This window comes from Phalangium opilio, unplaced genomic scaffold, assembly GCF_054372755.1.
Source record: "Phalangium opilio isolate 3A_F unplaced genomic scaffold, DU_Popi_V2 ptg001170l_1, whole genome shotgun sequence".
Classification (NCBI taxonomy): domain Eukaryota; kingdom Metazoa; phylum Arthropoda; class Arachnida; order Opiliones; family Phalangiidae; genus Phalangium; species Phalangium opilio.
This window is the reverse complement of record NW_028324255.1, coordinates 6,513,315-6,583,706: the sequence shown is the minus strand read 5'-3', so window position 1 is coordinate 6,583,706 and position 70,392 is coordinate 6,513,315. Positions and strand designations below refer to the sequence as shown.

The 70,392-nt window shown below is 44.4% G+C and overlaps 16 non-coding genes across 16 annotated transcripts; all 16 read left to right on the top strand.

Annotated features, from left to right (window-relative positions):
* The first annotated feature begins 20,761 nt into the window (after positions 1-20,761).
* Positions 20,762-20,834, top strand: TRNAH-GUG (transfer RNA histidin (anticodon GUG)). Its single transcript has one exon. It is a non-coding gene; the product is annotated as a tRNA-His (tRNA).
* Positions 20,835-32,195: 11,361 nt separating this feature from the next.
* TRNAT-GGU (transfer RNA threonine (anticodon GGU)) lies at positions 32,196-32,268 on the top strand. Its single transcript has one exon. It is a non-coding gene; the product is annotated as a tRNA-Thr (tRNA).
* Positions 32,269-32,633: 365 nt separating this feature from the next.
* Positions 32,634-32,706, top strand: TRNAN-AUU (transfer RNA asparagine (anticodon AUU)). Its single transcript has one exon. It is a non-coding gene; the product is annotated as a tRNA-Asn (tRNA).
* Positions 32,707-33,071: 365 nt separating this feature from the next.
* On the top strand, positions 33,072-33,144 carry TRNAN-AUU (transfer RNA asparagine (anticodon AUU)). The gene has a single exon. It is a non-coding gene; the product is annotated as a tRNA-Asn (tRNA).
* Positions 33,145-33,509: 365 nt separating this feature from the next.
* TRNAN-AUU (transfer RNA asparagine (anticodon AUU)) lies at positions 33,510-33,582 on the top strand. The gene has a single exon. It is a non-coding gene; the product is annotated as a tRNA-Asn (tRNA).
* Positions 33,583-34,238: 656 nt separating this feature from the next.
* Positions 34,239-34,311, top strand: TRNAN-AUU (transfer RNA asparagine (anticodon AUU)). Its single transcript has one exon. It is a non-coding gene; the product is annotated as a tRNA-Asn (tRNA).
* A 365-nt stretch (positions 34,312-34,676) lies between these two features.
* TRNAN-AUU (transfer RNA asparagine (anticodon AUU)) lies at positions 34,677-34,749 on the top strand. Its single transcript has one exon. It is a non-coding gene; the product is annotated as a tRNA-Asn (tRNA).
* Positions 34,750-35,114: 365 nt separating this feature from the next.
* Positions 35,115-35,187, top strand: TRNAN-AUU (transfer RNA asparagine (anticodon AUU)). Its single transcript has one exon. It is a non-coding gene; the product is annotated as a tRNA-Asn (tRNA).
* Positions 35,188-35,405: 218 nt separating this feature from the next.
* Positions 35,406-35,478, top strand: TRNAN-AUU (transfer RNA asparagine (anticodon AUU)). The gene has a single exon. It is a non-coding gene; the product is annotated as a tRNA-Asn (tRNA).
* A 365-nt stretch (positions 35,479-35,843) lies between these two features.
* TRNAN-AUU (transfer RNA asparagine (anticodon AUU)) lies at positions 35,844-35,916 on the top strand. Its single transcript has one exon. It is a non-coding gene; the product is annotated as a tRNA-Asn (tRNA).
* A 218-nt stretch (positions 35,917-36,134) lies between these two features.
* TRNAN-AUU (transfer RNA asparagine (anticodon AUU)) lies at positions 36,135-36,207 on the top strand. Its single transcript has one exon. It is a non-coding gene; the product is annotated as a tRNA-Asn (tRNA).
* Positions 36,208-40,518: 4,311 nt separating this feature from the next.
* Positions 40,519-40,591, top strand: TRNAN-AUU (transfer RNA asparagine (anticodon AUU)). The gene has a single exon. It is a non-coding gene; the product is annotated as a tRNA-Asn (tRNA).
* A 1,374-nt stretch (positions 40,592-41,965) lies between these two features.
* TRNAN-AUU (transfer RNA asparagine (anticodon AUU)) lies at positions 41,966-42,038 on the top strand. The gene has a single exon. It is a non-coding gene; the product is annotated as a tRNA-Asn (tRNA).
* A 1,469-nt stretch (positions 42,039-43,507) lies between these two features.
* On the top strand, positions 43,508-43,580 carry TRNAN-AUU (transfer RNA asparagine (anticodon AUU)). The gene has a single exon. It is a non-coding gene; the product is annotated as a tRNA-Asn (tRNA).
* Positions 43,581-45,613: 2,033 nt separating this feature from the next.
* TRNAN-AUU (transfer RNA asparagine (anticodon AUU)) lies at positions 45,614-45,686 on the top strand. The gene has a single exon. It is a non-coding gene; the product is annotated as a tRNA-Asn (tRNA).
* A 1,078-nt stretch (positions 45,687-46,764) lies between these two features.
* On the top strand, positions 46,765-46,837 carry TRNAN-AUU (transfer RNA asparagine (anticodon AUU)). Its single transcript has one exon. It is a non-coding gene; the product is annotated as a tRNA-Asn (tRNA).
* Positions 46,838-70,392: the final 23,555 nt, after the last annotated feature.

Here is a 70,392-nt window from a genome sequence, read left to right as displayed (position 1 = left end):
ATTGGTGGTTCGAGCCCATCCGGGAGCGGTGTTGTGAGGTCTCAGATGTGACGTAAAAAGTCAAGGTTTTCCACAATACCTGACAACCATTTAATTTCTGAGCTTCCGTGGCTCAATGGTTAGCGCGTTCGGCTGTTAACCAATAGGTTGGTGGTTCGACCCCATCCGGGAGCGGTGTTGTGAGGTCTCAGATGTGACGTAAAAAGTCAAGGTTTTTACATAATACCTGACGAGCATTTAACTTTTGGGCTTCCGTGGCGCAATGGTTAGCGCGTTCGGCTGTTAACCAATAGGTTGGTGGTTCGAGCCCATCCGGGAGCGGTGTTGTGAGGTCTCAGATGTGACGTAAAAAGTCAAGGTTTTTACACAATACCTGACGAGCATTTAATTTTTGGGATTCCGTGGCGCAATGGTTAGCGCGTTCAGCTGTTAATCGAAAGGTTGGTGGTTCGAGCCCATCCGGGAGCGGTGTTGTGAGGTCTCAGATGTGACGTAAAAAGTCAAGGTTTTTACACAATACCTGACGAGCATTTAATTTTTGGGATTCCGTGGCGCAATGGTTAGCGCGTTCAGCTGTTAATGGAAAGGTTGGTGGTTCGAGCCCACCCGGGAGAGGTGTTGTGGGGTCTCAAATGTAACGTAGAAAGCCAAAGTTTTTCCACAACACCTGACAACCATTTAATTTCTGAGCTTCCGTGGCTCAATGGTTAGCGCGTTCGGCTGTTAACCAATAGGTTGGTGGTTCGACCCCATCCGGGAGCGGTGTTGTGAGGTCTCAGATGTGACGTAAAAAGTCAAGGTTTTTACATAATACCTGACGAGCATTTAACTTTTGGGCTTCCGTGGCGCAATGGTTAGCGCGTTCGGCTGTTAACCAATAGGTTGGTGGTTCGAGCCCATCCGGGAGCGGTGTTGTGAGGTCTCAGATGTGACGTAAAAAGTCAAGGTTTTTACATAATACCTGACGAGCATTTAACTTTTGGGCTTCCGTGGCGCAATGGTTTGCGCGTTCGGCTGTTAACCAATAGGTTGGTGGTTCGAGCCCATCCGGGAGCGGTGTTGTGAGGTCTCAGATGTGACGTAAAAAGTCAAGATTTTTACACAATACCTAACGAGCATTTAAAATTTTGGGCTTCCGTGGCGCAATGGTTAGCGCGTTCGGCTGTTAACCAATAGGTTGGTGGTTCGAGCCCATCCGGGAGCGGTGTTGTGAGGTCTCAGATGTGACGTAAAAAGTCAAGGTTTTTACACAATACCTGACGAGCATTTAATTTTTGGGATTCCGTGGCGCAATGGTTAGCGCGTTCAGCTGTTAATCGAAAGGTTGGTGGTTCGAGCCCACCCGGGAGAGGTGTTGTGGGGTCTCAAATGTAACGTAGAAAGCCAAAGTTTTTCCACAACACCTGACAACCATTAAATTTCTGAGCTTCCGTGGCTCAATGGTTAGCGCGTTCGGCTGTTAACCAATAGGTTGGTGGTTCGAGCCCATCCGGGAGCGGTGTTGTGAGGTCTCAGATGTGACGTAAAAAGTCAAGGTTTTTACACAATACCTGACGAGCACTTAACTTTTGGGCATCCGTGGCGCAATGGTTAGCGCGTTCGGCTGTTAACCAATAGGTTGGTGGTTCGAGCCCATCCGGGAGCGGTGTTGTGAGGTCTCAGATGTGACGTAAGAAGTCAAGGTTTTTACACAATACCTGACGAGTATTTAACTTTTGGGCTTCCGTGGCGCAATGGTTAGCGCGTTCGGCTGTTAACCAATAGGTTGGTGGTTCGACCCCATCCGGGAGCGGTGTAATGAGGTCTCAGATGTGACGTAAAAAGTCAAGTTTTTTGCACAATACCTGACGAGCATTTAGGTTTTGGGCTTCCGTGGCGCAATGGTTAGCGCGTTCGGCTGTTAAGCAATAGGTTGGTGGTTCGAGCCCATCCGGGAGCGGTGTTGTGAGGTCTCAGATGTGACGTAAAAAGTCAAGGTTTTTACACAATACCTGACGAGCATTTAAATTTTGGGCTTCCTTGGCGCAATGGTTAGCGCGTTCGGCTGTTAACCAATAGGTTGGTGGTTCGACCCCATCCGGGAGCGGTGTTGTGAGGTCTCAGATGTGACGTAAAAAGTCAAGTTTTTTGCACAATACCTGACGAGCATTTAGGTTTTGGGCTTCCGTGGCGCAATGGTTAGCGCGTTCGGCTGTTAAGCAATAGGTTGGTGGTTCGAGCCCATCCGGGAGCGGTGTTGTGAGGTCTCAGATGTGACGTAAAAAGTCAAGGTTTTTACACAATACCTGACGAGCATTTAAATTTTGGGCTTCCTTGGCGCAATGGTTAGCGCGTTCGGCTGTTAACCAATAGGTTGGTGGTTCGAGCCCATCCGGGAGCGGTGTTGTGAGGTCTCAGATGTGACGTAAAAAGTCAAGGTTTTCCACAATACCTGACAACCATTTAATTTCTGAGCTTCCGTGGCTCAATGGTTAGCGCGTTCGGCTGTTAACCAATAGGTTGGTGGTTCGACCCCATCCGGGAGCGTTGTTGTGAGGTCTCAGATGTGACGTAAAAAGTCAAGGTTTTTACATAATACCTGACTAGCATTTAACTTTTGGGCTTCCGTGGCGCAATGGTTAGCGCGTTCGGCTGTTAACCAATAGGTTGGTGGTTCGAGCCCATCCGGGAGCGGTGTTGTGAGGTCTCAGATGTGACGTAAAAAGTCAAGGTTTTTACACAATACCTAACGAGTATTTAACTTTTGGGCTTCCGTGGCGCAATGGTTAGCGCGTTCGGGTGTTAACCAATAGGTTGGTGGTTCGAGCCCATCCGGGAGCGGTGTTGTGAGGTCTCAGATGTGACGTAAAAAGTCAAGGTTTTTACACAATACCTGACGAGCATTTAATTTTTGGGATTCCGTGGCGCAATGGTTAGCGCGTTCAGCTGTTAATCGAAAGGTTGGTGGTTCGAGCCCACCCGGGAGAGGTGTTGTGGGGTCTCAAATGTAACGTAGAAAGCCAAAGTTTTTCCACAACACCTGACAACCATTAAATTTCTGAGCTTCCGTGGCGCAATGGTTAGCGCGTTCGGCTGTTAACCAATAGGTTGGTGGTTCGAGCCCATCCGGGAGCGGTGTTGTGAGGTCTCAGATGTGACGTAAGAAGTCAAGGTTTTTATACAATACCTGACGAGTATTTAATTTTTGGGCTTCCGTGGCGCAATGGTTAGCGCGTTCGGCTGTTAACCAATAGGTTGGTGGTTCGACCCCATCCGGGAGCGGTGTTGTGAGGTCTCAGATGTGACGTAAAAAGTCAAGTTTTTTGCACAATACCTGACGAGCATTTAGGTTTTGGGCTTCCGTGGCGCAATGGTTAGCGCGTTCGGCTGTTAACCAATAGGTTGGTGGTTCGACCCCATCCGGGAGCGGTGTTGTGAGGTCTCAGATGTGACGTAAAAAGTCAAGTTTTTTGCACAATACCTGACGAGCATTTAGGTTTTGGGCTTCCGTGGCGCAATGGTTAGCGCGTTCGGCTGTTAAGCAATAGGTTGGTGGTTCGAGCCCATCCGGGAGCGGTGTTGTGAGGTCTCAGATGTGACGTAAAAAGTCAAGGTTTTTACACAATACCTGACGAGCATTTAAATTTTGGGCTTCCTTGGCGCAATGGTAAGCGCGTTCGGCTGTTAACCAATAGGTTGGTGGTTCGACCCCATCCGGGAGCGGTGTTGTGAGGTCTCAGATGTGACGTAAAAAGTCAGTTTTTTGCACAATACCTGACAACCATTTAATTTCTGAGCTTCCGTGGCTCAATGGTTAGCGCGTTCGGCTGTTAACCAATAGGTTGGTGGTTCGAGCCCATCCGGGAGCGGTGTTGTGAGGTCTCAGATGTGACGTAAAAAGTCAAGGTTTTTACACAATACCTGACGAGCATTTAAATTTTGGGCTTCCTTGGCGCAATGGTTAGCGCGTTCGGCTGTTAACCAATAGGTTGGTGGTTCGACCCCATCCGGGAGCGGTGTTGTGAGGTCTCAGATGTGACGTAAAAAGTCAAGTTTTTTGCACAATACCTGACGAGCATTTAGGTTTTGGGCTTCCGTGGCGCAATGGTTAGCGCGTTCGGCTGTTAAGCAATAGGTTGGTGGTTCGAGCCCATCCGGGAGCGATGTTGTGAGGTCTCAGATGTGACGTAAAAAGTCAAGGTTTTTACACAATACCTGACGAGCATTTAAATTTTGGGCTTCCTTGGCGCAATGGTTAGCGCGTTCGGCTGTTAACCAATAGGTTGGTGGTTCGACCCCATCCGGGAGCGGTGTTGTGAGGTCTCAGATGTGACGTAAAAAGTCAGTTTTTTGCACAATACCTGACAACCATTTAATTTCTGAGCTTCCGTGGCTCAATGGTTAGCGCGTTCGGCTGTTAACCAATAGGTTGGTGGTTCGAGCCCATCCGGGAGCGGTGTTGTGAGGTCTCAGATGTGACGTAAAAAGTCAAGGTTTTCCACAATACCTGACAACCATTTAATTTCTGAGCTTCCGTGGCTCAATGGTTAGCGCGTTCGGCTGTTAACCAATAGGTTGGTGGTTCGACCCCATCCGGGAGCGGTGTTGTGAGGTCTCAGATGTGACGTAAAAAGTCAAGGTTTTTACATAATACCTGACGAGCATTTAACTTTTGGGCTTCCGTGGCGCAATGGTTAGCGCGTTCGGCTGTTAACCAATAGGTTGGTGGTTCGAGCCCATCCGGGAGCGGTGTTGTGAGGTCTCAGATGTGACGTAAAAAGTCAAGGTTTTTACACAATACCTAACGAGCATTTAACTTTTGGGCTTCCGTGGCGCAATGGTTAGCGCGTTCGGCTGTTAAGCAATAGGTTGGTGGTTCGAGCCCATCCGGGAGCGGTGTTGTGAGGTCTCAGATGTGACGTAAAAAGTCAAGGTTTTTACACAATACCTGACGAGCATTTAAATTTTGGGCTTCCTTGGCGCAATGGTTAGCGCGTTCGGCTGTTAACCAATAGGTTGGTGGTTCGACCCCATCCGGGAGCGGTGTTGTGAGGTCTCAGATGTGACGTAAAATCCAAGTTTTTTGCACAATACCTGACGAGCATTTAGGTTTTTAGCTTCCGTGGCGCAATGGTAAGCGCGTTCGGCTGTTAACCAATAGGTTGGTGGTTCGACCCCATCCGGGAGCGGTGTTGTGAGGTCTCAGATGTGACGTAAAAAGTCAAGTTTTTTGCACAATACCTGACGAGCATTTAGGTTTTGGGCTTCCTTGGCGCAATGGTTAGCGCGTTCGGCTGTTAACCAATAGGTTGGTGGTTCGACCCCATCCGGGAGCGGTGTTGTGAGGTCTCAAATGTGACGTAAAAAGTCAAGTTTTTTACACAATACCTGACGAGCACTAAACTTTTGGGCTTCCGTGGCGCAATGGTTAGCGCGTTCGGCTGTTAACCAATAGGTTGGTGGTTCGAGCCCATCCGGGAGCGGTGTTGTGTGATCTCAAATGTAACGTAGAAAGCCAAAGTTTTTCCACAATACCTGACGACCATTTAATTTTTGGGCTTCCGTGGCGCAATGGTTAGCACGTTCGGCTTTTAACCAATAGATTGGTGGTTCGAGCCCATCCGGCAGCGGTGTTGTGAGGTCTCAGATGTGACGTAAAAAGTCAAGGTTTTTACATAATACCTGACGAGCATTTAACTTTTGGGCTTCCGTGGCGCAATGGTTAGCGCGTTCGGCTGTTAACCAATAGGTTGGTGGTTCGAGCCCATCCGGGAGCGGTGTTGTGAGGTCTCAGATGTGACGTAAAAAGTCAAGGTTTTTACACAATACCTAACGAGCATTTAACTTTTGGGCTTCCGTGGCGCAATGGTTAGCAAGTTCGGCGTTTAATCGAAAGGTTGGTGGTTCGAGCCCACCCGGGAGAGGTGTTGTGGGGTCTCAAATGTAACGTAGAAAGCCAAAGTTTTTCCACAACACCTGACAACCATTAAATTTCTGAGCTTCCGTGGCTCAATGGTTAGCGCGTTCGGCTGTTAACCAATAGGTTGGTGGTTCGAGCCCATCCGGGAGCGGTGTTGTGAGGTCTCAGATGTGACGTAAGAAGTCAAGGTTTTTACACAATGTCTGACGAGTATTTAACTTTTGGGCTTCCGTGGCGCAATGGTTAGCGCGTTCGGCTGTTAACCAATAGGTTGGTGGTTCGACCCCATCCGGGAGCGGTGTTGTGAGGTCACAGATGTGACGTAAAAAGTCAAGTTTTTTGCACAATACCTGACGAGCATTTAGGTTTTGGGCTTCCGTGGCGCAATGGTTAGCGCGTTCGGCTGTTAAGCAATAGGTTGGTGGTTCGAGCCCATCCGGGAGCGGTGTTGTGAGGTCTCAGATGTGACGTAAAAAGTCAAGGTTTTTACACAATACCTGACGAGCATTTAAATTTTGGGCTTCCTTGGCGCAATGGTTAGCGCGTTCGGCTGTTAACCAATAGCTTGGTGGTTCGAGCCCACCCGGGAGCGGTGTTGTGTGATCTCAAATGTAACGTAGAAAGCCAATGTTTTCCACAATACCTGACGACCATTTAATTTTTGGGCTTCCGTGGCGCAATGGTTAGCACGTTCGGCTGTTAACCAATAGGTTGGTGGTTCGAGCTCATCCGGGAGCGGTGTTGTGAGGTCTCAGATGTGACGTAAAAAGTCAAGGTTTTCCACAATACCTGACAACCATTTAATTTCTGAGCTTCCGTGGCTCAATGGTTAGCGCGTTCGGCTGTTAACCAAAACGTTGGTGGTTCGAGCCCACCCGGGAGCGGTGTTGTGGGATCTGAAATGTAACGTAGAAAGCCAAAGTTTTTGCACAATAAATGACGACCATTTAATTTTTGGGCTTCCGTGGCGCAATGGTTAGCGCGTTCGGCTGTTAACCCATGGGTGGTGGTTCGACCCCATCCGGGAGCGGTGTTGTGAGGTCTCAGATGTGACGTAAAAAACAAGGTTTTTACATAATACCTGACGAGCGTTTAACATTTGGGCTTCCGTGGCGCAATGGTTAGCGCGTTCGGCTGTTAACCAATAGGTTGGTGGTTCGAGCCCATCCGGGAGCGGTGTTGTGAGGTCTCAGATGTGACGTAAAAAGTCAAGGTTTTTACACAATACCTGACGAGCATTTAACTTTTGGGCTTCCGTGGCGCAATGGTTAGCGCGTTCGGCTGTTAACCAATAGGTTGGTGGTTCGACCCCATCCGGGAGCGGTGTTGTGAGGTCACAGATGTGACGTAAAAAGTCAAGTTTTTTGCACAATACCTGACGAGCATTTAGGTTTTGGGCTTCCGTGGCGCAATGGTTAGCGCGTTCGGCTGTTAAGCAATAGGTTGGTGGTTCGAGCCCATCCGGGAGCGGTGTTGTGAGGTCTCAGATGTGACGTAAAAAGTCAAGGTTTTTACACAATACCTGACGAGCATTTAAATTTTGGGCTTCCTTGGCGCAATGGTTAGCGCGTTCGGCTGTTAACCAATAGGTTGGTGGTTCGAGCCCACCCGGGAGCGGTGTTGTGTGATCTCAAATGTAACGTAGAAAGCCAATGTTTTCCACAATACCTGACGACCATTTAATTTTTGGGCTTCCGTGGCGCAATGGTTAGCACGTTCGGCTGTTAACCAATAGGTTGGTGGTTCGAGCTCATCCGGGAGCGGTGTTGTGAGGTCTCAGATGTGACGTAAAAAGTCAAGGTTTTCCACAATACCTGACAACCATTTAATTTCTGAGCTTCCGTGGCTCAATGGTTAGCGCGTTCGGCTGTTAAGCAAAACGTTGGTGGTTCGAGCCCACCCGGGAGCGGTGTTGTGGGATCTGAAATGTAACGTAGAAAGCCAAAGTTTTTGCACAATAAATGACGACCATTTAATTTTTGGGCTTCCGTGGCGCAATGGTTAGCGCGTTCGGCTGTTAACCCATGGGTGGTGGTTCGACCCCATCCGGGAGCGGTGTTGTGAGGTCTCAGATGTGACGTAAAAAACAAGGTTTTTACATAATACCTGACGAGCGTTTAACATTTGGGCTTCCGTGGCGCAATGGTTAGCGCGTTCGGCTGTTAACCAATAGGTTGGTGGTTCGAGCCCATCCGGGAGCGGTGTTGTGAGGTCTCAGATGTGACGTAAAAAGTCAAGGTTTTTACACAATACCTGACGAGCATTTAACTTTTGGGCTTCCGTGGCGCAATGGTTAGCGCGTTCGGCTGTTAACCAATATGTTGGTGGTTCGAGCCCATCCGGGAGCGGTGTTGTGAGGTCTCAGATGTGACGTAAAAAGTCAAGTTTTTTGCACAATACCTGACGAGCATTTAGCTTTTGGGCTTCCGTGGCGCAATGGTTAGCGCGTTCGGCTGTTAACCAATAGGTTGGTGGTTCGAGCCCATCCGGGAGCGGTGTTGTGAGGTCTCAGATGTGACGTAAAAAGTCAAGGTTTTTACACAATACCTGACGAGCATTTAACTTTTGGGCTTCCGTGGCGCAATGGTTAGCGCGTTCGGCTGTTAACCAATAGGTTGGTGGTTCGAGCCCATCCGGGAGCGGTGTTGTGGGAACTCAAATGTAACGTAGAAAGCCAAAGTTTTTGCACAATAAATGACGACCATTTAATTTTTGGGCTTCCGTGGCGCAATGGTTAGCGCGTTCGGCTGTTAACCAGTAGGTTGGTGGTTCGACCCCATCCGGGAGCGGTGTTGTGAGGTCTCAGATGTGACGTAAAAAGTCAGATTTTTACACAATACCTGACGAGCATTTAACTTTTGGGCTTCCGTGGCGCAATGGTTAGCGCGTTCGGCTGTTAACCAATAGGTTGGTGGTTCGAGCCCATCCGGGAGCGGTGTTGTGAGGTCTCAGATGTGACGTAACAAGTTGGGAAAACCAAAATATTACCTCTCCGAGTCAAGAGAAGGACTACCTACAAACTTATTTACCCAGTTATGGAAATGTTTCTTTTTTTTATGAACAAATACTGAAGTTAAAATTTATGAAATATTAAAGCAGTATACAAAGCATAGAAAATATACTGTAAATCAGAAGACATTTTACATCCAATAAGGATATACTTGTACACATTAGAATCATCCGATGGGGGAAAAACGGGAAATGAAGAGATAAAACTTTGGAGGGATATTACCTTTACGTGTTTGTAAAGGCCCAATTTGCTACTCCTCAACTGTATACCCTCTATGTTCAAAGCCATATTCACAACAGGGTTGCCATGTAAACACTATCCTCTCCTTTCACCTCAACAATTTTCTTAGTTTGTCAACATGACGATTAAAGTTACATAACACCAAAGCTAATTTGTGGCTACACACACTGAAAGTAAACGTGCACCATTAAAATCATGATAACATGAAGCTATAATCCGATTACGATCAGACCTTTCACTGATCTGGGCTGCGTTCAGCAGAGCTCACCAAAAAAGACAGCGGATTTTGGAAAACGTTTACCGGTGAGATCTGTCGTCATAGCTTTTCTCCGGTCATCGGTGTTTTAAAAATGAAGCTAGCGCAATAAAGCGTGCAAGGTACAAAGGCTTAACAAAAATTGTATGATAACATATTAATGGAGATAGATAAGAACAACTTTTATAATTAAACATAGAAACTAACATATCTCTTAAAATTCTCGCGTGATCAACTGGTTTCACGTCAAATAAATAGCTATAGTCCCATCAGAACATAGAGACTAGAAACCCCAAGGAGTGGCAGGTCCCCCGCTCTACAAGCGCAAATAATATGTTGCTCATAAATTGGTACATGAGAGCTTCCGGCCCGTTTAATTTTGCTTAGCGGAAGTCGCCGTGTACCCGTTGCGTGTACCATGAAAAAGGGCAACAAGTTGAGGCATTCCTGCCACTCCTTGGGGTTTCTAGTCTCTATGATCAGAATCAGCAAGAGCTATTTGTATTAATTCCTCCATGTTTTTTTCGCCAAGCTGAGAACTACGCGTTTTACGTCACGTTATCCAAAAACCTGACTATTTTCTTTGGTGACCGCGCTGGCTCAACGCTGAGCACCGTGCCGTCAAAATTCATAACCAAAATCCCGTTCTGTAGGACACTGCTAACAGCGCTGAGCTCTGCTCAACGCGGCCCAGACTTCCACCATGATTATAAAATCTTAGCCTGATTATTTAAAAGTGTAATTAACTTCGGCTCACTCTGAACCGTTAATGTCTCTGCATTACAGAAACGAAAACCTAGCGTTTACTTTATGGTTCACTAGGCCTATTGACAGATGAAAGTTCATTTGACCAATATAGTGGCGTTCTTCTTGAAATCACTTTAGAAAGGATTATGCTATAAACAGATGTAGTATAGCTTAAGTAATATATAAACATCGATTTCAAATAATAATATTAAAAAAAGTTCTTGGGATATCAAAATGAAACAGAGCTTTATAGCTACAAAACCACTTACAGCCGTAGTAACCAAATAAGTTCAACTCTTTGGTCAAACCATGGTTGCCTAAACTACAGTTGTGGGTTAGGGTTGACCTTGTCTTGCCTCGGTAGTAACCAGTAAAATAAGCTCAAAGTTTAGGCAACCCAGGTTTAAAAACTTCAAACCAAGTTTAAGATCGGGCCTGTCTCTAACTCTTCATTTCATTGGTCGTAATACTTTAGTCGTCATATCTGTTCGTTTCGCGGGAGCGTCGTGGGTTTTAAAAATGGCGGATTCATCTGCTGCAAGTCGAAAGGCTTTTACAACTTTTGAAAAGGAATTAGTTATACAACTACCTAGTCGAGGAATTTAAAAATGTAATAGAAAATCGCAAAACAAATGCCGTTTGTTCGCAACAAAAAATTGAAGCCTGGGTGAAAATCACAGAAAAATTTAACGCGGTGCCAGGAATAGAAACCAATAGAACACAAAAGCAAATAACGGATTTGTATAGAAATATGAAAAAAAGAGCATTTTTAATATATTTACCGATTTTTTTCGTGGCCGAGTTTTAAATGAAAATTCAAGTAAGTTCTAATCTATATTTTGAGACCTATTTCATAATTTTCCGTCCGTTATTTGACGATGAATGTAATGTAAACTTCCTTCAAGACCGAGGCTTAACTCTAAACGGCGCATTTCTCCGCCTTAAAAAGAACTTCAACTTTGAATGTTGATTATTCGTCAAATAAAGGAGGGAAAATTATGAAATAGGTCTCAAAATATAAATTAAAACTTACTTGACTTCTCATTTAAAACTCGGCCACGAAAAGAATCGGTAAATGTATTAAAAATGCTCTAAAACCGAGTCCACTTCCGATTTTTTCCCCCATAGAAAAAGCATTAGAAGGAAAACTGGGTTGGTAGCGCACCTAACGGCGAAAGTCGGAACTAGGGGCGATTTTGCTAGTCGTTTTTTAACATGGGGCTTGGGTGAAGCTGGCAGGCCTTCTACCACCGGTAATCTAATTTGGCCATGGCAGAATGTATCCGATTCATGTGTAGGCTACCATCCGCGTAATCTTCAAAAACACCACCCGCCATTTTGTTTAAGCACGTAAAAATGAAAATTTAACCCTAACCCAAACCCTAACCCACCGATTTCGGTGGGTTAGGGTTAGGGTTACAGGTAACCCTAACCTTTAGAAACTAGGACGTGGTTACTACCAAAATTCAACCCAAACCATTTCCTTTGACCCAAAACCGTGGTTTGACCTAATTCAATGGGTTAAACCACGTTGGTTACTACAGCTGTAAAGGCATCGAAATTACGAAAAATATTTCCATATATTAATTATACATTATGAGAAAACCAAATATTAAGGTTTTGTAGGATTTCTTTCCACAAAACAAAGCGAACTGCTAACGCGATGCACTAACGGACGGACATACACAGACTAAAACATAGACTGCTTTTTAACTCTTTCCGTTTTAATTTTGAGTTGAGAAACAAGATTATCTTAAATATTAAAATAAATATAATTAATATTAAATATTTTCTTCGTTAGTTGTTCGCCTTATTGAGCGTTACATCGCGTTGATAAAGAACAATTAGACATTCTTGAGAGACTTGACTAATATTGGCGTTTGAAATGAAGCATACGCCGGTTGCATTACCTTACTCAAATAGGTAGTATATAAGGGTGTCGAACTACAGCTAAAAGCAAGAACAACCGCAATTGCGAAAACCTTTGGTGGACAACCCACCCTAGGGAGGCTAGAAGTTTCTCGTAACCCTAGCTGATCGCCGCGAATGTCTTAAACCCAACGATGACGATGGAGTAGAAGCCAGGTGTACAGACTGGTGTCCAAGTGGAATGGACGAAGACCAGAAGATGGTGGTGATTAGAAGCCAGTATGTACAGACTGGTGTCCATGTGGGATGGACGAAGACCAGAAGATGGTGGTGATTAGAAGCCAGTATGTACAGACTGGTGTCCATGTGGGATGGACGAAGACCAAAAGATGGTGGTGATTAGAAGCCAGTATGTACAGACTGGTGTCCATGTGGGATGGACGAAGACCAAATGTAACGTAGAAAGCCAATGTTTTTCCACAATACCTGACGACCATTTAATTTTTGGGCTTCCGTGGCGCAATGGTTAGCACGTTCGGCTGTTAACCAATAGGTTGGTGGTTCGAGCTCATCCGGGAGCGGTGTTGTGAGGTCTCAGATGTGACGTAAAAAGTCAAGGTTTTCCACAATACCTGACAACCATTTAATTTCTGAGCTTCCGTGGCTCAATGGTTAGCGCGTTCGGCTGTTAACCAATAGGTTGGTGATTCGAGCCCACCCGGGAGCGGTGTTGTGGGATCTGAAATGTAACGTAGAAAGCCAAATTTTTTGCACAATAAATGACGACCATTTAATTTTTGGGCTTCCGTGGCGCAATGGTTAGCGCGTTCAGCTGTTAACCGAAAGGTTGGTGGTTCGAGCCCACCCGGGAGCGGTGTTGTGAGGTCTCAGATGTAACGTAAAAAGCCAAAGTTTTTACACAGTACCTGACGACCATTAAATTATCGGGCTTCTGTGGCGCATTTTTAGCGCGTTCGGCTGTTATTCGAAAGGTTGGTGGTTTCAGCCCACCCGGGAGAGGTGTTGTGGGGTCTCAGATGTAGTGTAAATGTCATAAGTTTTCCACAATACCTGACATCCATTTAATTTCTGAGCTTCCGTGGCTTAATGGTTAGCGTGTTCGGCTGTTAATCGAAAGGTTGGTGGTTTCAGCCCATCCGGGAGCGGTGTTGTGAGGTCTCAGATGTAACGTAAAAAGTCATAAGTTTTCCATAATACCTGACAACCATTTCATTTCTGAGCTTCCTTGGCGCAATGGTTAGCGCGTTCATCTGTTAACCGAAAGGTTGGTGGTTCAAGTCCACCCGGGAGCGGTGTTGTGAGGTGTCAGATGTAACCCAAAATATAAAAGTTTTTGCACAATAAATGACGACCATTTAATTTTTGGGCTTCCGTGGCGCAATGGTTAGCGCGTTCGGCTGTTAACCCATAGGGTGGTGGTTCGACCACATCCGGGAGCGGTGTTGTGAGGTCTCAGATGTGACGTAAAAAATCAAGGTTTTTGCACAATACCTGACAACCATTTAATTTCTGAGCTTCCGTGGCTCAATGGTTAGCGCGTTCGGCTGTTAACCAATAGGTTGGTGGTTCGAGCCCATCCGGGAGCGGTGTTGTGAGGTCTCAGATGTGACGTAAAAAGTCAAGGTTTTTACACAATACCTGACGAGCATTTAACTTTTGGGCTTCCGTGGCGCAATGGTTAGCGCGTTCGGCTGTTAACCAATAGGTTGGTGGTTCGAGCCCATCCGGGAGCGGTGTTGTGAGGTCTCAGATGTGACGTAAAAAGTCAAGGTTTTTGCACAATACCTGACGAGCATTTAACTTTTGGGCTTCCGTGGCGCAATGGTTAGCGCGTTCGGGTGTTAACCAATAGGTTGGTGGTTCGAGCCCATCCGGGAGCGGTGTTGTGAGGTCTCAGATGTGACGTAAAAAGTCATGGTTTTTGCACAATACCTGACGGGCATTTAGCTTTTGTGCTTCCGTGGCGCAATGGTTAGCGCGTTCGGCTGTTAACCAATAGGTTGGTGGTTCGAGCCCATCCGGGAGCGGTGTTGTGGGATCTCAAATGTAACGTAGAAAGGCAAAGTTTTTCCACAATACGTTACGACCATTTAATTTCTGAGCTTCCGTGGCTCAATGGTTAGCGCGTTCGGCTGTTAACCAATAGGTTGGTGGTTCGAGCCCATCCGGGAGCGGTGTTGTGAGGTCTCAGATGTGACGTAAAAAGTCAAGGTTTTTGCACAATACCTGACGAGCATTTAACTTTTGGGCTTCCGTGGCGCAATGGTTAGCGCGTTCGGGTGTTAACCAATAGGTTGGTGGTTCGAGCCCATCCGGGAGCGGTGTTGTGGGATCTCAAATGTAACGTAGAAAGGCAAAGTTTTTCCACAATACGTTACGACCATTTAATTTCTGAGCTTCCGTGGCTCAATGGTTAGCGCGTTCGGCTGTTAACCAATAGGTTGGTGGTTCGAGCCCACCCGGGAGCGGTTGGTGTGGTATCTCAAATGTAACGTAGAAAGCCAAAATTTTGCCACAATACCTGACGACCATTAAATTTTTGGGCTTCCTTGGCGCAATGGTTAGCGCGTTCGGCTGTTAACCGAAAGGTTGGTGGTTCGAGCCCAACCGGGAGCGGTGTTGTGAGGTCTCAGATGTGACGTAAAAAGTCAAGGTTTTTGCACAATACCTGACGAGCATTTAACTTTTGGGCTTCCGTGGCGCAATGGTTAGCGCGTTCGGGTGTTAACCAATAGGTTGGTGGTTCGAGCCCATCCGGGAGCGGTGTTGTGAGGTCTCAGATGTGACGTAAAAAGTCATGGTTTTTGCACAATACCTGACGGGCATTTAGCTTTTGTGCTTCCGTGGCGCAATGGTTAGCGCGTTCGGCTGTTAACCAATAGGTTGGTGGTTCGAGCCCATCCGGGAGCGGTGTTGTGGGATCTCAAATGTAACGTAGAAAGGCAAAGTTTTTCCACAATGCGTTACGACCATTTAATTTCTGAGCTTCCGTGGCTCAATGGTTAGCGCGTTCGGCTGTTAACCAATAGGTTGGTGGTTCGAGCCCATCCGGGAGCGGTGTTGTGAGGTCTCAGATGTGACGTAAAAAGTCAAGGTTTTTGCACAATACCTGACGAGCATTTAACTTTTGGGCTTCCGTGGCGCAATGGTTAGCGCGTTCGGGTGTTAACCAATAGGTTGGTGGTTCGAGCCCATCCGGGAGCGGTGTTGTGGGATCTCAAATGTAACGTAGAAAGGCAAAGTTTTTCCACAATACGTTACGACCATTTAATTTCTGAGCTTCCGTGGCTCAATGGTTAGCGCGTTCGGCTGTTAACCAATAGGTTGGTGGTTCGAGCCCGTCCGGGAGCGGTTGGTGTGGTATCTCAAATGTAACGTAGAAAGCCAAAATTTTGCCACAATACCTGACGACCATTAAATTTTTGGGCTTCCTTGGCGCAATGGTTAGCGCGTTCGGCTGTTAACCGAAAGGTTGGTGGTTCGAGCCCAACCGGAAGAGGTGTTGTAGGGTCTCAGATGTAACGTAAAAAGTCATAACTTATCCACAATACCTGACAACCATTTAATTTCTGAGCTTCCGTGGCTCAAAGGTTAGCGCGTTCGGCTGTTAACCAATAGGTGTGTGGCTCGAGCCCATCCGGGAGCGGTGTTGTAACGTCTCAGATGTGACGTAAAAAGTCAAGGTTTTTTCCACAACACCTGACGACCATTTAATTTTCGGGCTTCCGTGGCGCAATGGTTAGCGCGTTCGGCTGTTAACCAATAGGTTGGTGGTTCGAGCTCATCCGGGAGCGGTGTTGTGAGGTCTCAGATGTAACGTAAAATGTCAGAGTTTTTCCACAATACCTGACGAACATTTAATTTTTGGGCTTCCGTGGCGCAATGATTAGCGCGTTCAGCTTTTAATCGAAAGGTTGAAGGTTCGAGCCCACCCGGGAGAGGTGTTGTGGGGTCTCAGATGTAGCGTAAAAAGTCAAAACTTTTCCACAATACGTGACAACCATTTAATTTCTGAGCTTCCGTGGCTCAATGGTTAGCGCGTTCGGCTGTTAACCAATAGGTTGGTGGTTCGAGCCCATCCGGGAGCGGTGTTGTGAGGTCTCAGATGTGACGTAAAAAGTCAAGGTTTTTACACAATACCTGACGAGCATTTAACTTTGGGCTTCCGTGGCTCAATGGTTATCGCGTTCGGCTGTTAACCAATAGATTTGTGGTTCGAGCCCATCCTGGATGCGGTGTTGTGAGGTCTCAGATGTAACGTAAAATGTCAGAGTTTTTCCACAATACCTGACGAACATTTAATTTTTGGGTTTCCGTGACGCAATGATTAGCGCGTTCAGCTGTTAATCGAAAGGTTGAAGGTTCGAGCCCACCCGGGAGAGGTGTTGTGGGGTCTCAGATGTAGCGTAAAAAGTCAAAACTTTTCCACAATACGTGACAACCATTTAATTTCTGAGCTTCCGTGGCTCAATGATTAGCGCGTTCGGCTGTTAACCAATAGGTTGGTGGTTCGAGCCCACCCGGGAGCGGTGTTGTGGGATCTCAAATGTAACGTAAAAATTCAAGGTTTTTCCACAATACCTGACGAACATTTAATTTTTGGGGTTCCTTGGGGCAATGGTTAGCGCGTTCGGCTGTTAACCGAAAGGTTGGTGGTTCGATGCCAACCGAGAGAGGTGTTGTAGGGTATCAGATATAACGTAATAAGTCATAACTTATCCACAATACCTGACAACCATTTAATTTCTGAGCTTCCGTGGCTCAATGGTTATCGCGTTCGGCTGTTAACCAATAGATTTGTGGTTCGAGCCCATCCTGGATGCGGTGTTGTGAGGTCTCAGATGTAACGTAAAATGTCAGAGTTTTTCACAATACCTGACGAACATTTAATTTTTGGGTTTCCGTGACGCAATGATTAGCGCGTTCAGCTGTTAATCGAAAGGTTGAAGGTTCGAGCCCACCCGGGAGAGGTGTTGTGGGGTCTCAGATGTAGCGTAAAAAGTCAAAACTTTTCCACAATACGTGACAACCATTTAATTTCTGAGCTTCCGTGGCTCAATGGTTAGCGCGTTCGGCTGTTAACCAATAGGTTGGTGGTTCGAGGCCATCCGGGAGCGGTGTTGTGAGGTCTCAGATGTGACGTAAAAAGTCAAGGTTTTTGCACAATACCTGACGAGCATTTAACTTTTGGGCTTCCGTGGCGCAATGGTTAGCGCGTTCGGGTGTTAACCAATAGGTTGGTGGTTCGAGCCCATCCGGGAGCGGTGTTGTGGGATCTCAGATGTGACGTAAAAAGTCAAGGTTTTTGCACAATACCTGACGAGCATTTAACTTTTGGGCTTCCGTGGCGCAATGGTTAGCGCGTTCGGGTGTTAACCAATAGGTTGGTGGTTCGAGCCCATCCGGGAGCGGTGTTGTGGGATCTCAAATGTAACGTAGAAAGGCAAAGTTTTTCCACAATACGTTACGACCATTTAATTTCTGAGCTTCCGTGGCTCAATGGTTAGCGCGTTCGGCTGTTAACCAATAGGTTGGTGGTTCGAGCCCACCCGGGAGCGGTTGGTGTGGTATCTCAAATGTAACGTAGAAAGCCAAAATTTTGCCACAATACCTGACGACCATTAAATTTTTGGGCTTCCTTGGCGCAATGGTTAGCGCGTTCGGCTGTTAACCGAAAGGTTGGTGGTTCGAGCCCAACCGGAAGAGGTGTTGTAGGGTCTCAGATGTAACGTAAAAAGTCATAACTTATCCACAATACCTGACAACCATTTAATTTCTGAGCTTCCGTGGCTCAAAGGTTAGCGCGTTCGGCTGTTAACCAATAGGTGTGTGGCTCGAGCCCATCCGGGAGCGGTGTTGTGACGTCTCAGATGTGACGTAAAAAGTCAAGGTTTTTTCCACAACACCTGACGACCATTTAATTTTCGGGCTTCCGTGGCGCAATGGTTAGCGCGTTCGGCTGTTAACCAATAGGTTGGTGGTTCGAGCCCATCCGGGAGCGGTGTTGTGAGGTCTCAGATGTAACGTAAAATGTCAAAGTTTTTCCACAATACCTGACGAACATTTAATTTTTGGGCTTCCGTGGCGCAATGATTAGCGCGTTCAGCTGTTAATCGAAAGGTTGAAGGTTCGAGCCCACCCGGGAGAGGTGTTGTGGGGTCTCAGATGTAGCGTAAAAAGTCAAAACTTTTCCACAATACGTGACAACCATTTAATTTCTGAGCTTCCGTGGCTCAATGGTTAGCGCGTTCGGCTGTTAACCAATAGGTTGGTGGTTCGAGCCCATCCGGGAGCGGTGTTGTGAGGTCTCAGATGTGACGTAAAAAGTCAAGGTTTTTACACAATACCTGACGAGCATTTAACTTTGGGCTTCCGTGGCTCAATGGTTATCGCGTTCGGCTGTTAACCAATAGATTTGTGGTTCGAGCCCATCCTGGATGCGGTGTTGTGAGGTCTCAGATGTAACGTAAAATGTCAGAGTTTTTCCACAATACCTGACGAACATTTAATTTTTGGGTTTCCGTGACGCAATGATTAGCGCGTTCAGCTGTTAATCGAAAGGTTGAAGGTTCGAGCCCACCCGGGAGAGGTGTTGTGGGGTCTCAGATGTAGCGTAAAAAGTCAAAACTTTTCCACAATACGTGACAACCATTTAATTTCTGAGCTTCCGTGGCTCAATGATTAGCGCGTTCGGCTGTTAACCAATAGGTTGGTGGTTCGAGCCCACCCGGGAGCGGTGTTGTGGGATCTCAAATGTAACGTAAAAATTTAAGGTTTTTCCACAATACCTGACGAACATTTAATTTTTGGGGTTCCTTGGGGCAATGGTTAGCGCGTTCGGCTGTTAACCGAAAGGTTGGTGGTTCGATGCCAACCGAGAGAGGTGTTGTAGGGTATCAGATATAACGTAATAAGTCATAACTTATCCACAATACCTGACAACCATTTAATTTCTGAGCTTCCGTGGCTCAATGGTTATCGCGTTCGGCTGTTAACCAATAGATTTGTGGTTCGAGCCCATCCTGGATGCGGTGTTGTGAGGTCTCAGATGTAACGTAAAATGTCAGAGTTTTTCACAATACCTGACGAACATTTAATTTTTGGGTTTCCGTGACGCAATGATTAGCGCGTTCAGCTGTTAATCGAAAGGTTGAAGGTTCGAGCCCACCCGGGAGAGGTGTTGTGGGGTCTCAGATGTAGCGTAAAAAGTCAAATCTTTTCCACAATACGTGACAACCATTTAATTTCTGAGCTTCCGTGGCTCAATGGTTAGCGCGTTCGGCTGTTAACCAATAGGTTGGTGGTTCGAGGCCATCCGGGAGCGGTGTTGTGAGGTCTCAGATGTGACGTAAAAAGTCAAGGTTTTTACACAATACCTGACGAGCATTTAACTTTGGGCTTCCGTGGCTCAATGGTTAGCGCGTTCGGCTGTTAACCAATAGGTTGGTGGTTCGAGCCCATCCGGGAGCGGTGTTGTGAGGTCTCAGATGTAACGTAAAATGTCAGAGTTTTTCCACAATACCTGACGAACATTTAATTTTTGGGTTTCCGTGACGCAATGATTAGCGCGTTCAGCTGTTAATCGAAAGGTTGAAGGTTCGAGCCCACCCGGGAGAGGTGTTGTGGGGTCTCAGATGTAGCGTAAAAAGTCAAATCTTTTCCACAATACGTGACAACCATTTAATTTCTGAGCTTCCGTGGCTCAATGGTTAGCGCGTTCGGCTGTTAACCAATAGGTTGGTGGTTCGAGCCCACCCGGGAGCGGTGTTGTGGGATCTCAAATGTAACGTAAAAATTCAAGGTTTTTCCACAATACCTGACGAACATTTAATTTTTGGGGTTCCTTGGGGCAATGGTTAGCGCGTTCGGCTGTTAACCGAAAGGTTGGTGGTTCGATGCCAACCGAGAGAGGTGTTGTAGGGTATCAGATATAACGTAATAAGTCATAACTTATCCACAATACCTGACAACCATTTAATTTCTGAGCTTCCGTGGCTCAATGGTTATCGCGTTCGGCTGTTAACCAATAGATTTGTGGTTCGAGCCCATCCTGGATGCGGTGTTGTGAGGTCTCAGATGTAACGTAAAATGTCAGAGTTTTTCACAATACCTGACGAACATTTAATTTTTGGGTTTCCGTGACGCAATGATTAGCGCGTTCAGCTGTTAATCGAAAGGTTGAAGGTTCGAGCCCACCCGGGAGAGGTGTTGTGGGGTCTCAGATGTAGCGTAAAAAGTCAAAACTTTTCCACAATACGTGACAACCATTTAATTTCTGAGCTTCCGTGGCTCAATGGTTAGCGCGTTCGGCTGTTAACCAATAGGTTGGTGGTTCGAGGCCATCCGGGAGCGGTGTTGTGAGGTCTCAGATGTGACGTAAAAAGTCAAGGTTTTTACACAATACCTGACGAGCATTTAACTTTGGGCTTCCGTGGCTCAATGGTTAGCGCGTTCGGCTGTTAACCAATAGGTTGGTGGTTCGAGCCCATCCGGGAGCGGTGTTGTGAGGTCTCAGATGTAACGTAAAATGTCAGAGTTTTTCCACAATACCTGACGAACATTTAATTTTTGGGTTTCCGTGACGCAATGATTAGCGCGTTCAGCTGTTAATCGAAAGGTTGAAGGTTCGAGCCCACCCGGGAGAGGTGTTGTGGGGTCTCAGATGTAGCGTAAAAAGTCAAATCTTTTCCACAATACGTGACAACCATTTAATTTCTGAGCTTCCGTGGCTCAATGGTTAGCGCGTTCGGCTGTGAACCAATAGGTTGGTGGTTCGAGCCCATCCGGGAGCGGTATTGTTACGTCTCAGATGTGACGTTAAAAGTCAAGGTTTTTCCAAAATACCTGACGACCATTTAATTTTTGGGCTTCCGTGGCGCAATGGTTAGCGCGTTCAGCTGCTATTCAAAAGACTGGTGGTTTGAGCCCTCCCGGGAGCGGTGTTGTGACGTCTCAAATGTAACATAAAATGTCAGTTTTTTTCCACAATACCTGTCGAACATTGAATTTTTGGGCTTCCGTGGCGCAATGGTTAGCGCGATCAGCTGTTAATCGAAAGGTTGGTGGTACGAGCCCACCCGGGAGAGGTGTTGTAGGGTCTCAGATGTAGCGTAAAAGGTCATAACTTTTCCACAATACGTGACAACCATTTAATTTCTGAACTTCCGTGGCTCAATGGTTAGCGCGTTCGGCTGTTAACCAATAGGTTAGTGGTTCGAGCCCATCCGGGAACGGTGTTGTGAGGTCTCAGATGTGACGTAAAAAGTCAAGGTTTTTACACAATACCTGACGAGCATTTAATTTTTGGGCTTCCGTGGCGCAATGGTTAGCGCGTTCGGCTGTTAACCAATAGGTTGGTGGTTCGGCCCATGTTTGTCGTAGAGCCGAGATATTAAGCAAAATGTTCGTCAACTTTGGTATCGTCTCACTTATTTTTATTATGTTACTTATGATTTTTGCACTAAACTTTGGAGGCTCATAACTCTTGTTCTACAAGAGATACTGGGATCTCCTTTGGATATGTTATAGTACTCTTTGCTCCCCATACAAGGATACTTTAAACTTGAGGCTACCTCAATATCGTCGTCAACATACTTTTTGTCTCACTTATTGTTAGAAGGTTACTTTTGATTTTTGAAAATATACTTTGCAGGCTCGTAACTCTGTTTCTACTGGAGATACGGGGATGTCCTTTGAGTATGTTATAGACCAATTTGTCCCCCATCTAGCCATACTAAGAATTAGGGCTACGACAAACAGTAGTCGAGTAATTAAGCTAATCGTATACAAACAAACCCCTCCATAGGAAATACATTAGACTAAATTCTGGAGGCTCGTAACTCTGGTTCTACCAGAGATACGGGGATGTAAATAATGTGACCTTGACACAAATGTTCGGATAATTATAAAGGTCTTTGCATGTTCCAAACAAAAAAAAAACTTCGTGGTTTCGAACCTGTGGCCTTCCGAGAGTGAAGCGGATGCGATAACCGCTACACTAAAGATATATTATTATTTTTAATCGAAAGAACAGGGTCAAGTAATTAAGCAATACGTGAAAAAACAAACCCCTCCATAGAAAATGCATTAGACTATACTTTGCAGGCCCATAGCTCTGTGTCTACTAGAGATACGGGGATGTCCTTAGGATATGTTATAGTCCAAATTGTCCTCCATCTAACCATACTAAAAACTTTGGGCTACGACAAACAGGGGCCGAGTACTTAAGCAAAACGTAACGAAACAAACCCCCTCCATAGGAAATGCATTAGACTATAGTTTGCAGGCTCGTAACTCTGTTTCTATTGGAGATACGGGGATGTCCTTTGAGTATGTTATAGTCCAATTTGTCCCCCATCTAACCATACTAAAAACATTGAGCTACGACAAACAGGGGCCGAGTAATTAAGCTAAACGTAAACAAACAACCCGTCCATAGCAAATGCATTAGACTATACTTTGCAGGCCCATAGCTCTGTGTCTACTAGAGATACGGGGATGTCCTTAGGATATGTTATAGCCCAAATTGTCCCCCATCTAACCATACTAAAAACATTGAGCTAGGACAAACAGGGTCCGAGATATTAAGCAAAATATTCGTCAACTTTTGTATCGTCTCAGCTATTTTTATTATGTTACTTATGATTTTTGCACTAAACTTTGGAGGCTCATAACTCTTGTTCTACAAGAGATACTGGGATCTCCTTTGGATATGTTATAGTACTCTTTGCTCCCCATACAAGGATACTTTAAACTTGAGGCTACCGCAATATCGACGTCAACTAATTTTTTGTTCCACTTATTGTTAGAAGGTTACTTTTGATTTTAGAAAATAAATTTTGCAGGCTCGTAACTCTGTTTCTACTGGAGATAGGGGATGTCCTTTGAGTATGTTATAGACCAATTTGTCCTTCATCTAGCCATACCAAGAATTAGGGCTACGACAAACAGTAGTCGAGTAATTAAGCTAATCGTAAACAAACAAACCCCCTCCATAGGAAATACATTAGACTAAATTCTGGAGGCTCGTAACTCTGGTTCTACCAGAGATACGGGGATGTAAATAATGTGACCTTGACACAAATGTTCGGATAATTATAAAAAAAAACTTCGCGGTTTCGAACCTGTGGCCTTCCGGGAGTGAGGCGGATGCGATAACCGCTACACTAAAGATATATTATTATTTTTAATCGAAAGAACAGGGTCAAGTAATTAAGCAATACGTGAAAAAACAAACCCCTCCATAGAAAATGCATTAGACTATACTTTGCAGGCTCGTAACTCTGTTTCTACTGGAGATACGGGGATGTCCTTTGAGTATGTTATAGTCCAATTTGTCCCCCATCTAACCGTACTAAAAACATTGAGCTACGACAAACAGTAGTCGAGTAATTAAGCTAATCGTAAACAAACAAACCCCTCCATAGGAAATGCATTAGACTATACTTTGCAGGCCCATAACTCTGTGTCTACTAGAGATACGGGGATGTCCTTAGGATATGTTATAGTCCAAATTGTCCCCCATCTAACCATACTAAAAACTTTGGGCTACGACAAACAGGGGCCGAGTACTTAAGCAAAACGTAACGAAACAAACCCCCTCCATAGGAAATGCATTAGACTATACTTTGCAGGCCCATAACTCTGTGTCTACTAGAGATACGGGGATGTCCTTAGGATATGTTATAGTCCAATTTGTCCCCCATCTAACCATACTAAAAACATTGAGCTACGACAAACAGGGGCCGAGTACTTAAGCAAAACGTAACGAAACAAACCCCCTCCATAGGAAATGCATTAGACTATACTTTGCAGGCCCATAACTCTGTGTCTACTAGAGATACGGGGATGTCCTTAGGATATGTTATAGTCCAATTTGTCCCCCATCTAACCATACTAAAAACATTGAGCTACGACAAACAGGGGCCGAGTAATTAAGCTAAACGTAAACAAACAACCCGTCCATAGCAAATGCATTAGACTATACTTTGCAGGCTCGTAACTCTGTTTCTACTGGAGATACGGGGATGTCCTTTGAGTATGTTATAGTCCAATTTGTCCCCCATCTAACCATACTAAAAACATTGAGCTACGACAAACAGGGGCCGAGTAATTAAGCTAAACGTAAACAAACAACCCGTCCATAGCAAATGCATTAGACTATACTTTGCAGGCTCGTAACTCTGTTTCTACTGGAGATACGGGGATGTCCTTTGAGTATGTTATAGTCCAATTTGTCCCCCATCTAACCATACTAAAAACATTGAGCTACGACAAACAGCAGTCGAGTAATTAAGCTAATCGTAAACAAACAACCCGTCCATAGGAAATGCATTAGACTATATTTTGCAGGCCCATAACTCTGTGTCTACTAGAGATACGGGGATGTCCTTAGGATATGTTATAGTCCAAATTGTCCCCCATCTAACCATACTAAAAACTTTGGGCTACGACAAACAGGGGCCGAGTAATTAAGCTAAACGTAAACAAACAACCCGTCCATAGCAAATGCATTAGACTATACTTTGCAGGTCCATAACTCTGTGTCTACTAGAGATACGGGGATGTCCTTAGGATATGTTATAGTCCAAATTGTCCCCCATCTAACCATACTAAAAACTTTGGGCTACGACAAACAGGGGCCGAGTACTTAAGCAAAACGTAACGAAACAAACCCCCTCCATAGAAAATGCATTAGACTATACTTTGCAGGCTCGTAACTCTGTTTCTACTGGAGATACGGGGATGTCCTTTGAGTATGTTATAGTCCAATTTGTCCCCCATCTAACCATACTAAAAACATTGAGCTACGACAAACAGCAGTCGAGTAATTAAGCTAATCGTAAACAAACAACCCGTCCATAGGAAATGCATTAGACTATATTTTGCAGGCCCATAACTCTGTGTCTACTAGAGATACGGGGATGTCCTTAGGATATGTTATAGTCCAAATTGTCCCCCATCTAACCATACTAAAAACTTTGGGCTACTACAAACAGGGGCCGAGTACTTAAGCAAAACGTAACGAAACAAACCCCCTCCATAGGAAATGCATTAGACTATACTTTGCAGGCTCGTAAATCTGTTTCTACTGGAGATACGGGGATGTCCTTTGAGTATGTTATAGTCCAATTTGTCCCCCATCTAACCATACTACAAATAATGAGCTACGACAAACAAGGGCCGAGTAATTAAGCTAAACGTAAACAAACAACCCGTCCATAGGAAATGCAGTAGACTATATTTTGCAGGCCCATAACTCTGTGTCTATTAGAGATACGGGGATGTCCTTAGGATATGTTATAGTCCAAATTGTCCCCCATCTAACCATACTAAAAACTTTGGGCTACGACAAACAGGGGCCGAGTACTTAAGCAAAACGTAACGAAACAAACCCCCTCCATAGGAAATGCATTAGACTATAGTTTGCAGGCTCGTAACTCTGTTTCTATTGGAGATACGGGGATGTCCTTTGAGTATGTTATAGTCCAATTTGTCCCCCATCTAACCATACTAAAAACATTGAGCTACGACAAACAGGGGCCGAGTAATTAAGCTAAACGTAAACAAACAACCCGTCCATAGCAAATGCATTAGACTATACTTTGCAGGTCCATAACTCTGTGTCTACTAGAGATACGGGGATGTCCTTAGGATATGTTATAGTCCAAATTGTCCTTCATCTAACCATACTAAAAACATTGAGCTAGGACAAACAGGGTCCGAGATATTAAGCAAAATGTTCGTCAACTTTTGTATCGTCTCACTTATTTTTATTATGTTACTTATGATTTTTGCACTAAACTTTGGAGGCTCATAACTCTTGTTCAACAAGAGATACTGGGATCTCCTTTGGATATGTTATAGTACTCTTTGCTCCCCATACAAGGATACTTTAAACTTGAGGCTACCTCAATATCGTCGTCAACTTATTTTTTGTCTCACTTATTGTTAGAAGGTTACTTTTGATTTTTGAAAATAAACTTTGCAGGCTCGTAACTCTGGTTCTACCAGAGATACGGGGATGTAAATAATGTGACTTTGACACAAATGTTCGGATAATTATAAAGGTCTTTGCATGTTCCTAGCAAAAAAAAAAAAAAACTTCGCGGTCTCGAACCTGTGGCCTTCCGGGAGTGAGGCGGATGCGATAACCGCTACACTAAAGATATGTTATTATTTTTAATCGAAGGAACAGGGTCAAGTAATTAATCAATACGTGAACAAACAAACCCCTCCATAGAAAATGCATTAGACTATATTTTGCAGGCTCGTAACTCTGTGTCTACTAGAGATACGGGGATGTCCTTAGGATATGTTATAGTCCAAATTGTCCTTCATCTAACCATACTAAAAACATTGAGCTAGGACAAACAGGGTCCGAGATATTAAGCAAAATGTTCGTCAACTTTGGTATCGTCTCACTTATTTTTATTATGTTACTTATGATTTTTGCACTAAACTTTGGAGGCTCATAACTCTTGTTCTACAAGAGATACTGGGATCTCCTTTGGATATGTTATAGTACTCTTTGCTCCCCATACAAGGATACTTTAAACTTGAGGCTACCGCAATATCGTCGTCAACTTATTTTTTGTCTCACTTATTGTTAGAAGGTTACTTTTGATTTTTGAAAATAAATTTTGCAGGCTCGTAACTCTGTTTCTACTGGAGATACGGGGATGTCCTTTGAGTATGTTATAGACCAATTTGTCCTTCATCTAGCCATACCAAGAATTAGGGCTACGACAAACAGTAGTCGAGTAATTAAGCTAATCGTAAACAAACAAACCCCCTCCATAGGAAATACATTACACTAAATTCTGGAGGCTCGTAGCTCTGGTTCTACCAGAGATACGGGGATGTAAATAATGTGACCTTGACACAAATGTTCGGATAATTATAAAAAAAAACTTCGCGGTTTCGAACCTGTGGCCTTCCGGGAGTGAGGCGGATGCGATAACCGCTACACTAAAAATATGTTATTATTTTTAATCGAAAGAACAGGGTCAAGTAATTAAGCAATACGTGAAAAAACAAACCCCTCCATAGAAAATGCATTAGACTATACTTTGCAGGCTCCTAACTCTGTTTCTACTGGAGATACGGGGATGTCCTTTGAGTATGTTATAGTCCAAAGTATAGTCTAATGCATTTCCTATCGACGGTTTGTTTGTTTACGTTTAGCTTAATTACTCGGCCCCTGTTTGTCGTAGCTCAATGTTTTTAGTATGGTTAGATGGGGGACAAATTGGACTATAAAATACTCAAAGGACATCCCCGTATCTCCAGTAGAAACAGAGTTACGAGCCTGCAAAATATAGTCTAACTCATTTCCTATGGAGGAGGTTTGTTTCTTTACGTTTTGCTTAAGTACTCGGCCCCTGTTTGTCGTAGCCCAAAGTTTTTAGTATGGTTAGATGAAGCACAAATTGGACTATAACATATCCTAAGGACATCCCGGTATCTCTAGTAGACACAGAGTTATGGGCCTGCAAAGTATAGTCTAATGCATTTCCTATGGACGGGTTGTTTGTTTACGTTTAGCTTAATTACTCGGACCCTGTTTGTCGTAGCTCAATGTTTTTAGTATGGTTAGATGGGGGACAAATTGGACTATAAAATACTCAAAGGACATCCCCGTATCTCCAGTAGAAACAGAGTTACGAGCCTGCAAAATATAGTCTAACTCATTTCCTATGGAGGAGGTTTGTTTCTTTACGTTTTGCTTAAGTACTCGGCCCCTGTTTGTCGTAGCCCAAAGTTTTTAGTATGGTTAGATGAAGGACAAATTGGACTATAACATATCCTAAGGACATCCCGGTATCTCTAGTAGACACAGAGTTATGGCCCTGCAAAGTATAGTCTAATGCATTTTCTATGGAGGGGTTTGTTTGTTCACGTATTGCTTAATTACTTGACCCTGTTCTTTCGATTAAAAATAATAGCATATCTTTAGTGTAGCGGTTATCGCATCCGCCTCACTCCCGGAAGGCCACAGGTTCGAAACCGCGAAGTTTTTTTTTTTGCTTGGAACATGCAAAGAACTTTATAATTATCCGAACATTTGTGTCAAGGTCACATTATTTACATGCCCGTATCTCTGGTAGAACCAGAGTTACGAGCCTGCAAACTTTATTTTCAATTATCAAAAGTAACCTTCTAACAATAAGTGAGGCAAAAAATAAGTTGACGACGATATTGAGGTAGCCTCAAGTTTAAAGTATCCTTGTATGGGGAGCAAAGAGTACTATAACATATCCAAAGGAGATCCCAGTATCTCTTGTAGAACAAGAGTTATGAGCCTCCAAAGTTTAGTGCAAAAATCATAAGTAACATAATAAAAATAAGTGAGACGATACCAAAGTTGACGAACATTTTGCTTAACATCTCGGCCCCTGTTTGTCGTAGCTCAATGTTTTTAGTATGGTTAGATGGGGGACAATTTGGACTATAACATATCCTAAGGACATCCCCGTATCTCTAGTAGACACAGAGTTATGGGCCTGCAAAGCATAGTCTAATGCATTTCCTTTGGACGGGTTGTTTGTTTACGTTTAGCTTAATTACTCGGCCCCTGTTTGTCGTAGGTCAATGTTTTTAGTATGGTTAGATGGGGGACAAATTGGAATATAACATACTCAAAGGACATCGCCGTATCTACAGTAGAAACAGAGTTACGAGCCTGCAAAGTATAGTCTAATGCATTTTCTATGGAGGGGTTTGTTTGTTCATGTATTGCTTAATTACTTGACCCTGTTCTTTCGATTAAAAATAATAACATATCTTTAGTGTAGCGGTTATCGCATCCGCCCCACTTCCGGAAGGCCACAGGTTCGAAACCGCGAAGTTTTTTTTTATAATTATCCGAAAATTTGTGTCAAGGTCACATTATTTACATCCCCGTATCTCTGGTAGAACCAGAGTTACGAGCCTCCAGAATTTAGTCTATTGTATTTCCTATGGAGGGGTTTGTTTGTTTACGATTTGCTTAATTACTCGACTACTGTTTGTCGTAGCCCTAATTCTTAGTATGGCTAGATGGGGGACAAATTGGTCTATAACATACTCAAAGGACATCCCCGTATCTCCAGTAGAAACAGAGTTACGAGCCTGCAAAGTTTTTTTTCAAAAATCAAAAGTAACCTTCTAACAATAAGTGAGACAGAAAATAAGTTGACGACGATATTGAGGTAGCCTCAAGTTTAAAGTATCCTTGTATGGGGAGCAAAGAGTACTATAACATATCCAAAGGAGATCCCAGTATCTCTTGTAGAACAAGAGTTATGAGCCTCCAAAGTTTAGTGCAAAAATCATAAGTAACATAATAAAAATAAGTGAGACGATACCAAAGTTGACGAACATTTTGCTTAATATCTCGGCCCTTGTTTGTCGTAGCTCAATGTTTTTAGTATGGGTAGATGGGGGACAAATTGGACAATAACATACTCAAAGGACATCCCCGTATCTCCAGTAGAAACAGAGTTACGAGCCTGCAAATATAGTCTAATGCATTTCCTATGGAGGGGTTGTTTGTTTACGTTTAGCTTAATTACTCGGCCCCTGTTTCTCGTAGCCCAAAGTTTTTAGTATGGTTAGATGGGGGACAAATTGGACTATATCATATCCTAAGGACATCCCCGTATCTCTAGTAGACACAGAGTTATGGGCCTGCAAATTATAGTCTAATGCATTTCCTATGGAGGGGTTGTTTGTTTACGTTTAGCTTAATTACTCGGCCCCTGTTTGTCGTAGCTCAATGTTTTTACTATGGTTAGATGGGGGACAAATTGGACTATAACATATCCTAAGGACATCCCGGTATCTCTAGTAGACACAGAGTTATGGGCCTGCAAAGTATAGTCTAATGCATTTTCTATGGAGGGGTTTGTGTGTTAATGTATTGCTTAATTACTTGACCCTGTTCTTTCGATTAAAAATAATAACATATCTTTAATGTAGCGGTTATCGCATCCGCCTCACTCCCGGAAGGCCACAGGTTCGAAACCGCGAAGTTTTGTTTTTTTGCTTGGAACATGCAAAGACCTTTATAATTATCCGAACATTTGTGTCAAGGTCACATTATTTACATCCCCGTATCTCTGGTAGAACCAGAGTTACGAGCCTCCAGAATTTAGTCTAATGTATTTCCTATGGAGGGGTAGGTTTGTTTACGATTAGCTTAATTACTCGACTACTGTTTGTCGTAGCCCTAATTCTTAGTATGGCTAGATGGAGGACAAATTGGTCTATACCATACTCAAAGGACATCCCCGTATCTCCAGTAGAAACAGAGTTACGAGCCTGCAAAATATAGTCTAATGCATTTTCTATGGAGGGGTTTGTTTGTTCACGTATTGCTTAATTACTTGACCCTGTTCCTTCGATTAAAAATAATAACATATCTTTAGTGTAGCGGTTATCGCATCCGCCTCACTCCCGGAAGGCCACAGGTTCGAGACCGCGAAGTTTTTTTTTTTTTGCTTGGAACATGCAAAGACCTTTATAATTATCCGAACATTTGTGTCAAAGTCACATTATTTACATCCCCGTATCTCTGGTAGAACCAGAGTTACGAGCCTCCAGAATTTAGTCTAATTTAGTCAAAGGTTGGTGGTTCTAGCCCACCCGGGAGCGGTGTTGTGAGGTGTCAGATGTAACCCAAAATATAAAAGTTTTTCCACAATACCTGAAGACCATTTAATTTTTGGACTTCCGTGGCTCAATGGATAGCGCGTTCGGCTGTTAACCGAAAGGTTGGTGGTTCGAGTCCACCCGGGAGCGGTGTTGTGAGATCTCAAATGTAACGTAAAAAGCCAAAGTTTTTCCACAATACCTGAAGACCATTCAATTTTTGGGCTTCAGTTGCGCAATGGTTAGCGCGTTCGGCAGTTAACCGAAAGGTTAGTGGTTCGAGCCCACCCGGGAGCGGTGTTTTGAGGTCTCAGATGTAACGTAAAAAGCCAAAGTTTTTACACAGTACCTGACGACCCTTAAATTTTCGGGCTTCTGTGGCGCATTTATAGCGCGTTCTGCTGTTATTCGAAAGGTTTGTGGTTTAAGGCCACCCGGGAGAGGCGTTGTGGGGTCTCAGATGTAGCGTAAATGTCATAAGATTTCCACAATACCTGACATCCATTTAATTTCTGAGCTTTCGTGGCTTAATGGTTAGCGCGTTCGGCTATTAATCGAAAGGTTGGTATTTCGAGCCCATTCGGAGCGGTGTTGTGAGGTCTCAGTTGTGACGTAAAAAGTCATAATTTTTCCACAATACCTGACGTCCATTTAATTTTTGGGCTTCCGTTGCGCAATGGTTATCGCGTTCAGCTGTTAACCGAAAGGTTGGTGGTTCGAGCCCACCCGGGAGCGGTGTTGTGAGGTCTCAGATGTAACGTAAAAAGTCAGTGTTTTTGCACAATACCTGAAGACCATTCAATTTTTGGGCTTCAGTTGCGCAATGGTTAGCACGTTCGGCAGTTAACCGAAAGGTTAGTGGTTCGAGCCCACCCGGAAGCGGTGTTGTGAGGTCTCAGATGTAACGTAAAAAGCCAAAGTTTTTACACAGTACCTGACGACCATTAAATTTTCGGGCTTCTGTGGCGCATTTTTGGCGCGTTCGGCTGTTATTCGAAAGGTTTGTGGTTTGAGCCCACCCGGAAGAGGTGTTGTGGGGTCTCAGATGTAACGTAAAAAGCCAAAGTTTTTCCACAATACCTGACGTCCATTTAATTTTTAGGCTTCCGGGGCGCAATGGTTATCGCGTTCACCTGTTTACCGAAAGGTTGGTGGATCCAGCCCACCCGGGAACGTTGGTGTTAAGTTTTATAAGTAACGTAAAAAGTCAAATTTTTCCACAATTACTGAAGACCATTCAATTTTTGGGCTTCCGTTGCGCAATGGTTATCGCGTTCATCTGTTCATCTGTTAACTGAAAGGTTGGTGGTTCGAGCCCACCCAGGAGCGGTGCTGTGAGGTTTCAGATGTTATGTAAAAAGTCAAAGTTTTTCCACAATACCTGACGACCATTCAATTTCCGGGCTTCTGTGGCGCATTTTCAGCTCGTTCGGCTGTTATCGGAAAGGTTGTGGTAAGTTTGATAAGTAACGTAAAAAGTCATAGTTTTTCCACAATACCTGACGACCATTTAATTTTTGTCTTCCGTGGCGCAATGGTTAGCGCGTTCGGCTGGTAACCGAAAGGTTGGTGGTTCGAGCCCATCCGGGAGCGGTGTTGTGAGGTCTCATATGTGACGTAAAAAGTCAAAGTTTTTCCACAAAACCTGACGACCATTTAATTCTTGGGCTTCCGTGGAGCAATGGTTAGCGCGTTCTGCTGTTATCCGAAAGGTTGGTGGTTCGAGTCCATCCGGGAGCGGTGTTGCGAGATCTCAAATGTAACGTAAAAAGCCAAAGTTTTTACACAGTACCTGACGACCATTAAATTTTCGGGCTTCTGTGGCGCATTTTTAGCGCGTTCGGCTGTTATTCGAAAGGTTTGTGGTTTGAGCCCACCCGGGAGAGGTGTTGTGGGTCTCAGATGTAGCGTAAATGTCATAAGTTTTCCACAATACCTGACATCCATTTAATTTCTGAGCTTCCGTGGCCTAATGGTTAGCGCGCTCGGCTATTAATCGAAAGGTTGGTGGTTCGAGCCCATCCGGGAGCGGTGTTGTGAGGTCTCATATGTGACGTAAAAAGTCAAAGTTTTTCCACAAAACCTGACGACCATTTAATTCTTGGGCTTCCGTGGAGCAATGGTTAGCGCGTTCTGCTGTTATCCGAAAGGTTGGTGGTTCGAGTCCATCCGGGAGCGGTGTTGCGAGATCTCAAATGTAACGTAAAAAGCCAAAGTTTTTACACAGTACCTGACGACCATTAAATTTTCGGGCTTCTGTGGCGCATTTTTAGCGCGTTCGGTTGTTATTCGAAAGGTTTGTGGTTTGAGCCCACCCGGGAGAGGTGTTGTGGGTCTCAGATGTAGCGTAAATGTCATAAGTTTTCCACAATACCTGACATCCATTTAATTTCTGTGCTTCCGTGGCTTAATGGTTAGCGCGCTCGGCTATTAATCGAAAGGTTGGTGGTTCGAGCCCATCCGGGAGCGGTGTTGTGAGGTCTCAGATGTGACGTAAAAAGTCAAAGTTTTTCCACAAAACCTGACGACCATTTAATTCTTGGGCTTCCGTGGAGCAATGGTTAGCGCGTTCTGCTGTTATCCGAAAGGTTGGTGGTTCGAGTCCATCCGGGAGCGGTGTTGCGAGATCTCAAATGTAACGTAAAAAGCCAAAGTTTTTACACAGTACCTGACGACCATTAAATTTTCGGGCTTCTGTGGCGCATTTTTAGCGCGTTCGGCTGTTATTCGAAAGGTTTGTGGTTTGAGACCACCCGGGAGAGGTGTTGTGGGTCTCAGATGTAGCGTAAATGTCATAAGTTTTCCACAATACCTGACATCCATTTAATTTCTGAGCTTCCGTGGCTTAATGGTTAGCGCGCTCGGCTATTAATCGAAAGGTTGGTGGTTCGAGCCCATCCGGGAGCGGTGTTGTGAGGTCTCAGATGTGACGTAAAAAGCCAAAGTTTTTACACAGTACCTGACGACCATTAAATTTTCGGGCTTCTGTGGCGCATTTTTAGCGCGTTCGGCTGTTATTCGAAAGGTTTGTGGTTTGAGCCCACCCGGGAGAGGTGTTGTGGGTCTCAGATGTAGCGTAAATGTCATAAGTTTTCCAGAATACCTGACATCCATTTAATTTCTGAGCTTCCGTGGCTTAATGGTTAGCGCGCTCGGCTATTAATCGAAAGGTTTGTGGTTTGAGCCCATCCGGGAGCGGTGTTGTGAGGTCTCAGATGTGACGTAAAAAGTCAAAGTTTTTCCACAAAACCTGACGACCATTTAATTCTTGGGCTTCCGTGGAGCAATGGTTAGCGCGTTTTGCTGTTATCCGAAAGGTTGGTGGTTCGAGTCCATCCGGGAGCGGTGTTGCGAGATCTCAAATGTAACGTAAAAAGCCAAAGTTTTTACACAGTACCTGACGACCATTAAATTTTCGGGCTTCTGTGGCGCATTTTTAGCGCGTTCGGCTGTTATTCGAAAGGTTTGTGGTTTGAGCCCACCCGGGAGAGGTGTTGTGGGTCTCAGATGTAGCGTAAATGTCATAAGTTTTCCACAATACCTGACATCCATTTAATTTCTGAGCTTCCGTGGCCTAATGGTTAGCGCGCTCGGCTATTAATCGAAAGGTTGGTGGTTCGAGCCCATCCGGGAGCGGTGTTGTGAGGTCTCATATGTGACGTAAAAAGTCAAAGTTTTTCCACAAAACCTGACGACCATTTAATTCTTGGGCTTCCGTGGAGCAATGGTTAGCGCGTTCTGCTGTTATCCGAAAGGTTGGTGGTTCGAGTCCATCCGGGAGCGGTGTTGCGAGATCTCAAATGTAACGTAAAAAGCCAAAGTTTTTACACAGTACCTGACGACCATTAAATTTTCGGGCTTCTGTGGCGCATTTTTAGCGCGTTCGGTTGTTATTCGAAAGGTTTGTGGTTTGAGCCCACCCGGGAGAGGTGTTGTGGGTCTCAGATGTAGCGTAAATGTCATAAGTTTTCCACAATACCTGACATCCATTTAATTTCTGTGCTTCCGTGGCTTAATGGTTAGCGCGCTCGGCTATTAATCGAAAGGTTGGTGGTTCGAGCCCATCCGGGAGCGGTGTTGTGAGGTCTCAGATGTGACGTAAAAAGTCAAAGTTTTTCCACAAAACCTGACGACCATTTAATTCTTGGGCTTCCGTGGAGCAATGGTTAGCGCGTTCTGCTGTTATCCGAAAGGTTGGTGGTTCGAGTCCATCCGGGAGCGGTGTTGCGAGATCTCAAATGTAACGTAAAAAGCCAAAGTTTTTACACAGTACCTGACGACCATTAAATTTTCGGGCTTCTGTGGCGCATTTTTAGCGCGTTCGGCTGTTATTCGAAAGGTTTGTGGTTTGAGACCACCCGGGAGAGGTGTTGTGGGTCTCAGATGTAGCGTAAATGTCATAAGTTTTCCACAATACCTGACATCCATTTAATTTCTGAGCTTCCGTGGCTTAATGGTTAGCGCGCTCGGCTATTAATCGAAAGGTTGGTGGTTCGAGCCCATCCGGGAGCGGTGTTGTGAGGTCTCAGATGTGACGTAAAAAGCCAAAGTTTTTACACAGTACCTGACGACCATTAAATTTTCGGGCTTCTGTGGCGCATTTTTAGCGCGTTCGGCTGTTATTCGAAAGGTTTGTGGTTTGAGCCCACCCGGGAGAGGTGTTGTGGGTCTCAGATGTAGCGTAAATGTCATAAGTTTTCCACAATACCTGACATCCATTTAATTTCTGTGCTTCCGTGGCTTAATGGTTAGCGCGCTCGGCTATTAATCGAAAGGTTGGTGGTTCGAGCCCATCCGGGAGCGGTGTTGTGAGGTCTCAGATGTGACGTAAAAAGTCAAAGTTTTTCCACAAAACCTGACGACCATTTAATTCTTGGGCTTCCGTGGAGCAATGGTTAGCGCGTTCTGCTGTTATCCGAAAGGTTGGTGGTTCGAGTCCATCCGGGAGCGGTGTTGCGAGATCTCAAATGTAACGTAAAAAGCCAAAGTTTTTACACAGTACCTGACGACCATTAAATTTTCGGGCTTCTGTGGCGCATTTTTAGCGCGTTCGGCTGTTATTCGAAAGGTTTGTGGTTTGAGACCACCCGGGAGAGGTGTTGTGGGTCTCAGATGTAGCGTAAATGTCATAAGTTTTCCACAATACCTGACATCCATTTAATTTCTGAGCTTCCGTGGCTTAATGGTTAGCGCGCTCGGCTATTAATCGAAAGGTTGGTGGTTCGAGCCCATCCGGGAGCGGTGTTGTGAGGTCTCAGATGTGACGTAAAAAGCCAAAGTTTTTACACAGTACCTGACGACCATTAAATTTTCGGGCTTCTGTGGCGCATTTTTAGCGCGTTCGGCTGTTATTCGAAAGGTTTGTGGTTTGAGCCCACCCGGGAGAGGTGTTGTGGGTCTCAGATGTAGCGTAAATGTCATAAGTTTTCCAGAATACCTGACATCCATTTAATTTCTGAGCTTCCGTGGCTTAATGGTTAGCGCGCTCGGCTATTAATCGAAAGGTTGGTGGTTCGAGCCCATCCGGGAGCGGTGTTGTGAGGTCTCAGATGTGACGTAAAAAGTCAAAGTTTTTCCACAAAACCTGACGTCCATTTAATTTTTGGGCTTCCGTTGCGCAATGGTTATCGCGTTCAGCTGTTAACCGAAAGGTTGGTGGTTCGAGCCCACAAGGGAGCGGTGTTGTGAGGTGTCAGTTGTAACCCAAAATATAAAAGTTTTTCCACAATACCTGAAGACCATTTAATTTTTGGACTTCCGTGGCTTAATGGATAGCGCGTTCGGCTGTTAACCGAAAGGTTGGTGGTTCGAGTCCACCCGGGAGCGGTGTTGTGAGATCTCAAATGTAACGTAAAAAGCCAAAGTTTTTCCATAATACCTGAAGACCATTCAATTTTTGGGCTTCAGTTGCGCAATGGTTAGCGCGTTCGGCAGTTAACCGAAAGGTTAGTGGTTCGAGCCCACCCGGGAGCGGTGTTGTGAGGTCTCAGATGTAACGTAAAAAGCCAAAGTTTTTCCACAATACCTGACGTCCATTTAATTTTTAGGCTTCCGGGGCGCAATGGTTATCGCGTTCACCTGTTTACCGAAAGGTTGGTGGTTCCAGCCCACCCGGGAACGTTGGTGTTAAGTTTTACAAGTCGGGAAAGCCAAAATATTACCTCTCCGAGTGGAGATGACTATCACTACCCTTTAAACAACCTAAATATATGCATCTATCGCTTTTTTTAATTCTTTGCAAGTGCAGGAATTCAATTTTAAAATAGTCAATTGTTCAAGCCTTTTCAATATCTCTCAATTGCTGTGGAAACTCTACTCTCTCGCTATACCTCAACCGTATTCTTAGTCTACCAGTATGATTTTTAACATTTGTCCATATCAAAGCTGAATCATACCTCGCCACACAAAAAGCAAATGTCCCCAAAACATGGAAGCCACAACCCAATCACACATAAGCTAGGCTCCCACTTAACCAAAATAATTATTAAGCAGTTAAATACTCACAAAGATTGGCAAAATCAATCTCCTTCAGTAATACGTAGCGCTAACAAAATTAATCGAGCAAATTTAACGCTTAACTTCTTCTCTTGAAATTCTATCAAAGAGTGATTCAACTGTTTAAAAAAGGTTTTTTTCGCAAATAGGGCGCTATCATATCAACCGCAATTCCGTCATATTTAAAAAATATACATTGCCAACACTTTTTTAGACACAATAGTGGAAGTTTTAGCCTCATTTAAAACATGTTAAACAATATATCATCTACAAATAGCTTACACATGTCTTTTTTACCAATACCTAGCCGTTTGGATTTTTCTAAAGCAATGTTCTATATTCTTCATTTTTGAAAATATATTTTTAAGCGTTTATAATGATTACTCTCTACACCTACACTAATCTTACACAAACACAAGGAGTAGAAATCCACTAGTGGAAGCGGTGTTTTTATTGAAAATATATATTTTTAAGCGTTTACCATGATTACGCTCTACAGCTTCACTAATCTTACACAAACAAGGAGTACTATAAACCCACTACTGGAAGCGGTATTTTTATTCAAACGTGAAACAATTTCGCTTAAGTTAATCATCTCTAGGCATCGTTAAAAATGTCTCTATCACTCCTAGGTAACTGTATGCACAGGATTTTACGACATTGTAACTCAAATTCATCTGATTATGTTTTAACAAGGTTAAATCTAACTGGGAGTAAGATGAAAGGAGTAGAAGCTTATCTGTCTTAGGAAATATGAAATTTTATCTTAACAGTTAAGTTTATAACGAAAAAACGCGGAAGGGGAAAACGAGCAGACAACAGCGATTTTTGGGGGTAGAAGGTTAAGAGCGCCATCTGTCGTCCGTGCCAAAGTTGAACTTCCTCTCGAAACGCAATGAGAAAGTGGATAAAATAATGCCATCAGATATTTAACTGCGTCGATATATTTAACGACTTGACCCATGACATGCGCGTAACACTGGCTTTTATGAATCCTATTTATTGTTGGATGCTAGGAAACTTGGTACACGTAACAGTCTGTACTAGTACCCAAGCATCCTTCAATAAACGCCTGCCAACATTGTGGTACGCATGGTACAACTAAAAAATTGGATGTGTATTTATCTTTCGACTCACTCCAAGCCTTTAAGCCCTCATTACAGAGGATTTGAAACACTATCGTAATTCCTAGTGTCTCGAATCTCTACGTTCCTGTCCATTATGAACAGTGCTGAGAGAATGATACATCAGAAAGAGCCATTCAAATCGAATTGCCGAAAATATTATCCATATTTTCATTTCATATAACAGAGAAAGCAAATTATTATGGTTCTGAGAGGAGCTTCCCATTTTGGTTGTTGTTCTCAAAAATATATCGCAATGCACGGGCCTCGATAGATATAGGAGGCAATGAAGGAAATATATCACAACGCACGGGCCTTGTTGGATATAGGAGGCAATGAAGGAAATATATCACAATGCCTGGGCCTTGATAGATACAGGAGGCAATGTAGGAAATATAACGCAATGCACGGGCCTTGATAGATATAGGAGGCAATGATTTAACGACTTCGGTACTTGGGTTTATCTTTAATATTTAAATAAATATAATTATTTTTAATTATTTTAATCGCCAGTAAATAACTTTAAAAATAGTTAAATCGTTTAAAATAAAGTTGTTCATAATATCTTTCGAAACTTTGCTAATATTGACGTTTAAAGTGAAGGGTACCCTTCTTGCCCGCTTTCTTCAAATTTTGGGGTATATATATGTTTCGATTCCATTATAATAATAGATAAAAACGCATTCGCGTGAACCTTTGGTGGAAGCCCTGCCATTGGGAGGCTAGACGTTTCTCGTAACCCTAGCTGATCGCCGCGTATATCTTAAAACCAAATAATAGATAAAAACGCATTCGCGTGAACCGATGGTGGAAGCCCTGCCATTGGGAGGCTAGACGTTTCTCGTAACCCTAGCCGCTCGCCGCGTATATCTTGAAACCAAACGATGACGGTGGAAAAGAAGCCAGAATGTACTGACCGGCGTCCATGTGGAATGGACAAAAGACCTGAAGATGGTGGTGCATAGAAGCTGGTGTCAATGTGGAATTGACGAAGAACAGAAGATGGTGGTGCATAGAAGCTGGTGTCAATGTGGAATTGACGAAGAACAGAAGATGGTAGTGTTTAGAAGCTGGTGTCAATGTGGAATTGACGAAGAACAGAAGATGGTGGTGCATAGAAGCTGGAGTCAAAGTGAAATTGACGAAGAACAGAAGTTCGTGGTGCTTGGAAGCAAGCACGTACAGACTAGTGTCCATGTGGGATGGACAAAGACTAGCAGATTGTGGTCCTTAGAAGCCAGTTAGTAAAGACTGGTGTTGGTAGATGAATGACCAAATTTCCGTGAACCGCGAACGCGTTCCGGAAATCGGGTATTTGTTTGCTCCGATTTGTAAACTGCGAACGCGGTCACGTGGGGTCTGACAGACAGACACACAGACACACAGACACACAGACAGACAGACTGACACGGCCGGTGTAATACCTCTCCGTGACATACGTCACTCGGAGAGGTAATAAGTAACGTAAAAAGTCAAATTTTTCCACAATTACTGAAGACCATTTAATTTTTGGGCTTCCGTTGCGCAATGGTTATCACGTTCATCTGTTCATCTGTTAACCGAAAGGTTGGTGGTTCGAGCCCACCCAGGAGCGGTGCTGTGAGGTTTCAGATGTTATGTAAAAAGTCAAAGTTTTTCCACAATACCTGACGACCATTCAATTTCCGGGCTTCTGTGGCGCATTTTCAGCTCGTTCGGCTGTTATCGGAAAGGTTGTGGTAAGTTTGATAAGTAACGTAAAAAGTCATAGTTTTTCCACAATACCTGACGACCATTTAATTTTTGTCTTCCGTGGCGCAATGGTTAGCGCGTTCGGCTGTTAACCGAAAGGTTGGTGGTTCGAGCCCATCCGGGAGCGGTGTTGTGAGGTCTCAGATGTGACGTAAAAAGTCAAAGTTTTTCCACAAAACCTGACGACCATTTAATTCTCGGGCTTCCGTGGAGCAATGGTTAGCGCGTTCTGCTGTTATCCGAAAGGTTGGTGGTTCGAGTCCATCCGGGAGCGGTGTTGCGAGATCTCAAATGTAACGTAAAAAGCCAAAGTTTTTACACAGTACCTGACGACCATTGAATTTTCGGGCTTCTGTGGCGCATTTTTAGCGCGTTCGGCTGTTATTCGAAAGGTTTGTGGTTTGAGCCCACCCGGGAGAGGTGTTGTGGGGTCTCAGATGTAGCGTAAATGTCATAAGTTTTCCACAATACCTGACATCCATTTAATATCTGAGCTTCCGTGGCTTAATGGTTAGCGCGTTCGGCTATTAATCGAAAGGTTGGTGGTTCGAGCCCATTCGGGAGCGGTTTTGTGAGGTCTCAGTTGTGACGTAAAAAGTCATAGTTTTTCCACAATACCTGACGTTCATTTAATTTTTGGGCTTCCGTTGCGCAATGGTTATCGCGTTCAGCTGTTAACCGAAAGGTTGGTGGTTCGAGCCCACCCGGGAGCGGTGTTGTGAGGTGTCAGTTGTAACCCAAAATATAAAAAATTTTCCACAATACCTGAAGACCATTTAATTTTTGGACTTCCGCGGCTCAATGGATAGCGCGTTCTACTGTTAACCGAAAGGTTGGTGGTTCGAGTCCACCCGGGAGCGGTGTTGTGAGATCTCAAATGTAACGTAAAAACCCAAAGTTTTTCCACAATACCTGAAGACCATTCAATTTTTGGGCTTCAGTTGCGCAATGGGTAGCGCGTTCGGCAGTTAACCGAAAGGTTAGTGGTTCGAGCCCACCCGGGAGCGGTGTTGTGAGGTCTCAGATGTAACGTAAAAAGCCAAAGGTTTTCCACAATACCTGACGTCCATTTAATTTTTAGGCTTCCGGGGCGCAATGGTTATCGCGTTCACCTGTTTACCGAAAGGTTGGTGGTTCCAGCCCACCCGGGAACGTTGGTGTTAAGTTTTATAAGTAACGTAAAAAGTCAAAGTTTTTCCACAATTACTGAAGACCATTTAATTTTTGGGCTTCCGTTGCGCAATGGTTATCGCGTTCATCTGTTCATCTGTTAACTGAAAGGTTGGTGGTTCGAGCCCACCCAGGAGCGGTGCTGTGAGGTTTCAGATGTTATGTAAAAAGTCAAAGTTTTTCCACAATACCTGACGACCATTCAATTTCCGGGCTTCTGTGGCGCATTTTCAGCTCGTTCGGCTGTTATCGGAAAGGTTGTGGTAAGTTTGATAAGTAACGTAATAAGTCATAGTTTTTCCACAATACCTGACGACCATTTAATTCTTGGGCTTCCGTGGAGCAATGGTTAGCGCGTTCTGCTGTTATCCGAAAGGTTGGTGGTTCGAGTCCATCCGGGAGCGGTGTTGCGAGATCTCAAATGTAACGTAAAAAGCCAAAGTTTTTCAACAATACCTGACGACCATTTAATTTTTGGGCTTCAGTTGCGCAATGGTTAGCGCGTTCGGCAGTTAACCGAATGGTTAGTGGTTCGAGTTCACCCGGGAGCGGTGTTGTAAGGTCTCAGATGTAACGTAAAAAGCCAAAGTTTTTACACAGTACCGGACGACCATTAAATTTTCGGGCTTCTGTGGCGCATTTTTAGCGCGTTCGGCTGTTATTCGAAAGGTTTGTGGTTTGAGCCCACCCGGGAGAGGTGTTGTGGGGTCTCAGATGTAGCGTAAATGTCATAAGTTTTCCACAATACCTGACATCCATTTAATTTCTGAGCTTCCGTGGCTTAATGGTTAGCGCGTTCGGCTATTAATCGAAAGGTTGGTGGTTCGAGCCCATTCGGGAGCGGTGTTGTGAGGTCTCAGTTGTGACGTAAAAAGTCATAGTTTTTCCACAATACCTGACGTCCATTTAATTTTTGGGCTTCCGTTGCGCAATGGTTATCGCGTTCAGCTGTTAACCGAAAGGTTGGTGGTTCGAGCCCACCCGGGAGCGGTGTTGTGAGGTGTCAGTTGTAACCCAAAATATAAAAGTTTTTCCACAATACCTGAAGACCATTTAATTTTTGGACTTCCGTGGCTCAATGGATAGCGCGTTCGGCTGTTAACCGAAAGGTTGGTGGTTCTAGTCCACCCGGGAGCGGTGTTTTGAGATCTCAAATGTAACGTAAAAAGCCAAAGTTTTTCCACAATACCTGAAGACCATTCAATTTTTCGGCTTCCGTGGCGCAATGGTTAGCGCGTTCGGCTGTTAACCGAAAGGTTGGTGGTTCGAGCCCATCCGGGAGCGGTGTTGTGAGGTCTCAGATGTGACGTAAAAAGTCAAAGTTTTTCCACAAAACCTGACGACCATTTAATTCTTGGGCTTCCGTGGAGCAATGGTTAGCGCGTTCTGCTGTTATCCGAAAGGTTGGTGGTTCGAGTCCATCCGGGAGCGGTGTTGCGAGATCTCAAATGTAACGTAAAAAGCCAAAGTTTTTCAACAATACCTGACGACCATTTAATTTTTGGGCTTCCGTGGCGCAATGGTTAGCGCGTTCGGCTGTTATCCGAAAGGTTGGTGGTTCGAGCCCATCCGGGAGCGGTGTTGTGAGATCTCAAATGTAACGTAAAAAGTCAGTGTTTTTCCACAATACCTGACGAACATTTAATTTTTGGGCTTCCGTGGCGCAATGTTTAGCGCGTTCCGCTGTTAACCGAAAGGTTGGTGGTTCAAGTCCACCCAGGAGCGGTGTTGTGAGGTGTCAGATGTAACCCAAAATATAAAAGTTTTTCCACAATACCTGAAGACCATTTAATTTTTGGACTTCCGTGGCTCAATGGATAGAGTAATGGCACCTCCCTACCTTTGGCAACGTTATGTTCTATGAGAAATTAACATGTAGTGCCACTACTCTATAGCGCGTTCGGCTGTTAACCGAAAGGTTGGTGGTTCTAGTCCACCCGGGAGCGGTGTTGTGAGATCTCAAACGTAACATAAATAGCCAAAGTTTTTCCACAATACCTGACGTCCATTTAATTTTTGGGCTTCCGTTGCGCAATGGTTATCGCGTTCAGCTGTTAACCGAAAGGTTGGTGGTTCGAGCCCACCCGGGAGCGGTGTTGTGAGGTCTCAGATGTAACGTAAAAAGTCAGTGTTTTTGCACAATACCTGACGACCATTTAATTTTTGGGCTTCTGTGGCCCAAGGTAGCGCGTTCGGCTGTTAACCGAAAGGTTGGTGGTTCGAGCCCATCCGGGAGCGGTTTTGTGAGGTCTCAGATGTGACGTAAAAAGTCAAAGTTTTTCCACAATACCTGACGTCCATTTAATTTTTAGGCTTCCGTGGCGCAATGGTTAGCGCGTTCGTCTATTAACCGAAAGGTTGGTGGTTCAAGCCTACCCGGGAGCGGTGTTGTGAGGTGTCAAATGTAACCCAAAATATAAAGGTTTTTCCACAATACCTGAAGACCATTTAATTTTTGGACTTCCGTGGCTCAATGGATAGCGAGTTCGGCTGTTAACCGATAGGTTGGTGGTTCGAGCCCACCCGGGAGCGGTGTTGTGAGGCCTCAGATGTAACGTAAAAAGCCAAAGTTTTTACACAGTACCTGACGACCATTAAATTTTCGGGCTTCTGTGGCGCATTTTTAGCGCGTTCAGCTGTTATTCGAAAGGTTGGTGGTTTGAGCCCACCCGGGAGAGGTGTTGTGGGGTCTCAGATGTAGCGTAAATGTCATAAGTTTGGGCTTCCGGGGCGTAATGGTTATCGCGTTCACTTGTTTACCGAAAGGTTGGTGGTTCCAACCCACCCGGGAACGTTGGTGTTATGTTTTATAAGTAACGTAAAAAGTCAAAGTTTTTCCACAATTACTGAAGACCATTTAATTTTTGGGCTTCCGTTGCGCAATGGTTATCGCGTTCATCTGTTCATCTGTAAACCGAAAGGTTGGTGGTTCGAGCACACCCGGGAGCGGTGCTGTGAGGTCTCAGTTGTGACGTAAAAAGTCATAGTTTTTCCACAATACCTGACGTCCATTTAATTTTTGGGCTTCCGTTGCGCAATGGTTATCGCGTTCAGCTGTTAACCGAAAGGTTGGTGGTTCGAGCCCACCCGGGAGCGGTGTTGTGAGGTGTCAGTTGTAACCCAAAATATAAAAGTTTTTCCACAATACCTGAAGACCATTTAATTTTTGGACTTCCGTGGCTCAATGGATAGCGCGTTCGGCTGTTAACCGAAAGGTTGGTGGTTCTAGTCCACCCGGGAGCGGTGTTTTGAGATCTCAAATGTAACGTAAAAAGCCAAAGTTTTTCCACAATACCTGAAGACCATTCAATTTTTGGGCTTCCGTGGCGCAATGGTTAGCGCGTTCGGCTGTTAACCGAAAGGTTGGTGGTTCGAGCCCATCCGGGAGCGGTGTTGTGAGGTCTCAGATGTGACGTAAAAAGTCAAAGTTTTTCCACAAAACCTGACGACCATTTAATTCTTGGGCTTCCGTGGAGCAATGGTTAGCGCGTTCTGCTGTTATCCGAAAGGTTGGTGGTTCGAGTCCATCCGGGAGCGGTGTTGCGAGATCTCAAATGTAACGTAAAAAGCCAAAGTTTTTCAACAATACCTGACGACCATTTAATTTATGGGCTTCCGTGGCGCAATGGTTAGCGCGTTCGGCTGTTATCCGAAAGGTTGGTGGTTCGAGCCCATCCGGGAGCGGTGTTGTGAGATCTCAAATGTAACGTAAAAAGTCAGTGTTTTTCCACAATACCTGACGAACATTTAATTTTTGGGCTTCCGTGGCGCAATGTTTAGCGCGTTCCGCTGTTAACCGAAAGGTTGGTGGTTCAAGTCCACCCAGGAGCGGTGTTGTGAGGTGTCAGATGTAACCCAAAATATAAAAGTTTTTCCACAATACCTGAAGACCATTTAATTTTTGGACTTCCGTGGCTCAATGGATAGAGTAATGGCACCTCCCTACCTTTGGCAACGTTATGTTCTATGAGAAATTAACATGTAGTGCCACTACTCTATAGCGCGTTCGGCTGTTAACCGAAAGGTTGGTGGTTCTAGTCCACCCGGGAGCGGTGTTGTGAGATCTCAAACGTAACATAAATAGCCAAAGTTTTTCCACAATACCTGACGTCCATTTAATTTTTGGGCTTCCGTTGCGCAATGGTTATCGCGTTCAGCTGTTAACCGAAAGGTTGGTGGTTCGAGCCCACCCGGGAGCGGTGTTGTGAGGTCTCAGATGTAACGTAAAAAGTCAGTGTTTTTGCACAATACCTGACGACCATTTAATTTTTGGGCTTCTGTGGCCCAAGGTAGCGCGTTCGGCTGTTAACCGAAAGGTTGGTGGTTCGAGCCCATCCGGGAGCGGTTTTGTGAGGTCTCAGATGTGACGTAAAAAGTCAAAGTTTTTCCACAATACCTGACGTCCATTTAATTTTTAGGCTTCCGTGGCGCAATGGTTAGCGCGTTCGTCTATTAACCGAAAGGTTGGTGGTTCAAGCCTACCCGGGAGCGGTGTTGTGAGGTGTCAAATGTAACCCAAAATATAAAGGTTTTTCCACAATACCTGAAGACCATTTAATTTTTGGACTTCCGTGGCTCAATGGATAGCGAGTTCGGCTGTTAACCGATAGGTTGGTGGTTCGAGCCCACCCGGGAGCGGTGTTGTGAGGCCTCAGATGTAACGTAAAAAGCCAAAGTTTTTACACAGTACCTGACGACCATTAAATTTTCGGGCTTCTGTGGCGCATTTTTAGCCTGTTCAGCTGTTATTCGAAAGGTTGGTGGTTTGAGCCCACCCGGGAGAGGTGTTGTGGGGTCTCAGATGTAGCGTAAATGTCATAAGTTTGGGCTTCCGGGGCGTAATGGTTATCGCGTTCACTTGTTTACCGAAAGGTTGGTGGTTCCAACCCACCCGGGAACGTTGGTGTTATGTTTTATAAGTAACGTAAAAATTCAAAGTTTTTCCACAATTACTGAAGACCATTTAATTTTTGGGCTTCCGTTGCGCAATGGTTATCGCGTTCATCTGTTCATCTGTAAACCGAAAGGTTGGTGGTTCGAGCACACCCGGGAGCGGTGCTGTGAGGTTTCAGATGTTACGTAAAAAGTCAAAGTTTTTCCACAATACCTGACGAACATTTAATTTTTGGGCTTCCGTGGCGCAATGGTTAGCGCGTTCCGCTGTTAACCGAAAGGTTGGTGGTTTCAGCCCATCCGGGAGCGGTGTTGTGAGGTCTCAGATGTGACGTAAAAGTCAAGGTTTTTACACAATACCTGACGAGCATTTAATTTTTGGGCTTCCGTGGCGCAATGGTTAGCGCGTTCGGCTGTTAAGCAATAGGTTGGTGGTTCGAGCCCATCCGGGAAAGGTGTTGTGGGGTCTCAAATGTAACGTACAAAGCCAAAGTTTTTCCACAATACCTGACAACCATTTAATTTCTGAGCTTCCGTGGATCAATGGTTAGCGCGTTCGGCTGTTAACCAATAGGTTGGTGGTTCGAGCCCACCCGTGAGCGGTGTTGTGTGATCTCAAATGTAACGTAGAAAGCCAAAGTTTTTCCACAATACCTGACGTCCATTTAATTTTTAGGCTTCCGTGGCGCAATGGTTAGCGCGTTCATCTATTAACCGAAAGGTTGGTGGTTCAAGCCTACCCGGGAGCGGTGTTGTGAGGTGTCAAATGTAACCCAAAATATAAAAGTTTTTCCACAATACCTGAAGACCATTTAATTTTTGGACTTCCGTGGCTCAATGGATAGCGAGTTCGGCTGTTAACCGATAGGTTGGTGGTTCGAGCCCACCCGGGAGCGGTGTTGTGAGGCCTCAGATGTAACGTAAAAAGCCAAAGTTTTTACACAGTACCTGACGACCATTAAATTTTCGGGCTTCTGTGGCGCATTTTTAGCGCGTTCAGCTGTTATTCGAAAGGTTGGTGGTTTGAGCCCACCCGGGAGAGGTGTTGTGGGGTCTCAGATGTAGCGTAAATGTCATAAGTTTGGGCTTCCGGGGCGTAATGGTTATCGCGTTCACCTGTTTACCGAAAGGTTGGTGGTTTCAACCCACCCGGGAACGTTGGTGTTATGTTTTATAAGTAACGTAAAAAGTCAAAGTTTTTCCACAATTACTGAAGACCATTTAATTTTTGGGCTTCCGTTGCGCAATGGTTATCGCGTTCATCTGTTCATCTGTAAACCGAAAGGTTGGTGGTTCGAGCACACCCGGGAGCGGTGCTGTGAGGTTTCAGATGTTACGTAAAAAGTCAAAGTTTTTCCACAATACCTGACGAACATTTAATTTTTGGGCTTCCGTGGCGCAATGGTTAGCGCGTTCAGCTGTTAATCGAAAGGTTGGTGGTTCGAGCCCACCCGGGAAAGGTGTTGTGGGGTCTCAAATGTAACGTAGAAAGCGAAAGTTTTTCCACAATACCTGACAACCATTTAATTATTAAGCTTCCGTGGATCAATGGTTAGCGCGTTCGGCTGTTAACCAATAGTTTGGTGGTTCGAGCCCATCCGGGAGCGGTGTTGTGTGATCTCAAATGTAACGTAGAAAGCCAAAGTTTTTCCACAATACCTGACGACCATTTAATTTTTGGGCTTCCGTGGCGCAATAGTTAGCGCGTTCGGCTGTTAACCAATAGGTTGGTGGTTCGACCCCATCCGGGAGCGGTGTTGTGAGGTCTCAGATGTGACGTAAAAAGTCAAGGTTTTTACATAATACCTGACGAGCATTTAACTTTTGGGCTTCCGTGGCGCAATGGTTAGCGCGTTCGGCTGTTAACCAATAGGTTGGTGGTTCGAGTCCATCCGGGAGCGGTGTTGTGAGGTCTCAGAGGTGACGTAAAAAGTCAAGGTTTTTACACAATACCTAACGAGCATTTAACTTTTGGGCTTCCGTGGCGCAATGGTTAGCGCGTTCGGCTGTTAACCAATAGGTTGGTGGTTCGAGCCCATCCGGGAGCGGTGTTGTGAGGTCTCAGATGTGACGTAAAAAGTCAAGGTTTTTACACAATACCTGACGAGCATTTAACTTTTGTGCTTCCGTGGCGCAATGGTTAGCGCGTTCGGCTGTTAACCAATAGGTTGGTGGTTCGAACCCATCCGGGAGCGGTGTTGTGAGGTCTCAGATGTGACGTAAGAAGTCAAGGTTTTTACACAATACCTGACGAGTATTTAACTTTTGGGCTTCCGTGGCGCAATGGTTAGCGCGTTCGGCTGTTAACCAATAGGTTGGTGGTTCGAGCCCATCCGGGAGCGGTGTTGTGAGGTCTCAGATGTGACGTAAAAAGTCAAGGTTTTTACACAATACCTGGCGAGCATTTAATTTTTGGGATTCCGTGGCAAAATGGATAGCGCGTTCAGCTGTTAATCGAAAGGTTGGTGGTTCGAGCCCACCCGGGAAAGGTGTTGTGGGGTCTCAAATGTAACGTAGAAAGCCAAAGTTTTTCCACAACACCTGACAACCATTTAATTTCTGAGCTTCCGTGGCTCAATGGTTAGCGCGTTCGGCTGTTAACCAATAGGTTGGTGGTTCGAGCCCATCCGGGAGCGGTGTTGTGAGGTCTCAGATGTGACGTAAAAAGTCAAGGTTTTTACACAATACCTGACGAGCATTTAACTTTTGGGCTTCCGTGGCGCAATGGTTAGCGCGTTCGGCTGTTAACCAATAGGTTGGTGGTTCGAGCCCATCCGGGAGCGGTGTTGTGAGGTCTCAGATGTGACGTAAGAAGTCAAGGTTTTTACACAATACCTGACGAGTATTTAACTTTTGGGCTTCCGTGGCGCAATGGTTAGCGCGTTCGGCTGTTAACCAATAGGTTGGTGGTTCGAGCCCATCCGGGAGCGGTGTTGTGAGGTCTCAGATGTGACGTAAAAAGTCAAGGTTTTTACACAATACCTGACGAGCATTTAAATTTTGGGCTTCCTTGGCGCAATGGTTAGCGCGTTCGGCTGTTAACCAATAGGTTGGTGGTTCGAGCCCACCCGGGAGCGGTGTTGTGTGATCTCAAATGTAACGTAGAAAGCCAAAGTTTTTCCACAATACCTGACGACCATTTAATTTTTGGGCTTCCGTGGCGCAATGGTTAGCACGTTCGGCTGTTAACCAATAGGTTGGTGGTTCGAGCCCATCCGGGAGCGGTGTTGTGAGGTCTCAGATGTGACGTAAGAAGTCAAGGTTTTTACACAATACCTGACGAGTATTTAACTTTTGGGCTTCCGTGGCGCAATGGTTAGCGCGTTCGTCTGTTAACCAATAGGTTGGTGGTTCGAGCCCATCCGGGAGCGGTGTTGTTAGGTCTCAGATGTGACGTAAAAAGTCAAGGTTTTTACACAATACCTGACGAGCATTTAATTTTTGGGATTCCGTGGCGCAATGGTTAGAGCGTTCAGCTGTTAATCGAAAGGTTAGTGGTTCGAGCCCATCCGGAGAGGTGTTGTGGGGTCTCAAATGTAACGTAGAAAGCCAAAGTTTTTCCACAACACCTGACAACCATTTAATTTCTGAGCTTTCGTGGCTCAATGGTTAGCGCGTTCGGATGTTAACCAATAGGTTGGTGGTTCGAGCCCATCCGGGAGCGGTGTTGTGAGGTCTCAGATGTGACGTAAAAAGTCAAGGCTTTGACACAATACCTGACGAGCATTTAGGTTTTGGGCTTCCGTGGCGCAATGGTTAGCGCGTTCGGCTGTTAAGCAATAGGTTGGTGGTTCGAGCCCATCCGGGAAAGGTGTTGTGGGGTCTCAAATGTAACGTACAAAGCCAAAGTTTTTCCACAATACCTGACAACCATTTAATTTCTGAGCTTCCGTGGATCAATGGTTAGCGCGTTCGGCTGTTAACCAATAAGTTGGTGGTTCGAGCCCATCCGGGAGCGGTGTTGTGAGGTCTCAGATGTGACGTAAAAAGTCAAGGTTTTTACACAATACCTGACGAGCACTTAACTTTTGGGCTTCCGTGGCGCAATGGTTAGCGCGTTCGGCTGTTAACCAATAGGTTGGTGGTTCGAGCCCATCCGGGAGCGGTGTTGTGAGGTCTCAGATGTGACGTAAGAAGTCAAGGTTTTTACACAATACCTGACGAGTATTTAACATTTGGGCTTCCGTGGCGCAATGGTTAGCGCGTTCGGCTGTTAACCAATAGGTTGGTGGTTCGACCCCATCCGGGAGCGGTGTTGTGAGGTCTCAGATGTGACGTAAAAAGTCAAGTTTTTTGCACAATAAGTGACGAGCATTTAGGTTTTGGGCTTCCGTGGCGCAATGGTTAGCGCGTTCGGCTGTTAAGCAATAGGTTGGTGGTTCGAGCCCATCCGGGAGCGGTGTTGTGAGGTCTCAGATGTGACGTAAAAAGTCAAGGTTTTTACACAATACCTGACGAGCATTTAAATTTTGGGCTTCCTTGGCGCAATGGTTAGCGCGTTCGGCTGTTAACCAATAGGTTGGTGGTTCGAGCCCACCCGGGAGCGGTGTTGTGTGATCTCAAATGTAACGTAGAAAGTCAAGGTTTTTACACAATACCTGACGAGTATTTAACTTTTGGGCTTCCGTGGCGCAATGGTTAGCGCGTTCGGCTGTTAACCAATAGGTTGGTGGTTCGAGCCCATCCGGGAGCGGTGTTGTTAGGTCTCAGATGTGACGTAAAAAGTCAAGGTTTTTACACAATACCTGACGAGCATTTAAATTTTGGGCTTCCTTGGCGCAATGGTTAGCGCGTTCGGCTGTTAACCAATAGGTTGGTGGTTCGACCCCATCCGGGAGCGGTGTTGTGAGGTCTCAGATGTGACGTAAAAAGTCAAGTTTTTTGCACAATACCTGACGAGCATTTAGGTTTTGGGCTTCCGTGGCGCAATGGTTAGCGCGTTCGGCTGTTAAGCAATAGGTTGGTGGTTCGAGCCCATCCGGGAGCGGTGTTGTGAGGTCTCAGATGTGACGTAAAAAGTCAAGGTTTTTACACAATACCTGACGAGCATTTAAATTTTGGGCTTCCTTGGCGCAATGGTTAGCGCGTTCGGCTGTTAACCAATAGGTTGGTGGTTCGAGCCCATCCGGGAGCGGTGTTGTGAGGTCTCAGATGTGACGTAAAAAGTCAAGGTTTTCCACAATACCTGACAACCATTTAATTTCTGAGCTTCCGTGGCTCAATGGTTAGCGCGTTCGGCTGTTAACCAATAGGTTGGTGGTTCGAGCCCATCCGGGAGCGGTGTTGTGAGGTCTCAGATGTGACGTAAAAAGTCAAGGTTTTTACACAATACCTAACGAGCATTTAACTTTTGGGCTTCCGTGGCGCAATGGTTAGCGCGTTCGGCTGTTAACCAATAGGTTGGTGGTTCGAGCCCATCCGGGAGCGGTGTTGTGAGGTCTCAGATGTGACGTAAAAAGGCAAGGTTTTCCACAATACCTGACAACCATTTAATTTCTGAGCTTCCGTGGCTCAATGGTTAGCGCGTTCGGCTGTTAACCAATAGGTTGGTGGTTCGACCCCATCCGGGAGCGGTGTTGTGAGGTCTCAGATGTGACGTAAAAAGTCAAGGTTTTTACATAATACCTGACGAGCATTTAACTTTTGGGCTTCCGTGGCGCAATAGTTAGCGCGTTCGGCTGTTAACCAATAGGTTGGTGGTTCGAGCCCATCCGGGAGCGGTGTTGTGAGGTCTCAGATGTGACGTAAAAAGTCAAGGTTTTTACACAATACCTAACGAGCATTTAACTTTTGGGCTTCCGTGGCGCAATGGTTAGCGCGTTCGGCTGTTAACCAATAGGTTGGTGGTTCGAGCCCATCCGGGAGCGGTGTTGTGAGGTCTCAGATGTGACGTAAAAAGTCAAGGTTTTTACACAATACCTGACGAGCATTTAATTTTTGGGATTCCGTGGCGCAATGGTTAGCGCGTTCAGCTGTTAATCGAAAGGTTGGTGGTTCGAGCCCACCCGGGAGAGGTGTTGTGGGGTCTCAAATGTAACGTAGAAAGCCAAAGTTTTTCCACAACACCTGACAACCATTAAACTTCTGAGCTTCCGTGGCTCAATGGTTAGCGCGTTCGGCTGTTAAGCAATAGGTTGGTGGTTCGAGCCCATCCGGGAGCGGTGTTGTGAGGTCTCAGATGTGACGTAAAAAGTCAAGGTTTTTACACAATACCTGACGAGCATTTAAATTTTGGGCTTCCTTGGCGCAATGGTTAGCGCGTTCGGCTGTTAAGCAATAGGTTGGTGGTTCGAGCCCATCCGGGAGCGGTGTTGTGAGGTCTCAGATGTGACGTAAAAAGTCAAGGTTTTTACACAATACCTGACGAGCATTTAAATTTTGGGCTTCCTTGGCGCAATGGTTAGCGCGTTCGGCTGTTAACCAATAGGTTGGTGGTTCGAGCCCATCCGGGAGCGGTGTTGTGAGGTCTCAGATGTGACGTAAAAAGTCAAGTTTTTTACACAATACCTGACGAGCACTAAACTTTTGGGCTTCCGTGGCGCAATGGTTAGCGCGTTCGGCTGTTAACCAATAGGTTGGTGGTTCGAGCCCATCCGGGAGCGGTGTTGTGTGATCTCAAATGTAACGTAGAAAGCCAAAGTTTTTCTACAATACCTGACGACCATTTAATTTTTGGGCTTCCGTGGCGCAATGGTTAGCACGTTCGGCTTTTAACCAATAGATTGGTGGTTCGAGCCCATCCGGGAGCGGTGTTGTGAGGTCTCAGATGTGACGTAAAAAGTCAAGGTTTTTACATAATACCTGACGAGCATTTAACTTTTGGGCTTCCGTGGCGCAATGGTTAGCGCGTTCGGCTGTTAACCAATAGGTTGGTGGTTCGAGCCCATCCGGGAGCGGTGTTGTGAGGTCTCAGATGTGACGTAAAAAGTCAAGGTTTTTACACAATACCTAACGAGCATTTAACTTTTGGGCTTCCGTGGCGCAATGGTTAGCGTGTTCGGCTGTTAATCGAAAGGTTGGTGGTTCGAGCCCACCCGGGAGAGGTGTTGTGGGGTCTCAAATGTAACGTAGAAAGCCAAAGTTTTTCCACAACACCTGACAACCATTAAATTTCTGAGCTTCCGTGGCTCAATGGTTAGCGCGTTCGGCTGTTAACCAATAGGTTGGTGGTTCGAGCCCATCCGGGAGCGGTGTTGTGAGGTCTCAGATGTGACGTAAAAAGTCAAGGTTTTTACACAATACCTGACGAGCACTTAACTTTTGGGCTTCCGTGGCGCAATGGTTAGCGCGATCGGCTGTTAACCAATAGGTTGGTGGTTCGAGCCCATCCGGGAGCGGTGTTGTGAGGTCTCAGATGTGACGTAAGAAGTCAAGGTTTTTACACAATACCTGACGAGTATTTAACTTTTGGGCTTCCGTGGCGCAATGGTTAGCGCGTTCGGCTGTTAACCAATAGGTTGGTGGTTCGACCCCATCCGGGAGCGGTGTTGTGAGGTCTCAGATGTGACGTAAAAAGTCAAGTTTTTTGCACAATACCTGACGAGCATTTAGGTTTTGGGCTTGCGTGGCGCAATGGTAAGCGCGTTCGGCTGTTAAGCAATAGGTTGGTGGTTCGAGCCCATCCGGGAGCGGTGTTGTGAGGTCTCAGATGTGACGTAAAAAGTCAAGGTTTTTACACAATACCTGACGAGCATTTAAATTTTGGGCTTCCTTGGCGCAATGGTTAGCGCGTTCGGCTGTTAACCAATAGGTTGGTGGTTCGAGCCCACCCGGGAGCGGTGTTGTGTGATCTCAAATGTAACGTAGAAAGCCAATGTTTTTCCACAATACCTGACGACCACTTAATTTTTGGGCTTCCGTGGCGCAATGGTTAGCACGTTCGGCTGTTAACCAATAGGTTGGTGGTTCGAGCTCATCCGGGAGCGGTGTTGTGAGGTCTCAGATGTGACGTAAAAAGTCAAGGTTTTCCACAATACCTGACAACCATTTAATTTCTGAGCTTCCGTGGCTCAATGGTTAGCGCGTTCGGCTGTTAACCAAAAGGTTAGTGGTTCGAGCCCACCCGGGAGCGGTGTTGTGGGATCTGAAATGTAACGTAGAAAGCCAAAGTTTTTGCACAATAAATGACGACCATTTAATTTTTGGGCTTCCGTGGCGCAATGGTTAGCGCGTTCGGCTGTTAACCCATAGGGTGGTGGTTTGACCCCATCCGGGAGCGGTGTTGTGAGGTCTCAGATGTGACGTGAAAAACAAGGTTTTTACATAATACCTGACGAGCGTTTAACATTTGGGCTTCTGTGGCGCAATGGTTAGCGCGTTCGGCTGTTAACCAATAGGTTGGTGGTTCGAGCCCATCCGGGAGCGGTGTTGTGAGGTCTCAGATGTGACGTAAAAAGTCAAGGTTTTTACACAATACCTGACGAGCATTTAACTTTTGGGCTTCCGTGGCGCAATGGTTAGCGCGTTCGGCTGTTAACCAATATGTTGGTGGTTCGAGCCCATCCGGGAGCGGTGTTGTGAGGTCTCAGATGTGACGTAGAAAGTCAAGTTTTTTGCACAATACCTGACGAGCATTTAGCTTTTGGGCTTCCGTGGCGCAATGGTTAGCGCGTTCGGCTGTTAACCAATAGGTTGGTGGTTCGAGCCCATCCGGGAGCGGTGTTGTGAGGTCTCAGATGTGACGTAAAAAGTCAAGGTTTTTACACAATACCTGACGAGCATTTAACTTTTGGGCTTCCGTGGCGCAATGGTTAGCGCGTTCGGCTGTTAACCAATAGGTTGGTGGTTCGAGCCCATCCGGGAGCGGTGTTGTGGGATCTCAAATGTAACGTAGAAAGCCAAAGTTTTTGCACAATAAATGACGACCATTTAATTTTTGGGCTTCCGTGGCGCAATGGTTAGCGCGTTCGGCTGTTAACCAGTAGGTTGGTGGTTCGACCCCATCCGGGAGCGGTGTTGTGAGGTCTCAGATGTGACGTAAAAAGTCAAGGTTTTTACACAATACCTGACGAGCATTTAACTTTTGGGCTTCCGTGGCGCAATGGTTAGCGCGTTCGGCTGTTAACCAATAGGTTGGTGGTTCGAGCCCATCCGGGAGCGGTGTTGTGAGGTCTCAGATGTGACGTAACAAGTTGGGAAAACCAAAATATTACCTCTCCGAGTCAAGAGAAGGACTACCTACAAACTTATTTACCCAGTTATGGAAATGTTTCTTTTTTTTTTATGAACAAATACTGAAGTTAAAATTTATGAAATATTAAAGCAGTATACAAAGCATAGAAAATATACTGTAAATCAGACGACATTTTACATCCAATAAGGATATACTTGTACACATTAAAATCATCCGATGGGGGAAAAACGGGAAATGATGAGATAAAACTTTGGAGGGATATTACCTTTACGTGTTTGTAAAGGCCCAATTTGCTACTCCTCAACTGTATACCCTCTATGTTCAAAGCCATATTCACAACAGGGTTGCCATGTAAACACTATCCTCTCCTTTCACCTCAACAATTTTCTTAGTTTGTCAACATGACGATTAAAGTTACATAACACCAAAGCTAATTTGTGGCTACACACACTGAAAGTAAACGTGCACCATTAAAATCATGATAACATGAAGCTATAATCCGATTACGATCAGACCTTTCACTGATCTGGGCTGCGTTCAGCAGAGCTCACCAAAAAAGACAGCGGATTTTGGAAAACGTTTACCGGTGAGATCTGTCGTCATAGCTTTTCTCCGGTCATCGGTGTTTTAAAAATGAAGCTAGCGCAATAAAGCGTGCAAGGTACAAAGGCTTAACAAAAATTGTATGATAACATATTTATGGAGATAGATAAGAACAACTTTTATAATTAAACATAGAAACTAACATATCTCTTAAAATTCTCGCGTGATCAACTGGTTTCACGTCAAATAAATAGCTATAGTCCCATCAGAACATAGAGACTAGAAACCCCAAGGAGTGGCAGGTCCCCCGCTCTACAAGCGCAAATAATATGTTGCTCATAAATTGGTACATGAGAGCTTCCGGCCCGTTTAATTTTGCTTAGCGGAAGTCGCCGTGTACCCGTTGCGTGTACCATGAAAAAGGGCAACAAGTTGAGGCATTCCTGCCACTCCTTGGGGTTTCTAGTCTCTATGATCAGAATCAGCAAGAGCTATTTGTATTAATTCCTCCATGTTTTTTTCGCCAAGCTGAGAACTACGCGTTTTACGTCACGTTATCCAAAAACCTGACTATTTTCTTTGGTGACCGCGCTGGCTCAACGCTGAGCACCGTGCCGTCAAAATTCATAACCAAAATCCCGTTCTGTAGGACACTGCTAACAGCGCTGAGCTCTGCTCAACGCGGCCCAGACTTCCACCATGATTATAAAATCTTAGCCTGATTATTTAAAAGTGTAATTAACTTCGGCTCACTCTGAACCGTTAATGTCTCTGCATTACAGAAACGAAAACCTAGCGTTTACTTTATGGTTCACTAGGCCTATTGACAGATGAAAGTTCATTTGACCAATATAGTGGCGTTCTTCTTGAAATCACTTTAGAAAGGATTATGCTATAAACAGATGTAGTATAGCTTAAGTAATATATAAACATCGATTTCAAATAATAATATTAAAAAAAGTTCTTGGGATATCAAAATGAAACAGAGCTTTATAGCTACAAAACCACTAAAGGCATCGAAATTACGAAAAATATTTCCATATATTAATTATACATTATGAGAAAACCAAATATTAAGGTTTTGTAGGATTTCTTTCCACAAAACAAAGCGAACTGCTAACGCGATGCACTAACGGACGGACATACACAGACTAAAACATAGACTGCTTTTTAACTCTTTCCGTTTTAATTTTGAGTTGAGAAACAAGATTATCTTAAATATTAAAATAAATATAATTAATATTAAATATTTTCTTCGTTAGTTGTTCGCCTTATTGAGCGTTACATCGCGTTGATAAAGAACAATTAGACATTCTTGAGAGACTTGACTAATATTGGCGTTTGAAATGAAGCATACGCCGGTTGCATTACCTTACTCAAATAGGTAGTATATAAGGGTGTCGAACTACAGCTAAAAGCAAGAACAACCGCAATTGCGAAAACCTTTGGTGGACAACCCACCCTAGGGAGGCTAGACGTTTCTCGTAACCCTAGCTGATCGCCGCGAATGTCTTAAACCCAACGATGACGATGGAGTAGAAGCCAGCTGTACAGACTGGTGTCCAAGTGGAATGGACGAAGACCAGAAGATGGTGGTGATTAGAAGCCAGTATGTACAGACTGGTGTCCATGTGGGATGGACGAAGACCAGAAGATGGTGGTGATTAGAAGCCAGTATGTACAGACTGGTGTCCATGTGGGATGGACGAAGACCAAAAGATGGTGGTGATTAGAAGCCAGTATGTACAGACTGGTGTCCATGTGGGATGGACGAAGACCAAAAGATGGTGGTGATTAGAAGCCAGTATGTACAGACTGGTGTCCAAGTGGAATGGACGAAGACGAGAAGATGGTGGTGTGAGAACTCAAGTAAAGGAGCCATTTCCGTGACTGTGAAAGCAGTTCGGAAATGGCGAACACGTTTGCTCCGATTTGGAAACTGCGAACGCGGTCACGTGGGTGTAACAACAGACACACACACACACAGACACACACACACGTCGAAATTAGAGCCTCTCCGTGACATACGTCACTCGGAGAGGTAAAAAGTCAAGGTTTTTACACAATACCTGACGAGCATTTAACTTTTGGGCTTCCGTGGCGCAATGGTTAGCGCGTTCGGCTGTTAACCAATAGGTTGGTGGTTCGAGCCCATCCGGGAGCGGTGTTGTGAGGTCTCAGATGTGACGTAAAAAGTCATGGTTTTTGCACAATACCTGACGGGCATTTAGCTTTTGGGCTTCCGTGGCGCAATGGTTAGCGCGTTCGGCTGTTAACCAATAGGTTGGTGGTTCGAGCCCATCCGGGAGCGGTGTTGTGAGGTCTCAGATGTGACGTAAAAAGTCAAGGTTTTTACACAATACCTGACGAGCATTTAAATTTTGGGCTTCCTTGGCGCAATGGTTAGCGCGTTCGGCTGTTAACCAATAGGTTGGTGGTTCGAGCCCACCCGGGAGCGGTGTTGTGTGATCTCAAATGTAACGTAGAAAGCCAATGTTTTTCCACAATACCTGACGACAATTTAACTTTTGGGCTTCCGTGGCGCAATGGTTAGCACGTTCGGCTGTTAACCAATAGGTTGGTGGTTCGAGCTCATCCGGGAGCGGTGTTGTGAGGTCTCAGATGTGACGTAAAAAGTCAAGGTTTTCCACAATACCTGACAACCATTTAATTTCTGAGCTTCCGTGGCTCAATGGTTAGCGCGTTCGGCTGTTAACCAATAGGTTGGTGATTCGAGCCCACCCGGGAGCGGTGTTGTGGGATCTGAAATGTAACGTAGAAAGCCAAAGTTTTTGCACAATAAATGACGACCATTTAATTTTTGGGCTTCCGTGGCGCAATGGTTAGCGCGTTCAGCTGTTAACCGAAAGGTTGGTGGTTCGAGCCCACCCGGGAGCGGTGTTGTGAGGTCTGAGATGTAACGTAAAAAGCCAAAGTTTTTACACAGTACCTGACGACCATTAAATTATCGGGCTTCTGTGGCGCATTTTTAGCGCGTTCGGCTGTTATTCGAAAGGTTGGTGGTTTCAGCCCACCCGGGAGAGGTGTTGTGGGGTCTCAGATGTAGTGTAAATGTCATAAGTTTTCCACAATACCTGACATCCATTTAATTTCTGAGCTTCCGTGGCTTAATGGTTAGCGTGTTCGGCTGTTAATCGAAAGGTTGGTGGTTTCAGCCCATCCGGGAGCGGTGTTGTGAGGTCTCAGATGTAACGTAAAAAGTCATAAGTTTTCCATAATACCTGACAACCATTTCATTTCTGAGCTTCCTTGGCGCAATGGTTAGCGCATTCATCTGTTAACCGAAAGGTTGGTGGTTCAAGTCCACCCGGGAGCGGTGTGTGAGGTGTCAGATGTAACCCAAAATATAAAAGTTTTTGCACAATAAATGACGACCATTTAATTTTTGGGCTTCCGTGGCGCAATGGTTAGCGCGTTCGGCTGTTAACCCATAGGGTGGTGGTTCGACCACATCCGGGAGCGGTGTTGTGAGGTCTCAGATGTGACGTAAAAAATCAAGGTTTTTACATAATACCTGACGAGCGTTTAAATTTTGGGCTTCCGTGGCGCAATGGTTAGCGCGTTCGGCTGTTAACCAATAGGTTGGTGGTTCGAGCCCATCCGGGAGCGGTGTTGTGAGGTCTCAGATGTGACGTAAAAAGTCAAGGTTTTTACACAATACCTGACGAGCATTTAACTTTTGGGCTTCCGTGGCGCAATGGTTAGCGCGTTCGGCTGTTAACCAATAGGTTGGTGGTTCGAGCCCATCCGGGAGCGGTGTTGTGACGTCTCAGATGTAGCGTAAAAAGCCAAAACTTTTCCACAATACGTGACAACCATTTAATTTCTGAGCTTCCGTGGCTCAATGGTTAGCGCGTTCGGCTGTTAACCAAAAGGTTGGTGGTTCGAGCCCATCCGGGAGCGGTATTGTGACGTCTCAGATGTGACGTTAAAAGTCAAGGTTTTTCCAAAATACCTGAAGACCATTTAATTTTTGGGCTTCCGTGGCGCAATGGTTATCGCGTTCAGCTGCTATTCAAAAGACTGGTGGTTTAAGCCCTCCCGGGAGCGGTGTTGTGACGTCTCAAATGTAACATAAAATGTCAGAGTTTTTCCACAATACCTGTCGAACATTGAATTTTTGGGCTTCCGTGGCGCAATGGTTAGCGCGTTCAGCTGTTAATCGAAAGGTTGGTGGTACGAACCCACCCGGGAGAGGTGCTGTGGGGTCTCAGATGTAGCGTAAAAAGTCAAAACTTTTCCACAATACGTGACAACCATTTAATTTCTGAGCTTCCGTGGCTCAATGATTAGCGCGTTCGGCTGTTAACCAATAGGTTGGTGGTTCGAGCCCACCCGGGAGCGGTGTTGTGGGATCTCAAATGTAACGTAAAAATTCAAGGTTTTTCCACAATACCTGACGAACATTTAATTTTTGGGGTTCCTTGGGGCAATGGTTAGCGCTTTCGGCTGTTAACCGAAAGGTTGGTGGTTCGATGCCAACCGAGAGAGGTGTTGTAGGGTATCAGATATAACGTAATAAGTCATAACGTATCCACAATACCTGACAACCATTTAATTTCTGAGCTTCCGTGGCTCAATGGTTATCGCGTTCGGCTGTTAACCAATAGATTTGTGGTTCGAGCCCATCCTGGATGCGGTGTTGTGAGGTCTCAGATGTAACGTAAAATGTCAGAGTTTTTCACAATACCTGACGAACATTTAATTTTTGGGTTTCCGTGACGCAATGATTAGCGCGTTCAGCTGTTAATCGAAAGGTTGAAGGTTCGAGCCCACCCGGGAGAGGTGTTGTGGGGTCTCAGATGTAGCGTAAAAAGTCAAAACTTTTCCACAATACGTGACAACCATTTAATTTCTGAGCTTCCGTGGCTCAATGGTTAGCGCGTTCGGCTGTTAACGAATAGGTTGGAGGTTCGAGCCCATCCGGGAGCGGTGTTGTGAGGTCTCAGATGTGACGTAAAAAGTCAAGGTTTTTACACAATACCTGACGAGCATTTAAATTTGGGCTTCCGTGGCTCAATGGTTAGCGCGTTCGGCTGTTAACCAATAGGTTGGTGGTTCGAGCCCATCCGGGAGCGGTGTTGTGAGGTCTCAGATGTAACGTAAAATGTCAGAGTTTTTCCACAATACCTGACGAACATTTAATTTTTGGGTTTCCGTGACGCAATGATTAGCGCGATCAGCTGTTAATCGAAAGGTTGAAGGTTCGAGCCCACCCGGGAGAGGTGTTGTGGGGTCTCAGATGTAGCGTAAAAAGTCAAAACTTTTCCACAATACGTGACAACCATTTAATTTCTGAGCTTCCGTGGCTCAATGGTTAGCGCGTTCGGCTGTTAACCAATAGGTTGGTGGTTCGAGCCCATCCGGGAGCGGTATTGTGACGTCTCAGATGTGACGTTAAAAGTCAAGGTTTTTCCAAAATACCTGACGACCATTTAATTTTTGGGCGTCCGTGGCGCAATGGTTAGCGCGTTCAGCTGCTATTCAAAAGACTGGTGGTTTGAGCCCTCCCGGGAGCGGTGTTGTGACGTCTCAAATGTAACATAAAATGTCAGAGTTTTTCCACAATACCTGTCGAACATTGAATTTTTGGGCTTCCGTGGCGCAATGGTTAGCGCGATCAGCTGTTAATCGAAAGGTTGGTGGTACGAGCCCACCCGGGAGAGGTGTTGTAGGGTCTCAGATGTAGCGTAAAAGGTCATAACTTTTCCACAATACGTGACAACCATTTAATTTCTGAACTTCCGTGGCTCAATGGTTAGCGCGTTCGGCTGTTAACCAATAGGTTAGTGGTTCGAGCCCATCCGGGAACGGTGTTGTGAGGTCTCAGATGTGACGTAAAAAGTCAAGGTTTTTACACAATACCTGACGAGCATTTAATTTTTGGGCTTCCGTGGCGCAATTGTTAGCGCGTTCGGCTGTTAACCAATAGGTTGGTGGTTCGGCCCATGTTTGTCGTAGAGCCGAGATATTAAGCAAAATGTTCGTCAACTTTTGTATCGTCTCACTTATTTTTATTATGTTACTTATGATTTTTGCACTAAACTTTGGAGGCTCATAACTCTTGTTCTACAAGAGATACTGGGATCTCCTTTGGATATGTTATAGTACTCTTTGCTCCCCATACAAGGATACTTTAAACTTGAGGCTACCTCAATATCGTCGTCAACATACTTTTTGTCTCACTTATTGTTAGAAGGTTACTTTTGATTTTTGAAAATATACTTTGCAGGCTCATAACTCTGTTTCTACTGGAGATACGGGGATGTCCTTTGAGTATGTTATAGACCAATTTGTCCCCCATCTAGCCATACTAAGAATTAGGGCTACGACAAACAGTAGTCGAGTAATTAAGCTAATCGTATACAAACAAACCCCTCCATAGGAAATACATTAGACTAAATTCTGGAGGCTCGTAACTCTGGTTCTACCAGAGATACGGGGATGTAAATAATGTGACCTTGACACAAATGTTCGGATAATTATAAAGGTCTTTGCCTGTTCCAAACAAAAAAAAAAACTTCGTGGTTTCGAACCTGTGGCCTTCCGAGAGTGAGGCGGATGCGATAACCGCTACACTAAAGATATGTTATTATTTTTAATCGAAAGAACAGGGTCAAGTAATTAAGCAATACGTGAACAAACAAACCCCCTCCATAGGAAATGCATTAGACTATAGTTTGCAGGCTCGTAACTCTGTTTCTATTGGAGATACGGGGATGTCCATTGAGTATGTTATAGTCCAATTTGTCCCCCATCTAACCATACTAAAAACATTGAGCTACGACAAACAGGGGCCGAGTAATTAAGCTAAACGTAAACAAACAACCCGTCCATAGCAAATGCATTAGACTATACTTTGCAGGCCCATAACTCTGTGTCTACTAGAGATACGGGGATGTCCTTAGGATATGTTATAGCCCAAATTGTCCCCCATCTAACCGTACTAAAAACATTGAGCTAGGACAAACAGGGTCCGAGATATTAAGCAAAATGTTCGTCAACTTTTGTGTCGTCTCACTTATTTTTATTATGTTACTTATGATTTTTGCACTAAACTTTGGAGGCTCATAACTCTTGTTCTACAAGAGATACTGGGATCTCCTTTGGATATGTTATAGTACTCTTTGCTCCCCATACAAGGATACTTTAAACTTGAGGCTACCGCAATATCGTCGTCAACTTATTTTTTGTCTCACTTATTGTTAGAAGGTTACTTTTGATTTTTGAAAATAAATTTTGCAGGCTCGTAACTCTGTTTCTACTGGAGATACGGGGATGTCCTTTGAGTATGTTATAGACCAATTTGTCCTTCATCTAGCCATACCAAGAATTAGGGCTACGACAAACAGTAGTCGAGTAATTAAGCTAATCGTAAACAAACAAACCCCCTCCATAGGAAATACATTAGACTAAATTCTGGAGGCTCGTAACTCTGGTTCTACCAGAGATACGGGGATGTAAATAATGTGACCTTGACACAAATGTTCGGATAATTATAAAAAAAAACTTCGCGGTTTCGAACCTGTGGCCTTCCGGGAGTGAGGCGGATGCGATAACCGCTACACTAAAGATATATTATTATTTTTAATCGAAAGAACAGGGTCAAGTAATTAAGCAATACGTGAAAAAACAAACCCCTCCATAGAAAATGCATTAGACTATACTTTGCAGGCTCGTAACTCTGTTTCTACTGGAGATACGGGGATGTCCTTTGAGTATGTTATAGTCCAATTTGTCCCCCATCTAACCATACTAAAAATATTGAGCTACAACCAACAGGGGCCGAGTAATTAAGCTAAACGTAAACAAACAACCCGTCCATAGGAAATGCAGTAGACTATACTTTGCAGGCCCATAACTCTGTGTCTACTAGAGATACGGGGATGTCCTTAGGATATGTTATAGTCCAAATTGTCCCCCATCTAACCATACTAAAAACATTGAGCTACGACAAACATTGACCGAGATATTAAGCAAAATGTTCGTCAACTTTGGTATCGTCTCACTTATTTTTATTATGTTACTTATGATTTTTGCACTAAATTTTGGAGGCTCATAACTCTTGTTCTACAAGAGATACTGGGATCTCCTTTGGATATGTTATAGTACTCTTTGCTCCCCATACAAGGATACTTTAAACTTGAGGCTACCTCAATATCGTCGTCAACTTATTTTTTGTCTCACTTATTGTTAGAAGGTTACTTTTGATTTTTGAAAATAAACTTTGCAGGCTCGTAACTCTGGTTCTACCAGAGATACGGGGATGTAAATAATGTGACCTTGACACAAATGTTCGGATAATTATAAAGGTCTTTGCTTGTTCCAAGCAAAAAAAAAACTTCGCGGTTTCGAACCTGTGGCCTTCCGAGAGTGAGGCGGATGCGATAACCGCTACACTAAAGATATGTTATTATTTTTAATCGAAAGAACAGGGTCAAGTAATTAAGCAATACGTGAACAAACAAACCCCTCCATAGAAAATGCATTAGACTATACTTTGCAGGCTCGTAACTCTGTTTCTACTGGAGATACGGGGATGTCCTTTGAGTATGTTATAGTCCAATTTGTCCTCCATCTAACCATATTAAAAACATTGAGCTACGACATACAGCAGTCGAGTAATTAAGCTAATCGTAAACAAACAAACCCCTCCATAGGAAATGCATTAGACTATACTTTGCAGGCCCATAACTCTGTGTCTACTAGAGATACGGGGATGTCCTTAGGATATGTTATAGTCCAAATTGTCCCCCATCTAACCATACTAAAAACTTTGGGCTACGAAAAACAGGGGCTGAGTACTTAAGCAAAACGTAACGAAACAAACCCCCTCCAAAGGAAATGCATTAGACTATACTTTGCAGGCTCGTAAATCTGTTTCTACTGGAGATACGGGGATGTCCTTTGAGTATGTTATAGTCAATTTGTCCCCCATCTAACCATACTACAAATAATGAGCTACGACAAACAAGGGCCGAGTAATTAAGCTAAACGTAAACAAACAACCCGTCCATAGTAAATGCATTAGACTATATTTTGCAGGCCCATAACTCTGTGTCTACTAGAGATACGGGGATGTCCTTAGGATATGTTATAGTCCGAATTGTCCCCCATCTAACCATACTAAAAACTTTAGGCTACGACAAACAGGGGCCGAGTACTTAAGCAAAACGTAACGAAACAAACCCCCTCCATAGGAAATGCATTAGACTATAGTTTGCAGGCTCGTAACTCTGTTTGTATTGGAGATACGGGGATGTCCTTTGAGTATGTTATAGTCCAATTTGTCCCCCATCTAACCATACTAAAAACATTGAGCTACGACAAACAGGGGCCGAGTAATTAAGCTAAACGTAAACAAACAACCCGTCCATAGCAAATGCATTAGACTATAATTTGCAGGCCCATAACTCTGTGTCTACTAGAGATACGGGGATGTCCTTAGGATATGTTATAGTCCAAATTGTCCCCCATCTAACCATACTAAAAACTTTGGGCTACGAAAAACAGGGGCCGAGTACTTAAGCAAAACGTAACGAAACAAACCCCCTCCATAGGAAATGCATTAGACTATACTTTGCAGGCTCGTAAATCTGTTTCTACTGGAGATACGGGGATGTCCTTTGAGTATGTTATAGTCAATTTGTCCCCCATCTAACCATACTACAAATAATGAGCTACGACAAACAAGGGCCGAGTAATTAAGCTAAACGTAAACAAACAACCCGTCCATAGTAAATGCATTAGACTATATTTTGCAGGCCCATAACTCTGTGTCTACTAGAGATACGGGGATGTCCTTAGGATATGTTATAGTCCGAATTGTCCCCCATCTAACCATACTAAAAACTTTAGGCTACGACAAACAGGGTCCGAGATATTAAGCAAAATGTTCGTCAACTTTTGTGTCGTCTCACTTATTTTTATTATGTTACTTATGATTTTTGCACTAAACTTTGGAGGCTCATAACTCTTGTTCTACAAGAGATACTGGGATCTCCTTTGGATATGTTATAGTACTCTTTGCTCCCCATACAAGGATACTTTAAACTTGAGGCTACCGCAATATCGTCGTCAACTTATTTTTTGTCTCACTTATTGTTAGAAGGTTACTTTTGATTTTTGAAAATAAATTTTGCAGGCTCGTAACTCTGTTTCTACTGGAGATACGGGGATGTCCTTTGAGTATGTTATAGACCAATTTGTCCTTCATCTAGCCATACCAAGAATTAGGGCTACGACAAACAGTAGTCGAGTAATTAAGCTAATCGTAAACAAACAAACCCCCTCCATAGGAAATACATTAGACTAAATTCTGGAGGCTCGTAACTCTGGTTCTACCAGAGATACGGGGATGTAAATAATGTGACCTTGACACAAATGTTCGGATAATTATAAAAAAAAACTTCGCGGTTTCGAACCTGTGGCCTTCCGGGAGTGAGGCGGATGCGATAACCGCTACACTAAAGATATATTATTATTTTTAATCGAAAGAACAGGGTCAAGTAATTAAGCAATACGTGAAAAAACAAACCCCTCCATAGAAAATGCATTAGACTATACTTTGCAGGCTCGTAACTCTGTTTCTACTGGAGATACGGGGATGTCCTTTGAGTATGTTATAGTCCAATTTGTCCCCCATCTAACCATACTAAAAATATTGAGCTACAACCAACAGGGGCCGAGTAATTAAGCTAAACGTAAACAAACAACCCGTCCATAGGAAATGCAGTAGACTATACTTTGCAGGCCCATAACTCTGTGTCTACTAGAGATACGGGGATGTCCTTAGGATATGTTATAGTCCAAATTGTCCCCCATCTAACCATACTAAAAACATTGAGCTACGACAAACATTGACCGAGATATTAAGCAAAATGTTCGTCAACTTTGGTATCGTCTCACTTATTTTTATTATGTTACTTATGATTTTTGCACTAAATTTTGGAGGCTCATAACTCTTGTTCTACAAGAGATACTGGGATCTCCTTTGGATATGTTATAGTACTCTTTGCTCCCCATACAAGGATACTTTAAACTTGAGGCTACCTCAATATCGTCGTCAACTTATTTTTTGTCTCACTTATTGTTAGAAGGTTACTTTTGATTTTTGAAAATAAACTTTGCAGGCTCGTAACTCTGGTTCTACCAGAGATACGGGGATGTAAATAATGTGACCTTGACACAAATGTTCGGATAATTATAAAGGTCTTTGCTTGTTCCAAGCAAAAAAAAAACTTCGCGGTTTCGAACCTGTGGCCTTCCGAGAGTGAGGCGGATGCGATAACCGCTACACTAAAGATATGTTATTATTTTTAATCGAAAGAACAGGGTCAAGTAATTAAGCAATACGTGAACAAACAAACCCCTCCATAGAAAATGCATTAGACTATACTTCGCAGGCTCGTAACTCTGTTTCTACTGGAGATACGGGGATGTCCTTTGAGTATGTTATAGTCCAATTTGTCCTCCATCTAACCATATTAAAAACATTGAGCTACGACATACAGCAGTCGAGTAATTAAGCTAATCGTAAACAAACAAACCCCTCCATAGGAAATGCATTAGACTATACTTTGCAGGCCCATAACTCTGTGTCTACTAGAGATACGGGGATGTCCTTAGGATATGTTATAGTCCAAATTGTCCCCCATCTAACCATACTAAAAACTTTGGGCTACGAAAAACAGGGGCTGAGTACTTAAGCAAAACGTAACGAAACAAACCCCCTCCATAGGAAATGCATTAGACTATACTTTGCAGGCTCGTAAATCTGTTTCTACTGGAGATACGGGGATGTCCTTTGAGTATGTTATAGTCAATTTGTCCCCCATCTAACCATACTACAAATAATGAGCTACGACAAACAAGGGCCGAGTAATTAAGCTAAACGTAAACAAACAACCCGTCCATAGTAAATGCATTAGACTATATTTTGCAGGCCCATAACTCTGTGTCTACTAGAGATACGGGGATGTCCTTAGGATATGTTATAGTCCGAATTGTCCCCCATCTAACCATACTAAAAACTTTAGGCTACGACAAACAGGGGCCGAGTACTTAAGCAAAACGTAACGAAACAAACCCCCTCCATAGGAAATGCATTAGACTATAGTTTGCAGGCTCGTAACTCTGTTTGTATTGGAGATACGGGGATGTCCTTTGAGTATGTTATAGTCCAATTTGTCCCCCATCTAACCATACTAAAAACATTGAGCTACGACAAACAGGGGCCGAGTAATTAAGCTAAACGTAAACAAACAACCCGTCCATAGCAAATGCATTAGACTATAATTTGCAGGCCCATAACTCTGTGTCTACTAGAGATACGGGGATGTCCTTAGGATATGTTATAGTCCAAATTGTCCCCCATCTAACCATACTAAAAACTTTGGGCTACGAAAAACAGGGGCCGAGTACTTAAGCAAAACGTAACGAAACAAACCCCCTCCATAGGAAATGCATTAGACTATACTTTGCAGGCTCGTAAATCTGTTTCTACTGGAGATACGGGGATGTCCTTTGAGTATGTTATAGTCAATTTGTCCCCCATCTAACCATACTACAAATAATGAGCTACGACAAACAAGGGCCGAGTAATTAAGCTAAACGTAAACAAACAACCCGTCCATAGTAAATGCATTAGACTATATTTTGCAGGCCCATAACTCTGTGTCTACTAGAGATACGGGGATGTCCTTAGGATATGTTATAGTCCGAATTGTCCCCCATCTAACCATACTAAAAACTTTAGGCTACGACAAACAGGGGCCGAGTACTTAAGCAAAACGTAACGAAACAAACCCCCTCCATAGGAAATGCATTAGACTATAGTTTGCAGGCTCGTAACTCTGTTTCTATTGGAGATACGGGGATGTCCTTTGAGTATGTTATAGTCCAATTTGTCCCCCATCTAACCATACTAAAAACATTGAGCTACGACAAACAGGGGCCGAGTAATTAAGCTAAACGTAAACAAACAACCCGTCCGTAGCAAATGCATTAGACTATACTTTGCAGGCCCATAACTCTGTGTCTACTAGAGATACGGGGATGTCCTTAGGATATGTTATAGTCCAAAATGTCCCCCATCTAACCATACTAAAAACATTGAGCTAGGACAAACAGGGTCCGAGATATTAAGCAAAATGTTCGTCAACTTTTGTATCGTCTCACTTATTTTTATTATGTTACTTATGATTTTTGCACTAAACTTTGGAGGCTCATAACTCTTGTTCTACAAGAGATACTGGGATCTCCTTTGGATATGTTATAGTACTCTTTGCTCCCCATACAAGGATACTTTAAGCTTGAGGCTACCGCAATATCGTCGTCAACTTATTTTTTGTCTCACTTATTGTTAGAAGGTTACTTTTGATTTTTGAAAATAAATTTTGCAGGCTCGTAACTCTGTTTCTACTGGAGATACGGGGATGTCCTTTGAGTATGTTATAGACCAATTTGTCCTTCATCTAGCCATACCAAGAATTAGGGCTACGACAAACAGTAGTCGAGTAATTAAGCTAATCGTAAACAAACAAACCCCCTCCATAGGAAATACATTACACTAAATTCTGGAGGCTCGTAACTCTGGTTCTACCAGAGATACGGGGATGTAAATAATGTGACCTTGACACAAATGTTCGGATAATTATAAAGGTCTTTGCATGTTCCAAGCAAAAAAAAACTTCGCGGTTTCGAACCTGTGGCCTTCCGAGAGTGAGGCGGATGCGATAACCGCTACACTAAAGATATGTTATTATTTTTAATCGAAAGAACAGGGTCAAGTAATTAAGCAATACGTGAACAAACAAACCCCTCCATAGAAAATGCATTAGACTATACTTTGCAGGCTCGTAACTCTGTTTCTACTGGAGATACGGGGATGTCCTTTGAGTATGTTATAGTCCAATTTGTCCCCCATCTAACCATACTAAAAACATGAGCTACGACAAACAGCAGTCGAGTAATTAAGCTAATCGTAAACAAACAAACCCCTCCATAGGAAATGCATTAGACTATACTTTGCAGGCCCATAACTCTGTGTCTACTAGAGATACGGGGATGTCCTTAGGATATGTTATAGTCCAAATTGTCCCCCATCTAACCATACTAAAAACTTTGGGCTACGACAAACAGGGGCCGAGTACTTAAGCAAAACGTAACGAAACAATCCCCCTCCATAGAAAATGCATTAGACTATACTTTGCAGGCTCGTAACTCTGTTTCTACTGGAGATACGGGGATGTCCTTTGAGTATGTTATAGTCCAATTTGTCCCCCATCTAACCATACTAAAAACATTGAGCTACGACAAACAGCAGTCGAGTAATTAAGCTAATCGTAAACAAACAAACCCCTCCATAGGAAATGCATTAGACTATACTTTGCAGGCCCATAACTCTGTGTCTACTAGAGATACGGGGATGTCCTTAGGATATGTTATAGTCCAAATTGTCCCTCATCTAACCATACTAAAAACTTTGGGCTACGACAAACAGGGGCCGAGTACTTAAGCAAAACGTAACGAAACAAACCCCCTCCATAGGAAATGCATTAGACTATACTTTGCAGGCTCGTAACTCTGTTTCTATTGGAGATACGG